At 42.5% G+C, this 62,388-nt stretch overlaps 1 protein-coding gene and 1 pseudogene across 1 annotated transcript; both read left to right on the forward strand.

The window, feature by feature from the left end:
* The first annotated feature begins 3,063 nt into the window (after nt 1–3,063).
* LOC118664124 lies at nt 3,064–10,244 on the forward strand (annotated as a pseudogene).
* Nucleotides 10,245–35,601: 25,357 nt separating this feature from the next.
* RAB39A (RAB39A, member RAS oncogene family) lies at nt 35,602–60,466 on the forward strand. Its single transcript, XM_036324481.1, has 2 exons — nt 35,602–35,966; nt 59,189–60,466. Exons 1-2 carry the CDS (start codon nt 35,620–35,622, stop codon nt 59,613–59,615), a joined length of 774 nt encoding a protein of 257 aa, XP_036180374.1. The 5' UTR covers nt 35,602–35,619; the 3' UTR covers nt 59,616–60,466.
* The last annotated feature ends 1,922 nt before the right edge of the window (nt 60,467–62,388 follow it).

The following is a 62,388-nucleotide window of genomic DNA, read 5'->3' on the forward strand; positions in this document are numbered from 1 at the left end:
CTTAAAGTTAAAAATTGTCTTCATTCTCCCCAAATAATACAAGAACCTTAGAATACTTGAACTGTAACTCCTCCATTTTATATGCTTTTGTCTAGTAATTTAATTCTAGCTTGCTTTTTCTCTCCCATAAAGTAGATAAAAATTTATTATTGTTACATGCAGTTGATTGTTTAGAAATGCCTAGGGTCAAATTGATGTGCATGACCTGTGCAGTCACATGGGACCCCTGCTCAGAAGGGCCCCATGCCTGATTTCATGCTCTGCTGTTGCCATCTTGAAATATTTTTTAAATGAGCTTTATTCTTTTTTTAAATTTTTTTTTATTGATTTCAGAGAGGAAGGGAGAGGGAGAGATAGAACAGTGGTGGGCAACCCCTGGCACGCGTGCCAAACATGGCATGCCGGGAACTTTTGCTGGCACGTGAAACCCTCTCTTATAATCTTCCCTTTACAATTATTTTCTTAATATCAACTTTTTTATTTTTCAGATAAATTCAGTGTAGGTGCATCTTAGATAAATAAATAATTTTACATAACAAGTTATCTTAAAGACCATAGACATGGATTGACGAGAGAGGGGAAGAGCAATTTCTATGCCTCTGCCTTAACTCTCCCTGCCTTCCTAGGTCCGACCAGTGTTTTGGTTTCATCCACATACGCTTGTGAATCTTTGTTCTCAGTGATGAATTTTGTTAAGTCTCATAATAGGAGTAGCCTGACGGATGAAAGTAGTAGCTCGTGCATATCTCTGAAGGTCACGAAATAGAAACCTGATGTAAAATCTCTGTCATCAGTGATGCAGCAGCAAAAGTCCCACTGATAATATCAAACGGATTCATAAAGTTTTCTGTCGGACCATCAGTGTACATGTATACATTAAAAAATAAATGTATTTTTTATCATCATATACTGTGTTTTTGTCGCTCGAATGAATTTTATCATTTCTTCAAGGTTCTTCACATACGTGCACCTTAAGAGATATCAAGTAGGCGTAACATGTTCTCAAAAAATTAGGGTTGGCACGCGGACGAATTTTGAGTCAGAGATTTTGCTGGTTTTGGCACACACTCACACAAAGTTTGCCCACCCCTGAGATAGAAACATCAATGATGAGAAAGAATCATTGATTGGCTACCTCCTGCACGCCCCCTACTGGGGATTGAGTCCACAACCGAGGCATGTGCCCTTGGCTAGAATCAAACCTGGGGCCCTTTAGTCTGCTGGCCGAGGCTCTATCCACTGAGCCAAACTGAGCTAGGGCTTGAAATTCTTAATATTTTTTTAACAAAGACCTCTGCATTTTGGGGGCCTTGCACTGAGACCCAAAAATTATGTAGCCAGATCTCCCAGCAGGAATTTATTTTCTTTCTACTTTAGCTAGGTCTTTAGAATTCATTTTGGAGTCTTTTGGTGGCAAAGTCTATTTTTGCTTTCTGAAAACATCTTTATTTTTACCCCCTTTGTTCTTTGTTTAAATACATTTTTATTGATTTCAGAGAGGAAGGAAGAGAGAGAGAGAGAGAGAGAGAGAGAGAGAGAGAGAGAGAGAGAAAGAAACATCCATGATGAGAGAGAATCATGGATCGGCTGCCTTCCTGCAAATTCCCCACTGGGGATCAAGCCCACAACCCGGGCATGTGCCTTTGACCAGAATCGAACCTGGGATCTTTCAGTTCACAGGCCTACTCTCTATCCACTGAGCCAAACTGGCTAGTGCCCTTTTTGTTCTTTAAGATAGCTTTGGTGGGTATAGAACTTTAGATTGACTAATATTTTCTCTCACCACTTTGAATATACTTTCCCTGTCTTCACTGTGGCAATTGAGAGTCATCCAGCCATCTACTAGTATTTACCTTTTCTTTGTAGGTGATTTGACTTTTTTCCTGTGACTTCTTACTACCTTCTCTTTTTCTTTGGGTTGTACATTTCATTATGATGTGTCTAGATTTTTTGCTTGGAATTTGTTGGGCTTTCTGGATCTGAAGATATCTTTCAATGGATAGTGCCCTTTTTCTATTCTCTGTATTATCTTCTTTAAGAACTCCTTTTTAAAAAATATATTTTTATTGATTTCAGAGAGAAAGGGGAGGGAGAGAGATAGAAACATCAATGATGAGAGAGAGTCATTGATCGGCTGCCTTCTGCACACCCCCTACTGGGGATCGAGTCCCAACCAGGAATCAAACCGTGACCTCCTGCTATGGCAGTCCTATAAAACTAATACATTATAGGGAGCTATCAACTGGGAGAGAACATGAAAGAGTCTTCTGGGGTACTAAAAACTGTTTGTATCTTGACCTGAGTAGTGTTAACATGGTGTACACATACTTAAAAATTCATAGAGCTACACTTTTATGTGCACTTTAAGTTATACCAATTTTTTTTAAAGTAGATAAAAAGTAAACCAAACAGAAAAAACATAGTACATACAATAAAATAAAGTAAAATGAGGCTGCTGAAAGAGATTATCTCTTACATGCCTCCAAACCTAAAGATTCTCTCCTTTTATCAATTGATTTGAGAAAGATAAAGAGAGAGAAAGATCCATTTTGTTGTTCCACTTATTTATGCACTCATTGGTTGATTCTTGTATGTGCCCTGACTGGGGATTGAACCCACAACCTTGGCATAGCAGACTGACACTCTAACCAACTGAGCTACCTGGCCAGGGCCCTAAAGATTCTTAATAAGAGCTTCTGTTTTAGTAGAAAAACATTGGAATCCCCACAGGTGAGGATTAACTTTAAAAAAAAAAATGAGTAGTTCAGGTCCAAACTCTGCTGATCCAGAAGCTGAGTCTGGTAATAAACCCTGAGGTGATTTCACCTAGAAATAGGTCTCATTCTAATTTGTTCAGTCAGGGTCCAGTTGTAACTGGGAACTATTTTAAACATAAAGGATATAAGAGAATTAGGTGCTTACAAAAGGAAACATGTTGAGTGCCTGGAGAAGCAGACACTAGTCCCGTTTCCAGGGATGACTTGTAGGAAGAACAGCACCGTAGAACTAGCTGGCCAGAGGACTCGGCCTCTGCACAGTCTGGAACACAGTATGGAGACCGCGATGATCACGAAGTCTCTGCCGCCACACGTGGTGGTTGTCAGCTCACTCCGTGCCTGTCAGCTGTCCAATGCCTTGCCTCTTGCTTCCAGCAAAGCTAAGAATGGAAGGAAAAAACCAACACCCCACCCCCATACTTGGTAGCGGAAAATACTAGAAGTGCTACCACATAGCCTTTGTCTCACTCCCACCTTTAAAGCATACAAAATGCATCTAACTTGTGGAAATTGTATCACAACTACAAGGGAGTCTTAAACGTGCAGTTTGTAACTTTTCAGACTCTGAGTATACGAAGGGAAAGTGGAAGGCATTGGAAATGGGGGTTGAATTATGAATTATATTCTGTATAATTCAGCCCTTTGGCTACTCGATAGCCATACTTAACCTTCCAAACAACAGAAAGAGCAAAAACAACCTGCTCCTACCTAACAGGATGCAATTACCCTTTCTAATAAAAAGATGTGAAATCTCTCACAAGAAGGGTAGGTTCGAATTCTTAAGAATCATTGCATCCATCTCAGGGTGCTGCTCATTCCTCATCTTGTTTAGTCCCAATCCTACCATCATATTCTATAAGCAGGGGGCTAAATTATGAAGTTAACCACCAACACACACTAAGCAAATAAGGAGAAAGGAAGAAGAAAAATGATGGAAATGGTTTCATGTGTATAAATATTATACCCAAGACAGGACATGAGTGCATGTATTTATTTGGGAGGCGATCCTACAAAGGAGGAATAAAAGAGTGGGGTGTGTGAAGCAGGAAAGATGGAAATACAATAAAGTATGTGCCCTGCCTGCTGTGACTTAGTTGGTTGGAGCATCAACCCATGCACCTAAGGGTCCTGAGTTCAATTCCCGATCAGGGCACATACCCAGGTTACGGGATCAATCCCTGGTCGGGCACATATAGGAAGCAACCAATCGATGTTTCTCTCACATCCATGTTTCTCTCTCTCCCTCTCTCCCTCTTTTCCTCTCTCTTCTTCTCTCTCTCTCTCTCTCTGGAAGCAATTTTTAAAAATCTTCCAGTGAGAATGATAAAGAGATGAAAGATAGATAGATAGATAGATAGATAGATAGATAGATAGATAGATAGATAGATGATAGATAGATGATAGATAGATAGATAGATAGATAGATAGATAGATAGATAGATAGATAGTAGAGAGATAGAATCCATTATTGAGCTGGTTACCACTGGGTGTAACTGGAGCTCATTCCACTGGGAATCCGCTGAGGCACAGATCAAATGCAACTCTAAGTTCTCCCTCTGAAGAATGAAGATGGGCATTTATCCAACAATTCCAACTCCCCAGGGTAGAGAGTTACCCCAGGGCATTAATGCCTCTCCCGATCTGGGCTGCCCTGTGCATGGGCTGAGCAGACCCTAACAACTTCAGAGAAAGCCCTAAGCAGGAAAACAAAGCAAAATTCCCAGTGAGGCACTGCCTGCAAGCAAAGGATTGTCTACCAGGGGACCTGTTTACAATAACTGCAGATGAACCAAAGAGCACCAATATATAAACAGAAAGGAAAAATATATGGGTTGCTACTACAGGTCATATTTCTGCTACAGGTCCTAAAACCATAGCTGATACTTATAATTTGCTTCTTCGTTACTCATTCCATGTTCCCTTTGCCCTCAACTGGTTTGGTTCTTACCTGGTAGGATGCTCCAAACTATTAACTAGTAGAATGCAGTTTTTAGGTGCCTGGCTCTGGAGTTATATTTTCTGGGTTTAAAGCCCAGCTCTGCCGCTTGTTAATTCTGTGACCTTGGTCACGTCATTTAATCTCTCTGTGCCTCGATGCTCATCTGTAAAACAAAGATAATGAAAGTGTCTCCAGCATAGGGTTATTTCGAGCATTAGATGAGTTGATAAATGTGAAATGCTTAGAAGAGTCAATGACACATAGTCGATGCCATGTAAGCTGTTGTTTATTTCCTGAGAAGTCCTGCCTGTATAAGGTCGCTTAGCCTTCCATTAACATTTATCACCGGCATGGCACATAAGAGGCAACCCAGAGGCCTCCCTAGATTCCAGAAAAACTCCTTTTTTTGGTCCCCTATATTGCTCGCGGCAGCACTATATATCCTTGACGATAAAGATCAATCATCTAGGAAGTGCAGTGACCCTGTATTAGCCAATAGCGAACTAGACACTGGACTGCTATTGCAAAAAACACCCAAAGTCTTCACCACCCATGCTCAGCGGTAGACGTTACAGACAGATGACCTCTGCCTCACCTCTACCTTTCATACCGTGATCATACACATCTTGCAAGAACCTAGCTGTTGTCAATATTTTAAATGTACTTTTCGTTAGAGATGCCTTCTGAAATATTTATAGGCACAAAGAAATGACATCTTAAATTTGTTTTTTAAAATTCCAGCAACAAAAAAGTGGAGAGAGATAGATGGAACAAGAGTGGCAAAATGTTGATCATTGTTGAAGCTGGATGTAGGATCCAAACTATTAGCCTTCTGACTTTTGTAAATGTTTGTAATGTCCATCCTGAAGGTATGGACTTCTTATTTGAAAGCCACAAAAAAGTCTGGGAATCTAATTTTTACCGTTCCAGCCTTTGCTAACCAGGAAAGCTCACTGGAAGGAAATCAAGTGCTAGGAAGGATAGAGATCAAGTGCTAAGTCAAAATGTTACCACCTACATGAAACACAAAAGAGTCGATACTTAAATTAGAAAGCCTTTGTCCCATGACAGAGTCCATCTCTCCAGTAAGTATTTATTTCTGTATTTCACAGATATAGTTATAAGTCTTGGATAGTGCTGAAGGTTACAAATTTCCGGGTAATTAACCAGCACTAAGAGTAGTCTAAGCACAGTGTTTATTAGCAGAAAACACAGGTGATGTCCACGGCAGGAGTTAAATAACCCATGCATTGATTCTTCTTGGGTTTTTGTGTTGTTGTTGTTTTAAAGTATGTTTTATTGATTTTTAGAGAGAGAGAGAGGAAGGGAGGGGGAAAAAGAGGGAGAAAAATCAATCAGCTGCCTCCTGCACACTCCCCACCAGACTGAGCGCACAACCAGGAATTGAACTGGTGACAACTTGGTATCTGGAGTAACACTCACACAACTGAGCCACACCGGCCAGAGCTGATTCTTCTCAAAGTCAACAAACTTTTAGCCCCCTTTCTGATTATCTCATTCTCATTGGGGAATAACTGAGGCACCTCTACTGGAAATGTCAACGAGAAAGAAATTACGAAGAAAAATGCATAAGGAAGCTAGGTTCATTACATAGAGTTGTTCCACATAAAATTTACATTGTACACTATTGCATTATTGTTCAAATACTGAAGTGCTTTTGAAAGAGTTTTCAAGCAGGAGTCAAAAAAAGAAGAGGTTTGAACATTAGGAGGTAATGGAACATCATTTAAAAGTACTGCTTTTGAAAAGTAAGGAGGTAAGCACTTGAGAAATTTGTGCATATAGCATTGAGTGCATGTAAAGATGATATTTTAAGATCAAGAAAGAACTAAAAGTCTTATTGAACTGCTGACAGTTTTAAAAAGTATTGAAAAACTATAGTAGCACAAAAAATTGAAAAGGCAATACAGTGCCTTCCTGTCTCAATTGCATAGGTACTGTCCCCTAACGTTTCTTATGATTATCCTCACAAGCTCAACCCACTTGTCAGCAAAAATTAAATGGCAGAGTTATAGTGCTATTATTACTGAGATGCTGCCCACTTTTACAAAACACTTTTCAAGACATTCCCTAATGCACTACAGTGTATTGTTATAAATAATTAAAATAAAATAAATTCAGAACAGCTAAATAATTTAAACACTTGTCAAAATAAATCAGCTAAGAATATTTTTAGACTTAATATATTTTATTTTCATGCTTTGATTTACTTGCTTTCTCATTATCAGATAAATTAAAATTAATAAAACAGTTAAACTTGCCCTGGCCAGTGTGGCTCAGTTGGTGGAGCATCATCCCATACACAGAGAGATCTCCGGTTCAATTTCCAGTCAGGGCATATGCCCAGGTTGAAGGCTTGATCCCCTGTATGGAGGGAGCAGGAGGCAGCCAAATGATGTTTATCTGTCATTGATATTTCTCTCTCTCTCTCTCTCTCTCTCTCTCTCCCTCCCTTCCTTCCTTTCTCTCTCTAAAACCAATAAAAACATATTTTTTAAAGGTAAACGTTTAACTTATATATGCAAAATAACATCATGTTGACTGTCCTGCAAAACTCAATTGTTAGAAAACAAATTGAAATGCATCAACAAAAAGACTTACAAAGTTTGAAGTTTTAATGGATTTCTACAAGTTATGAGTGGCCCAATTCAAATAGCAGTATTCTCTCCCTATAAGTACACATTTTCACAGACCATATGTCCCAGTTTTTGGTTTAATGTATGCAGTGCTTAGGCTCAAGACATTAGTATGTATATAGTATATATGTATATATATCAGCATCAAGAACTTAGAACTTTATTGGCAAAATATAACATCTAATCTAATAAAAGAGAAACATTCAAATTGACTGTACCTTCGCTATGCCCCAAGCCATGCCCACCAACCACTCAGAGTGACTATATGCAAATTAACCCAACCAAGCTAGCAGCCAGCAGCCATGGAGTTGGAGCAAGCAGGAGGCTTGGTTTCCCCAGTGATGGAGGAAGCCAAGCTTCTCGCCTGCCCTGGCCATCTGTGGCCTCCGCTAAAGGCAACAAAGTTTCAATTATAGAAGATAAATAAATCCCAGATACCTGCTTCCAGCCAGCCTCCACTGGGAACTTGGGTGGCTCGAGGCCATGGCCAGCCTGGAAACAGCCATCAGCCCCTCACCAGGCTGGCCAGACATCCCAGGGGACCCCTACCCTGAAGGGGCTGTGGCCAGCCTGAAAACAGCCATCAGCCCCTCACCCAGGCTGGCCACACCCTCAAGGGGTGAGGGTCCCTGCTGGGGGGCTTGACCATCCTGCAAACAGCCCTCATACCCTCACCCAGGCTGGCCAGACACCCCAGCAAGGACCCCCCCTTCCCTGAAGGGGGTGTGGCCAACCTGAAAACTGCCCTCAGCCCCTTACCCAGGCTGGCCAGGTATCCCAGCGGGACCCCCACCCTGATCCAGGACACCCTTCCGGGCAAACCAGGCAGCACCCACCCATGCACCAGGCATATAATAAAAGGGTAATATGCAAATTGACCCTCACAGCAGAATGACTGGGAATGACTGGTCACTATGACACACACTGACCACCAGGGGGCAGACGCTCAATGCAGGAGCTGCCCCCTGGTGGTCAGTGCTCTCCCACAGCGGGAGCTCTGCTCAGCCACAAGCCAGGCTGATGGCTGCCAGCACAGTGGTAGTGGCAGGAGCCTCTCCCGCCTCCTCAGCAGCATTAAGGATGTCCGACTGCAGCTTAGGCCTGCTCCCCACTGGCAAGTGGACATCCCCTGAGAGGTCCTGGGCTGCCAGAGGGATGTCTGACTGCCAACTTAGGCCCAATACCCTGGGGAGCGGGCCAAAGCCAGCAGGTGGACATCCCCCGAGGGGTCCCAGACTGTGAGAGGGCACAGTCCAGGCTGAGGGACCCCCCTGAGTGCACAAATTTTTGTGCACCAGGCCTCTAGTGTATAATAAAAGTTGACTAACAAAGTAAAACAATAAATATCAAGCACCATAAATTCTACAGAGATTCAGAATTAGGTGAGATGATTCCAGGCTCAGAGAAGACTTCCTAGGGGAGAAATACCCTTTTTTCCTGAGCTTTAAATTATGGTTAGGATCTTGAACAGGTGAGAAGTAAGAGAGCATTTGGAAGCAATGTAAAAAGTAGAATATTGTGTGTGACCATGGAAGAATAAGCAAAAGAGCCTGGCTGTAACAAACAGAATACCTACTTGCCTCAATCCAAAGAGGTCTCCTCTAAGGCATATGGTATTAAGACTGTCAAAAATTAATGACAAAGAAGGAATTCTCAAGGCAGCCAAGGAAAAGAAGAAAGTAATCTATAAAGGAAAGCCCATTTGGTTACATTGGACTTCTCAGTAGAAACTCTACAAACCAGAAGAGAGTGGAACCAGATATTCAAACTACTGAGAGAAATTACCAGCCAAGGTGATCTGTCCAGCAAAGTAATCCTTTAAAAATGAAAGTGAGGCCCGACTGGAGACTGGAACCAAGCGGGTGCCATGCAGTGAGACCCTTGCGAGGTCTGAGAGTCACTGGAGCAACCACAGCCACCATGGGGCCCTGGGGGAACCAGAGCTCCTGGTGTGGCGCCCAGAGGCGGTGGCCTCAGACCCCCCAGTGCCCGTGGGACTGGGGGTGAAGTTGGGGGCCTTGGTGCTCCTGCTGGTGTCACTCTCATCTGCAGTCTGGTGCCCATCTGTGTCCTTCGCCGGCCTGGAGCTAACCCAGAAGCCTCAGCCTTCCATCGGAAAGCTCTGAGCCTTGTAAGCTACTTTGCCGGGGGTGTGTTTCTGGCCACCTGTCTCCTGGACCTGCTGCCTGACTACCTGTCTGCCATAGATGAGGCCCTGGCAGCCCTGCACGTGATGCTCCAGTTTCCCCTACAAGAGTTTATCCTGGTCCTGGGCTTCTTCCTGGTCCTGGTGATGGAGCAGATCATGCTGGCTTACAAGGAGCAGCCAGTGCCACCACCTCAAGAGGAGACAAGGGCGCTGCTGGGAACAGCACTGGCACGCACAAAGCTTCCCACAGGCAAGCAGAGCTCTGGCAGCTCCCTCAGCCCTGCGTGCTGGTGTACTGGTCTCCTCCCTGGCTCTGCACTCAGTGTTCGAGGGGCTGGCAGTGGGGCTGCAACGAGACCGGCTCGGGCCATGGAGCTGTGTGGGGCTTTGCTGCTCCATCAGCAAAGCTGGCCCTCAGCTTATCCCTGAGGCTGCTGCAGAGCCACCTGTGAGCAAAGGTGGTGGCTGGCTGTGGCATTCTCTTCTCATGCACGACACCCCTGGGCACTGGGCTGGGTGCAGCTCCGGCAGAGTCAGCTGGCCCACTGCACCAGCTGGCCCAGTTTGTGCTGGAGGGCATGGCAGCTGGCACCTTTATCTATATCACTTTCTTGGAAATCCTGCCCCAGGAGCTGGCCACTTCCCAGCAGAGGATCCTCAAGGTCATTCTGCTCCTATAAGGCTTTGCCCTATTTACTGGCTGACTCTTCATCCAAGCCTAGGGGGCTCCAAGAGGGGCAGGGGAGATTGGATACCAGGTGCCCTTGATCCACCTCCCCTCCTCAGGAATGGGGAAGAGAAGTATTGAGGACCAAAGTGTTCTCTGAGAGTTGGGATGGAGCCTTTGGGATAATCTGACCAATGGGAAAGAAGTGGGTAGACAAAAGCCTGGTCCCCAGGCTCAAGGGACAAGGCATGGTCAAGTCACTAGAGACATGGTCAAGAGACATTAGTATTAAGGAAGACTCTGAGTGCTAGAATCTGGCAGACACTACACAGGGACAAGCTGACACTGGGGAGGCTAAAATTGGGTATTGTACCCAGATGCTTGGGATGGAAGTAGAGAGGACACAGGCCCAGAGTCCGCAGTTCTCTTGCTTCTAGCCCATTTCATCCCTCTGTCGTTCGGAGTGGATCCCTCCTAATTTTCTCAGCTCCTACTCTCACATCTCCCTCTTCCCTTCTCCCAAGACACTAGTGCCAATTGGCCTCTTCCTGCCAGTTTCAGCACCTTCTCTGGCTTCTCCAGTTCTGCTCACTCTATTTTTAAAGTGCCAAATAAAATGCCTCCCTCTTTCTCAAAGCACAGTGATGGACTGAGCCCTGCTCAGCACCTCAGTGAAGGGGTCCTCTTGCTCCTTCTTTTAGTCTGTGGTGGGGCAGAAATGTTTGCTGAGTTGGGGTGGAGGGAGGGTTGGCAGACCCACGGGCCCTACCACTACTGCACCCTAGGAACAGCGACATGGATATGGTGCCCCATACCCAGATGACAAACATTGAGCTGCCAACATTTTTCAGACCATAGGAGCCCAAGGAGAGAAGGGGAATGTTCACCCTCAGGGTTATTGTTTTGGGGGGTAGGGCTGTGCACAGGGCCATATTCTCTGGAATCTATTCTACTTACTGGTCTGTTTTGGGACATGTTTCCCAAATAAAATATGTTTCTCTAAAAACAACAACAAAAAATGGAAGTGAAATGAAGTACTCAAATGGGTTATTCTACCAGAAACAAAGAACAAAGGGTCACAGAACTACAAGTATGATCACGAGCAAACCTACAGCATAAACGGATAATTTGTGACAACATAAAGGCAGAGGGAGTAAAGGTCTGAATTTGCAAAGGAGGATGAAGATCAGATGCATTAAAAAGAAAAAGGACTCCTATATATATGAAACTTTCTTTTTCATGACCCAATGGTGACCATATATGACAAACCCAAAACTGGGACACATAGTTTAAAAAAAAGAGGAAAGAGAGTAAAGAAGTGTGAATAGTACCAAACAAAAACACCAGACAGCAACACAAAGGAAAAGAACCAATGGAGGCAACAGAGCTACCAGAAAACAAAAGGTAAAATGGCGATGGGAAATTCTTATATATCAATAATTTCCCTAAACGTAAATGGACTGACTTCACCAATAAAGAGGCACAGAGTAGAGATTGGATGAAAAAAATAAAACCCAACCATATGCTGCCTTCAGGAGACCCATCTAAGCTGCAAAGACAAAGTTAGACTCCAAGTGAAAGGGTAGAAAATGAATCTCCGAGCAAATAAGATCCATAGAAAATCAGGTGTAGCCATACTTATATCTGACAAAATAGATTTCAAGATAACAAGGGTAAGAAGAGACAAAGACGGACATTTCATAATTATAAAGGGAACACCACATCAAGAAGACATAATACATCTTAATATATATGCACCCAAGAGGGAGCACCAAAATATATAAAGCAACTACGAACAGAACTAAAGGAAGAAACTGACAGAAACACAATCATAGTTGGGGACCTTAATACTCCATGGACAGCTCTACATAGATCATCCAAACAGAAAATCAATAAAGAAATGTCTGCCTTAATGACACACTAGACCAAATGGACTTCATTGATATTTACAGAGCCTTTCATCCCAGAACGTCAAATTATACATTCTTCTCCAGTGCACATGGAAATTTCTCAAGGATAGACTATATGTTGGGTTGCAAAACTAGCCTCAAAAAATTAAAGAAGATTGAAATTATACCAAGCATAGTCTCTGACCACAATGCTTTAAAATTAGAAATCACCTGCAAAAAGGAAGTAAAAAAAAAACAACCCACAAATATGTGGAGATTAAACAACATATTACTGAAAAATAATTGCATCAAAGAAGAAATACAAGGTGAGATCAAAATATAGAGAGAGCCCTAGCCAGTTTGGCTCGGTGTACAGTGTCGGCCCGAGGACTCAAGGGTCACGGGTTCGATTCCAGTTAAGGGCACATGCCGGATTTGAGCTTGGTCCCCAGTAGGAGGCATGCAGGAGGCAGCCAATCAATGATTCCCTCTCATCATTGATGTTTCTATCTCTCTCTCCTCCTCTCCCTTCCTCTCTGAAATCAATAAAAATATATTTAAAAGAGAGAGAGAGAGAGAGAGAGAGAGAGAGAGAGAGAGAGAGAGAGAGAGAAATGAGAATGACAATACGACATATCAAAACCTCAGGGATGGGGAGGTTGGAAGACAGTGGCAGAATAAGAGGATCTTTCTGCCATCTCCTCCCAGAATCTAACTGGAATTAGAATAGAACGGGGGAGTATTCACCCTGAAATGCCAGCTTGGGACTGACTGAAGAAGAGACTTTTACCTCCCCTTCCCCCCAACCCAAGAAGAGACTTTTAAACAAGGAAGGACAGAAACCACATTGAGACTGGAAGGGAGGATGGGATCCCAGGAGGCGCTGGCCAAGCTCTCAGGAACTATGGGCCAAGGGTAAGGAGGGTTCCCCCAGAGAGAGGGGGGCTGGAGCCCCAGAAGGGCACCCCAGCTGGGACAGCCAGCGTTGACCACAACTGCCATGTGGCGACCAGCGGCAGGGTTTCCACTGGACAGAGAGCTGAGCGACCCTGCAACAACTGGTCACAGAACGGAGCTCCCCAGGGAGGCCAAGCCACTGCTTTTGAGGGACTGGCCACAGGATCTTCGTTCGCAGCCACTCACTCTAGGTTTTTGCGGAGGGAGGGTGGTGCGGACTGGAACTGCCTGAGGAGAGACGGGAGTGCAGGGAGCTGGGGACAGGGACTGGGAGGATGGCTGCAAGGATGCCTGTGCTGAGTCATCCATTGACATCCTGAGAGCGACAAGCCCCTCCCAACAGCTGAAGCCTGGGGAAAGGCAAATACCCTACCCCTTACCCCCACCCCAGCTTGCCCCACCTTAAGAATTACCGCTCTGGAATCCAGCTTGCCCAATTCTGCGCCACAAACTCAGCTGAGGCGGCAGCAGCCTCAGGGAGCAGCGGTCTAGGGCAGTGTCACTGGTTGGCTGTGGGGCCCAGACATCCCCCCACAATCCCAAGAACCTGGCTGGCACTTCCTCTCGCGCAAGAGCTGATAGGAACTCCTGGCTTCCAGTAGACCCAACTGGCCTCCCTAAGAGTGTCTCCGTGTGGTCCGGGGGAGGACAGGGAAATAGTGCAGGCACACACCCTCCACCTGCCTTAGGGCCCTGTGCTGACAAAAAGCCAACCTGGGAGCTCAGCTTGGCTCCTCCCCAAGGGAGAGCAAGCCCAGTGAAAGCAGCCAAGCTGTGGATCACTTGAAGCTTTGAACAGGATGCTGAGAACCAAACTTGGACAGCTTCTGACACTGGCGGCACAAAAGTCCTCCACAGAGACCCAAAATCAGCACACAAAACAATTAGCCTCAGGCAGCATAAAAGCAGGGTCCAAAGGGAAACCTAGCAGGCACTAAAATCTGCCAAGATGAACTTCAGTTGTTTGGTTTTTGGGGTGTTCTTCCCTAATATTTTCTTTAGTTTCTCTCTCTCTCTCTCTCTCTCTCTCTCTCTCTCTCTCTCTCTCTCTCTCTCTCTCTCTCTCCTTCTCTCTCTCTCTCTGTCTCTCTCTCTGCTCTCCCCTCTCCCCTAGCCGGTGTTGCCCAGTTGATTGGGTGTCATTCAATGCACGAAATGATTGCTAGTTCAATTTCCAGTCAGAGTTTCGGGCTCAAGCCCCAGTAGGGGGTGTGCAGGAAGCAGCTGATTGATGTCTCCCTCTCATGTCAATGTTTTTTTCTCTCTAAAAATCTATTTTAAATCTTTAAAAAATATCCTATATAATAAAAGGCTAATATGCAAATGGACCAAACAGTGGAACAACCAGTCATTATGACGCGCACTGACCACCAGGAGGCAGACACTCAATGCAGGAGCTGCACCCTAGTGGTCAGTGCGCTCCCACAGGGGCAGCGCTGCTCAGCCAGAAGCCAGGCTCGTGGCTGGCGAGCGCAGCGGTGGTGGCAGGAGCCTCTCCCACCTCCGTGGCAGCACTAAGGATGTCCGACTGCTGGCATAGGCCTGCTCCCCACGGGCCTAAGCTGTCAGTTGGACATCCCCTGAAGGCTCCTGGACTGAGAGAGGGCACAGGCTGGACACCCCCCCCCCCCGTGCACAAATTTCATGCACCAGGCCTCTAGTAAATAAATAAGTCCACTCTATGGCACTAATTTACCCTTCACCTCCAAATAAAAACTAAAGCCATGGACTTTTCAGGACATTCTTTTAGTCACTCCAGTTCACACAACACACACTCAATTCAATAATAAAAATAATCCTGTTTCATGATTCAAAAAGTTGTGGCTTCTCCTGTCCCCCAGCTCTGGCCTATTGCAGTGAGAATGCTGCAATCAGGGAAGAGGGGGAAGGCAGTTCTGCCTCCTACATTGCCTAGTGCAGCAGTTCTCAACCTGTGGGTGGCGACCCCTTTGGGGGTCGAACGACCCTTTCACAGGGGTCGCCTAAGACCATCGGAAAACACATATATAATTACATATTGTTTGTGTGATTAATCACTATGCTTTAATTATGTTCAATTTGTAACAAGGCAAATACATCCTGCATATCAGATATTTACATGACGATTCATAACAGTAGCAAAATTACAGTTATGAAGTAGCAACGAAAATAATTTTATGATTGGGGGTCACCACAACATGAGGAACTGTATTAAAGGGTCATGGCATTAGGAAGGTTGAGAACCACTGGCCTAGTGCTTCTCCTTCTCCTCCCACATCTTGCCAATCCTGGGTTTTGGACACTCCAAGGTCTGAGTGCATGGAAAGAGAAGCAGAAAAATCCGTCCCTAACTGGCACTGTTGCAGTGATAAGGCAAAATGTTCTCTGGTCTCAGAGAAGGTTTTAAACCAGCTCTTTTTTCCTGGGCACTTTGGCAGATTTTGTGGGCTCTTCATAACTCCCACATCACCAGGAAGCTTTCACTTGTCAGTCCCTTGCCCTGGGTGCTTGCATCTGTATTCCAGCTGGTGGCTGCTCCTTCCATAGCCATGAGCATCCAATGGTACATTCACAGAGTCCTTTTGTATGGAACCTAAGACTTCCCTGCTGGCTCTCTCACATGCATGCTTTCCTTCTGATTTATAGAAAACACATCCTTTGCCAAAATGAAGTAGAGAAATACAGGTTATAAAAAGAAAGAAAAATTAAAAAATAAATGCAGGTGAGTCCCAACACATGAGCAACCTCTCCTTTGCTCTTGCATTGGAAAAGATAGCCAGCAAGGCCTTCACTCTAGATTTCTCAGGGGGAGCTCAATATCCCCAAATTGCAGGGGGGTAAGTTTTGAGCTTTGTGAGTGGTCTTATTGAGGCCCTTTCCCTGCACTTGAGATGAGGGTAAGCATCTCAGGGGAGGGGGTTAGGAGCTCACAGAACACTATCTGCTCTCTCCAAAACTCTCCTCTCCTCACTAGCAACCCATGACTTTTTATATTCTCTTTATAGGGTTTTTTATAGTCTCTATATAGGTGGGGTGTATGAGTTGAATGACCAGTTTTGGTGTGTCCCCTTTGAAATTTTTTATTTTTATTTTTTTTTTTGTGATTAATCACTATGCTTTAATTATGTTCAATTTGTAACAATGAAAATACATCCTGCATATCATATATTTACATTAGGATTCATAACAGTAGCAAAATTACAGTTATGAAGTAGCAACGAAAATAATTTTATGGTTGGAGGTCACCACAACACATGGAACTGTATTAAAGGGTCATGGCATTAGGAAGTTTGAGAACCACTGTTTTAGAGGGTCTCCTCTAGAATTAGGTTTCTTAGACACCTGGTGATAACCCTTCAGTCAGGTATAAAATCAGTTTAATGACAGCATTTAAACAATTTTGATAGACTAGAACCAATGGCAAAGTACACTATACATAATAAGATCAGATATTGTTTCATGAAAATTTTGGTTTATACGCATACACACAGGCGGTGTTTGATTTAAAATGAAATTTTTTAAATCTTAGTCTGAAGACTTACTTTGGAATATGTTCTTTGTTGTACTGGAGATTCAGTTGAAACTGCCATTATATCTTGTTACGTTTTGGCAAATATTTACATTTAAATGATGGACTTTCACTACGCTAGACAATTTTTAAGGTTTCTTTCAGCTCTGAAAACTGTATGTGTGCCCTGGATGGTGTGGGTCAATTGGTTGAGGGTCATCCCATGCACCAAAAGTTTGATTTCCTCTCAGAGCACATGCTGGGGTTTTGAGCTTGATCCCCAAGTAGGGGGCATGCAGGAGGCAGGCAATCCATCTTTCTCTCTCACATTTATGTTTATCTATCTATCATCTATCTATCTATCTATCTATCTATCTATCTATCTATCTATCTATCATCTATCTATTATCTCCTTGCCTTCACTCTCTCTAAAAAATCAATTAAAAAACATATTTTTTAAGATTCATTGAGTTTAAATCTACATATATAAAAGGCCAAGCAACCATCCGACTGGTAGCTATGATGCGCAATGACCACCAGGGGGGCAGACGATCTGACCGGTAGCAATGAAGTGTACTGATCACCAGGAGGCAGACACTCAACACAGGAGCTGAAGAGCTGCGATGACTTGGCAATGGTGGTTCTCGGGTAACCGCCCTCTCCCAATCCAGGACCCCACAGGGGATGTTGGAGAGCCAGTTTTGGCCCAATCCCCACAGGCCAGGCCAAGGGACCCCACCTGCCAGAGGGACCTCTGCTCACTCCGAAGAAGCCCTTTGAGCCACGGAGCCGCCCCAGGTGCCTGGGAGGGACCTCAGGAGGTTGGCTCCAGGGCGTGTCTGGCCCATCTCGCTCAGTCCTGCCCCACTGGCCACCTTCTAATTAATTCCCTTTCAATGTGCACGAATCTGTGCACTGGGTCACAAGTAAATAAATAAAATAAAAACTGTATATGTATGGGTGGGGGCAGGTGTATTTCAAGAGGAGAGATAGAAAAGGGATACAAGCATGTGATCAGGGAAGAGTGTAGCAGCCAGCCATGTAGATCCTGTTGATTGTCCCTGAACACCTCCAAGGACAGGCTGAAAGGAGGACCAGACAAGATTTCAAAGAATGACTGGCCAGCCACCATCATCTGAAAATACTTTAAGTGGTTTGGTGGGTAAAAAAAACCTTATCTTTTCTCCATTTTGAGATCTTTAGGATGTTAGGGAAATGCAATTCAATATGTTTAACTCTAGGGAGGACCATAATAGCGACTCTTTTATAATATGCCAGGTCTCCGTTTTTAATAAAAATAAATGGGCACTCTTTTGCAGTAATTCCATGAATGCATTATTGAAGAATGCAGGCTACATTCAGGTTGCCAATTCATAATGAAATGTTCCTTGGTAAAAATGTAGTAAAAGCTAAATCATTTCTTAAGGACTAATCAGAGCCCAAGCATTTAGCTCTGATGAGGTGAATAGGTCCTGCACACTCTTTGGTAGACTTCCAATCAGAAATAACTGGCATCTGAGAAGGCTTAGAATTGGAAGAGAGCCAATTCTTTCTCTTTCTTCTTCCTCAATAATATTGATCTCTGAACATATTTGCAAAGCAAAATTTTCTAAATGTTTTAGGCTTGGTTCTAGAGGAAATTTTTATTCTCCTTTCACAGTTCAGATATTCCAATAAATTGCTTTCTTTAATGATCTTGAAATTCATTGTGATGATTTATATACCCTGACCTTTGATTCATTCAATTTCCAGTGATGGGAAAAGTGAGGTAAAGAAAAGCTAGACAGATCGATCATCAAACTAGTCATGCTTAGCAAACTGTCAAGTTGACAGGTAAAAATTGCATATCAATGATTTAATTTACATCTCCTTGATTACTAGTGAGGTTAGACATTTTTTCATCGCTTAATGGCCATTATATTTCTTCATTTGTGAATAACCTGTTCATAGGTAGGATGGTCTTTTGATAAATCAGATAGCAATTTCCAGTGGGATGAAGACAAACTGGTCCCTTTCTTTTTAAATTTGCTCCTGCCCTAGCCAGTTTGGGTCAGTAGATAGAGTGTCGGCCTGCAGACTGATGAGTCACAGGTTCGATTCCGGTCAAGGGCACATGCCTGGGTTGCAGGCTCAATTCCCTGTGGGGGTGTGCAGGAGGCAGCCGATCAATGATTCTCTCTCATCATTGATGTTTCTAGCTCTCTCCCTCTCCCTTCCACTCTGAAATCAATAAAAATATATTTAAAAAAAATTTTTTTTTAAATTTGCTCCTTAATGATACTGTTCCTGGTTGAGTAGATTACGGGCCTCTAGCCATAAAACAAAACAAAACACAAATACCAGCCTTCGTCTCAAATGTAAATCAGTTTTAGTGTTTTTGCTATAACTGATCTGCTCTCTATTTTCAGACAAGAAATGTTTCTAGAAACTCAACTGTTCTAAAAATAAATCCTTGAAAGAATTTGAATCCTTGATTCAATAAATCCTTGAAAGACAGATGCTAATGTTTAACTTTCTTTTATCATAAACTTACACAGGCTAACTCATTGAGTAACCGACATGTATTTTCACTTTGAATGGTTGAGATAGGCATTAGTTTCACCTAACTTAAAAACTGCCCATGTTAAGTTACAAAACTCCGTGGGCTTTGAAAACCCTTTCATTTATGTGCTAAAGTGAATTCCGAACTAGTTCCTGAGGATAACTACACTCCAAGTGCTTGGCAATGAGAATAACTGAATTCACAATACCTGTCCAAAGTGAGACATATTTTATGGAAGATTGACTGAATGGTCTCTTCTTCTGGTTTATGCTAAGATCTATTATTAGGAAAGACCAAACCAGAAGAGAATTGGGCCCTGGCCTCTCAGCATCTGCTCTTGCGGAACTAAGGTCAGGCATGATGCCCCTGGCTTACACTGAAGGGCATTTGCAACTGGTTAAAGGCTCTGATAATGGTTAGCATTTTTTAGCAATAAAATGTTTGCCGGAAGCCAATTCCAGCATGACAGCAGGGCTGAATCATCTGGAGATGGCTGAGGGCATTTCCCCAAACCTGAAAAGGATGCATAAATGATTGCTTACTGCCAGACAACTAAGGGCATCTCAATCTACATGTTATTGCCTCCTACTGGCCAAACACCTGAATAGCCACAGGCAAATTCCCCCAATCTGACAATGGATTTTGTAAACCAAACCTGGCCTTTTGGTGTGTATATCTACCTTGCCTTAAGACTCTATTAATAAACAGCAAGGGGTCCTGAGACAAGGGAGAACTTAGCTCCTTTAGTCTGGGATCTCAAGCCTGCAACCAAGGAGGTACACGCCCTTGACTGGAACCTAATCCAGGACCCTTCAGGCTTAGGGCCAACATTCTATCCCCTGAGCCAAACCGCCTAGGGCAGCAAGACAGTATTCTTTTTTTCATATATTTTTATTAATTTCAGAGGGAAAGGGAAAGAGAGTTAGAAACATCAATGATGAGAGAGAATCATTGATCAGTTGCCTCCTGCACGCCCCACACTGGGGATCGAGCCTGCAACCTGGGCATGTGCCCGAACCTGTGATTGAACCGTGACCTTCTGGTTCATAGGTTGGCACTCAACCACTGAGGCACACTGGCCGGGCAGCAATAAAGTATTCTTAAATTATTGTATCTACATTGTTTTTTTAATTTATTTTATTTTTTAAATTAAATCTTTATTGTTCAGATTATTACAGTTGTTCCTCTTTTTCCCCCCATAGCCCCCTCCACCCAGTTCCTACCCCACCCTCTGCCCTTACCCGCCCCCCCACTGTCCTCATCCATGGGTGTACGATTTTCGTCCAGTCTCTTCCCGCACCCCCCACACCCCTTCCCCCCCCCCCCCGAGAATAGTCAGTCCACTCCCTTTCTATGCCCCTGATTCTATTATATTCACCAGTTTATTCTGTTCATCAGATTATTTATTCACTTGATTTTTAGATTCACTTGTTGATAGATGTGTATTTGTTGTTCATAATTTTTATCTTTACCTTTTTCTTCTTCCTCTTCTTAAAGAATACCTTTCAGCATTTCATATAATACTGGTTTGGTGGTGATGAACTCCTTTAGCTTTTTCTTGTTTGTGAAGCTCTTTATCTGACCTTCAATTCTAAATGATAGCTTTGCTGGGTAGAGTAATCTTGGTTGTAGGTTCTTGCTATTCATCATCACTTTGAATATTTCTTGCCACTCCCTTATGGCCTGCAAAGTTTCAGTTGAAAAATCAGCTGACAGTCATATGGGTACTCCCTTGTAGGTAACTGACTGTCTTTCTCTTGCTGCTTTTAAGATTCCCTCTTTGTCTTTTGCTCTTGGCATTTTAATTATGATGTGTCTTGGTGTGGTCCTCTTTGGATTCCTTTTGTTTGGGGTTCTCTGTGCTTCCTGGACTTGTAAGTCTATTTCTTGCACCAGGTAGGGGAAGTTTTCTGTCATTATTTCTTCAAATAGGTTTTCAATATCTTGCTCTCTCTCTTCTTCTGGCACCCCCATAATTCAGATGTTGGTGCGCTTGAAGTTGTCCCAGAGGATCCTTACACTATCTTCATATTTTTGGATTCTTTTTTCTTTTTGTTTTTCCGGTTGGGTGATTTTTGCTTCTTCATATTTCAAATCTTTGACTTGATTCTTGCGATCCTCTAGTCTGATGTTGGAACTCTGTATAATATTCTTTATTTCAGTCAGTGTATGCTTAATTTCTAGTTGGTTCTTTGTCATATCCTCGAGGGTCTCACTAGATTTCTTGAGGGTCTCACTAAATTTATCAGCGGTTTCTAGAAATTTTTTTTAAAGCCTCATAAGTGTGGTTTTGAACTCTATATCCAGCAGTTTGCTTTCCTCCATTTCTGTCATTTGTGTCCTGTTTCTTTGTATCCGCATTTTTTATGCTTCCCTTTGTTGACAGAGTGGCTTTCTGTGCTAGGTGTCTTATAGGGCCCAGTGGCTCAGCCTCCCCAATTACCTGAGGTGGACACTCTTGGTGCACCCCTTTGTGGGTTGTGTTCACAGTCTTGTTGTAGTTATGCCTTGATTGTTGTAGGTATCACTGGGAGGAATTGACCTCCAGACCAATTGGCTGTGAAAATCAGCTGTGTCTACGGTGGAAGAACTTTTGTGCTGCAGACACCCTTCTGGGGCAGGACTTGCTTCAGTGGGGCTTTGGTGCTCACTGAGTCTGCCCCCTGAGTGTGTCCCATATGGATCTGAGGAGTTGTAATATGGATGGTCCCACTCTGACCACTGGATACACTGGCTCTTGGATCTCTAAGGAGGTGCTAATTTAGCCTCTGCCTGAGGCTACCCAGCAGGAGCTACGGAGAGGTCTGCAGATTCTTCTTCTTTGTTTGGGATTTGGAGGTGCCCAGATGAGGCCCAGCTGTGAAGCAACACAAGCTGCTGTGGGGTCTTGGGCATTCTTTTGGAAGTTCTGTGACTCTCTGACCCAGCCGCAGTTTGTTAGGTAATTTTCAGATTGTAAAGGGCCAGGCCTTTCATATGCAAAAGCCTCTGCACACAGCTTGGGTTGGGCGGGGTCTCAGGGAATCAACAGGGCGAAGCAAACAGCTATGGCAGATCCTCAGTCCTACCCTAAACGGCCCCGCATCTCAGTGTCCCGGTAAGCGCTGCAAGCACCTCTGAGAGAAAGTCGCCCTCAAGTTCCGACCATTGCCAGACAGTCCAGTTTCTCCCCGTATGAGTCTGGGTCCCCAAAGACTTGCCCAGAACTGGAGTTCAGAGCAGTTGGGAGCTTGAGACTCCCTCTTGATTGAAAAAGACAACTGTGTCCTCAGTTGCCAGCCCTTTCCACTTGCGCCTCCGTACCTCTGCACTTTACTTCCGCACCTCCTCTGAGTCTCAGTGTGCTTTTCTCTTTCCTTCTAGTTGTAGAACTTCCACTCAGCCAGCCTTCCTGTGGTTCTGGATGATGTCCGTTTTGTCTTTTAGTTGTATTTTTGAAGTGGTTGTGCAAGGCAGCAATTTCAGGTGTTTACCTATGCCACCATTTTGGTTTCTCCTCTACCTTGTTTTTTTAGACATGGTGCTCTGAATACTTAATAGACTACAATATAGTGTAAATGTAACTTTCATATGACCTCATCATCACCATGGACATTTTTAAAAATATATATGTATTTTTTATTAATTTCAGAGAGGAAGTAATAGGGAGAGAGAGAAACATCAATGATGAGAGAGAATCATTGATTGGCTGCCTCCTGCACGCCCCTTACTGGGGACCGAACCCACAACCCAGGCATGTGCCCTTGACCAGAATCGAACTTGGGACCCTTCAGTCTGCAGGCTGACGTTCTATCCACTGAACCAAACCAGCTAGGGCGGACATTTTTTATCTATACTACCTAAGGTACCCACTTTCCAGAGTCACATCCTGGATGTCATCTCCAGAAACTATCACTTCCAAAATGACAAATCTAATATCTCAACTTCTTTGCTGTCCACCTAGCTCTTTTACTCAAGTAGCATACTGCCATACTCTTTATCTCATTAAGAGCAGCTATCCATTGATACCACATTGGTCACCAGGTTCTTCTTCTCTTTCTTTCTTACCCACCATAGATACCATTGAGGAGATACAAGAAGGCTAGATAAGTCAGGGATGGGACCTTGGGAGAAGAACTGGGAAGTCCTAGAATAACAGGACCTTGCAGACATGAACAGGATATAGCTTGCTGATTGCACCATGTTCCTAGAAAAAACAAAGTGACCTAGAGGTGAACCTGCAGTGGGGGATGGGAAGGGGGTGGGGGAGGGGGTGGAGATGGATGGAAGTTGCTAAGGCAACCCAGCTGGGGGCAGATATGAGCTTGAAAATGTATGGATGCTATTAAGGCAGAATACTTTTTTAAAAAATATATATTTTTATTGACTTCAGAGAGGAAGGGAGAGGGAGAGAGAGAAACATCAATGACCAGAGAGAATCATTGATCGGCTGCCTCCTGCACACCCCCTACTGGGGATGGAGCCCACAACCCAGGCATGTGCCCTTGACCAGAATCAAACCTGGGACCCTTCAGTCCACAGGCCAGTGCCCTATCCACTGAGTCAACCCAGCTTAGGGCAAGGCAGAATACTTTGAAAGGACCAATCAAGAGCTAACATGGCATATATCTACCCCTAGACAAAGAAGCTTCAGTGGTAACCCATTTGGGCACCCTTCCTGCTGCAGGGAATCTTCATTTCTCAATAAATTTTGCTTCTGCTCATTTTCTTTGCTCATGAACTCATTCTTCGATTTTGAGAGACAATGAACCTGGATCCAATCACAGCATTTTGGTTTCACCATGGCCTAATTTATAATAATTTAGGCACATCTCAGAGATATTGCCAATTTGATTCCACTGCAATAACACAAATATTACCAGAAAGTGAGACATAAGAAGTTTTTGGTTTTCCAGTACATATAAGTTATGTTTACACTATACTGTAGTCTACTAAGTATGCATAGCATCATGTTAAAAAACAACAACACATGTAGATACCTTAATTTAAGAATACTGTATTGCTGAAACCGGTTTGGCTCAGTGGATAGAGCGTCGGCCTGCGGACTGAAAGGTCCCAGGTTCGATTCCGGTCAAGGGCATGTACCTGGGTTGCGGGCACATCCCCAGTAGGAGATGTGCAGGAGGCGGCTGATCGATGTTTCTCTCCCATCGATGTTTCTAACTCTCTATCTCTCTCTCCCTTCCTCTCTGTAAAAAATCAATAAAATATATTTAAAAAAAAAAAAAGAATACTGTATTGCTAAAAAATGCTAACTGCCCAGCTGGCATGGCTCAGTGGTTGAGCATAGACCTATGCACCAGGAGGTCACAGTTTGATTTCCTAGTCAGGGCATATGCCCGGGTTGCCAGCTTAATCCCCAGTGTGGGGCATGCAGGAGGCAACCAATCAATGATTCTCTCTCATCATTTTTGTTTCTATTTCGTTCTCCTTCTCTCCCTTCCTCTCTGATATCAATAAAAATATTTTTAAAAAATAAATAAAAATTAAAAAATGCTAGCTATCATCAGAGCCCTTAATTAGTTGTAACCTTTTTACTTCAGTATTGATGGCTATTGATTAGGGTGGTGTTTGCTGAAGGTTAGGGTGGTTGTGGCAACTTCTTAAAATAAGACAATGAAGAATAGTATGGGGGGAGAAACTAAGATGGCGGCATAGGTAAACACCAGGAAATTGCCGCCTCACACAACAATTGAAAATTACCGCAAAGGACAGAGCAAACATCATCCAGAACAACAGGAAGGCTGGCTGAGTGTAAATTCTACAACTAGAAGGAAAGAAACGCACGCTGAGAGCCAGAGGCGCTGCGGAGGTGAAGTGCAGAGGTACGGCGGCTCGTGCGCGAGAGGAAAGGGGGTGGCACCTGAGGACACGGCTGTCTTTTTGAATCACAAGCTCCCAACTGCTCTGAACTCCGGTTCCGGGAAGTCTCTGGGGACCCAGGACTCATACGGGGAGAAGCTGGTCTGTCCGGCAGCGGGCGAACTTGAAGGCGGCTTTCCCTCAGCGGTGCTTGCAGCAATTAGCGGGTCACTGAGACCCGCGACTCCGGGCGGAGAATCAGCCATAGCTCCTTGATCCGCCCTTTGATTCCCTGAGACCCCGCCCCACCCAGGCTGCGGCAGAGGCTTTTGCATGTGAATGTACCTAACTGCAGCCGAGCCAGGCAGACCCGGAACTTCCAAGAGAAGGCCCAAGGCCCCGCAGCGGCTTGCATTGCTTCACAGCTGAGCCTCTTCGAGGCTCCTGCTGTGTGGCCTCAGGCAGAGGCTGAATTAGCACCTCCTTAGATCCAGGAGCCACTGTACCCAGTGGTCAGAGGGGGACCATCCAGATTGCAACTCCTCAGATCCATAAGGGACACACTCAGGGAGCAGACTCAGTGAGCACCAAAGCCCCACTGAAGCAAGTCTTGCCCCAGAAGGGTGTCTTCAGCACAGAAGTTCTCCCACTTTAGACACAGCTGATTCTCACAGCCAATTGGCCTGGAGGTCAATTCCTCCCAGTGATCCTACAACAACCAAGGCACCAAGAGTGCACCAAGAGTGTCCACCCCAGGTAACTGGGGAGGCTGAGCTACTGGGCCCTACAGGACACCTGGCGCGCAGGGCCACTCTATCAACACAGGGAAGCTGCCAAAATGCGGAGACAAAGAAACAGGTCACAAATGGCAGAAATGGAGGAAAGCAAACGATTGGATATAGATTTCAAGGCCACGTTTATAAGGTTTTTCAAGAATTTTATGGAAACCGCCGATAAATTTAATGAATCCCTCAATAAGTATAGTGAGACCATGGAGGACATGAAAAAGGACCAACTAGAAATTAAGCATACACTGACTGAAATAAAGAATAATTTACAGAGATCCAGCAGCAGACAAGAGGATCCCAAGAATCAAGTCAAAGATTTGAAATACAAAGAAACAAAAAATACCCAACCGAAAAAGAAAAAAGAAAAGAGATTCCAAAAATATGAAGATAGTGTAAGGAACCTCTGGGACAACTTCAAGCATACCAACATCAGAATTATAGGGGTACCAGAAGGAGAGAGAGGGCAAGATATTGAAAACCTTTTTGAAGAAATAATGACAGAAAACTTCCCCTACCTGGTGAAAGAAATGGACTTACAAGTCCAGGAAGCGCAGAGAACCCCAAACAAAAGGAATCCAAAGAGGACCACACCAAGACACATCATAATTAAAATGCCAAGAGCAAAAGATAAAGAGAGAATCTTAAAAGCAGCAAGAGAAAGACAGTCAGTTACCTACATGGGAATACCCATACGACTGTCAGCTGATTTCTCAACAGAAACCATGCAGGCCAGAAGAGAGTGGCAAGAAATATTCAAAGTGATGAATAGCAAGAACCTGCAACCAAGATTACTTTATCCAGCAAAGCTATCATTCAGAATAGAAGGTCAGAGAAAGAGCTTCACGGATAAGAAAAAGCTAAAGGAGTTCATCACCACCAAACCAGTATTATTTGAAATGCTGAAAGGTATTCTTTAAGAAGAGGAAGAAGAAAAAGGAACTCTTACCATTTGCCACAGCATGGATGGAACTGGAGAGCGGATAAATACCACATGATCTCACTCATTTGTGGAATATAATGAACAACATAAACTGATGAACAAGGACTGATCCAGAGATGGAGAGGCATTGATTGGACTGTCGGGACTTGGAGGGAAGGTAGGGGAGGGTGGGGGTAAGGGGGAAAGATCAACCAAAGGACTTATATGCAAGCATATAGGCCTAATCAATGGACATGGACAACGGGGGGGTGAGGGCATGAGCGGGGGGGGGGGGGTAGAGGGTAACGTGGGGACAAGGACACATATGTAATATCTTAATCAATAAAAAATATATTAAAAAAAAATAAGACAATGAAGTTTGCCATGCTGATTGACTCTTCCTTTCACTTGAACATGTGGAGGTCATTGTAGAGTTATTAATTGGCCTAATTTCAATATTGTTGTGTGAATAGGAAGGCTGAGGAGAGGGAGAGAAACGGGGGAACAGCTGGTTGGTGGAGCAGTCAGAACACACACTACACTTATTAATTATGTTCACCATCTTCAATAGCGTGTGATGCCCCAAAACAATTACAATAATAATATCACAGATCACAATGACAAATGTAATAATAATGTAAAGTCTGAAGTATTGCAACAATTACCAAAACGTGATACACAGAGACACAAAGTGAGCAAATGCTTTTGGGGAAATGGCACCGATACCCTTGCTTGATGCAGGGTTGCCACAAACCTTCCATTTGTAAAAATGCAATGTCTACAAAGAAGCTCAATAAAACAAAGTGTTCCTGAAATTTTAAAATTCAAGGGTATGTGTTGCTTTAGCTATAGCTTGATGCTGGGGATCAAATGATATCAAAAGAACTTAGTTTCTTTTCTGGGTTTAAAAATCTGTTTCCTCCAGGTTTCCTCTCTCCTTATGATGGCAGGGAAGCTGCACTCATTAGCCTCAACACTTCAAATCCAACCAAAAGAGGTATTCCCTTTATTGATAGCTTTCTCTAAAGTGCTGGGATTCACTAGGAATCACTCAGAGGGTACATACTTCACTACTCCCTCTTCTGGCTTGTTAGAATATGGATACGCAGCCACTTTGGAGGTAAAACCACATGTAGAGCATGGCCAAGCAATACAGACAGAGCCTGGGTCCCTACCTTTGGAAAACTGTCCTATTGGTCCTGGACACCCCTTCATACTTCTTTTACATGAAAGAGGAATAAACTTCCATCTTGTTTAAACTATTGTTATTTTCTTGTTTTTCTTTTTTTCTGTCACTCACAGCTTAATCTAATCCTCACCTGTGCAAAGGGTATGATGTTGAGATAGACCATGGCATTTCAGGAGCCACACATCCTATCTAATAAAAGACAAAAAGGGTAATTGACCATACCTTCGCTACGCTTCCCATGGGATCAGGGTGATATGCAAATTAACCACAAACAAAGATGGCGGTTAATTTGCATACTAGGCTCCAAGCGGTGGTGTGAAGCCAAACGTACCCAGAGCAGCGAGGCCTCACGGCCCCAGGATCAGCAGAGCCACGAGGCCTCACCCCCCTGGGATCATAGGAGCTGCAAGGCCTCACCCCACCGGGATCAGCGGAGCTGCAAGGCCTCACGGCCCCGGGATGGGCGGAGCTGCGAGGCCTGATTGCCCTGGGATCAGCCGGCTGGGGGTGGGGCTCTGGCCGGAGCCCAGCCAGAGCGAAGGCCTGGGTCCCGGGTGCCACAGGAAAACTGGTGCCAGCAGCCAAAGGGAAGGGAAGGCCTATTGCACAAATCTCTTCATGCAACAGGCTTCTAGTCCTATATAATAAAAGGCTAATATGCAAATTGTCCCCTTCGGAGTTCAACCAGGAGACCAGTTCGATCACTCACTATGACATGTGCTCACCACCAGGGGGCGGTGCGGAACATGGCGGGCAACCTGTGGCGGTGGCGGGGCGCTGAGGAGGTGAGGGAAGGAGGAAGTGGGGAGGCCAGGAGGCGGGGAACCTGATCGGCCCTGATTGCTGGCCAGGCCTAGGGACCCTACCCATGCACAAATTTCATGCACCTAGAAGTATAATAATGGAAGAGCAAGTAGTAGTAGTAGTAGTAGTAGAAGGAAAATCCAATGGTGACTAAAGCACATTTTTTATTCTGTCCTAATTAATTTAAATTTTATTCTTTAAGCAGTGTGTTTGTGTGTACATACGGGGGGTGGGGGAATTTGAAACAGTTTAAGCTAGGCAAAATATGATTACATTATTGTATATGTTAGAAAGATTCTTTAAGTGATATGATGTATGATGGATATTTTAGAGATGGCAATACAAGAGGAATTGAGCTTGTAGCAACTCTAGCAAGAGATAAGGATCAAAATCAGGGCAAACCGTATTGGAGAAAGCAAAGAGGAGACAGATTTGTAAAATATATACCAGGCAGAGTGGGACAGAATTGTTTAACCTGCACAACTTCTGAAGCACTAGAGGTAAACAAGCACAATTAACAGGCTACCCCTGGCTGATGTAAGAAGTCCAAAATGGGCATTCCAAAGAGATAACATGAAAGAATGCAACCATTCACGCTGTAGATTTTTCATTTACCACTGTGTCTATAGTTCTCATAAGAGTCCTGAGATTCATGTGCATATTGTGTCTGAGTGAATGTGCATAGTTTATTGGAGTGTTTGCAGACAACATGTCTTTAATCTACTGCCTCATGTAAATGAACTGTAATTTTATCCTTGTATAACTCAATTTTTTTTTAGCTTCCATTCCAACTAATGACCTAATGTAGTTATTTAGGATATTTTTTCCCAGTCATTTCAAGTTTAAACTCCTGTCAATTCAGGATTTTTTTCTTCTTCCCCATAATTGTTCAAGCCATTTAAACTCCTGAATGTTGATATAAGCTCATTGTTTAGAGGTAGGCTATAGAATTGAACATTGGTCCAGCTGAGAGATGACAAAGGCCTTACTGATGAAATGACTGTAAAGTCTTACCTTTTTAATTTGGAGGAGTATATAGAGGAAATTCTATCACTCAGACACCCCTTACTATAAATATAACAAAATTAAAGTAATACCCACACAAGTTAGAAAAGTATTATTAAATTTTTTAAAAAGTGTAAACTGACTTCTAATTCACTTTAGATGGTCTGTCCTCTTCAGGAAAGAAAAACTATAAAATCACAAATCATAATTTTTTAGAGCATCAAAAAAGGCATGAACATACATTCCAAGTTGACTCCTAATTTTATGCAATTGTTTCCATCCACACTATTCATATATTCTGGAAAAGCTCTATTTGACTCAAACAGTCCCATTAGATAAATAAAAGTTAAATGAGGTTAGTTAATCAGTTCCAATAAGACCTTTGGTTCTAGTTTAATTTGTCTCTGATTATGAAGATCAGGATATTTAGGGTACTGAGGATCTTAATCACTTCCTATGGACCCCATAACAGCCTATCCCATGACTCCCTGGTGGAATCACTAAGAAAATATCTAGTTTTAACATCTCATTGAATTTATTATCAAATTAATCCTTGGTAGCAAAAGGTTATGAAACACTTTATAAGTATAAAATTATAACTGATAAGACCATGTCTCTACTCTCCGTACCCAGAAATCGTTTTCTCTAATTCTCACACAAAGTCTAAAATGGTGCTTCCACTTACTAAGGTGATGAAGACAGAGAGGAGCAGAGTCTTTTTGGTGTTTTCTCACTTGTGTATTACAACACCCATACTGAGTATATAAAGCACCTCTTAGTGTTTAATGTAGCAAACACAAAGAGCACAGAGAGAGTTTCTGAGTGCTTTAAGGCTCTCAAAGCCAGAAGATGCATTAGAGATCATCTAGATCACTGGCTTTTGAAATGTTTTGCTTCTATCCAAAAGAAATACATTTTGACCATCCCCACCCCTCCCACCCCCCCCCCACACACACATCCTCCCATATACTTTAAATAATCTCTAGATTACTCATAATACATAATACAATGTAAATGCTATGTAAATAGTTGTTATACTGTAGCATTTAGGGAACAATGACAAGGAAGATCAAGTCTGTGCATGTTCAGTACAGATGCAACCATCCTAGGTCTAACTACATGGTACATACCAGCCATAAGGTAACTTTTTAAAATCTGAATAATTTCGATCCAAGGTGGGTTGAATCTGTGGTTATGAAACCCATATAGACAAAAAGGCTAACTGTATTTTAAGCCACTGGCACTTTTTAAAAAATTGATTTGAGAGAGAGGAAGGGGGAGAGAGGGAGAGAGAGAGAGAGAAACATCTATGCAAGAGAGAAACATCAATTGACTGTCTCCCATATGTGCCCTTACCAGGGATCGGACCTGCACCTGGGTATGCACCCTGACCAGGAATCGAACCTGCCACATTTTGGTGTATAGGATGGTGTGCCAACCAACTGAACCACACAGACCAAGGCTGTGTCTGGTACTGTACCAAAGTAATAGTATGGTCTAAAGTAATGAAACTGAACAAAGACAGTGATAGTGGGCATTCAGGAGCATTCTAAATATGAAAGATATTGATGAGGTAAAAGCAACAGGATTTAATGATTGGCTGAATATGCACAAAGAGAGGGTGGAGTCCAAGATGGATACACACCACAAACGCCCCCAGCCTCCAAATTCAACACCACAAGCAATCACTTGTCTAGGGAGCTACAATAGATACTAAAGCCATTAACCAACCTGTAAATATATAGGAAAAGAAAACATGGCAAGAAAGCTACTGAGTCCACTTTTGGGACATTATAGAGAATACTAGAGGCCCGTTGCATGAAGATTTGTGCAATAGGCCTTCCTTCCCCTGGCTGCCAGCACCGGTTTTCCTCCGGTACCTGGGACCCAGGCCTTTGGTCCGGCCGCAGTGGAGAAGCCAAGCTCAAGGCTAGGCTTCTCTGCTGCCGCCGCAGCGAGGCTAGGCTTCTCTGCTCCAGCCACAGAGGAGAAGCCAAGCCTCTTCAGTTTTCGCTCCGCACCTGCATATGCAAATTAACCCACCATCTTTTTTTTGGTTAATTTGCATACTCATCCTGATTGGCTGGTGGGTATAGCGGAGTGATGACCAATTTACATATTTCTCTTTTATTAGTGTAGATATTTTAGACACAAAGGGAAGGCATTGACCTACCTTTTCTCCAAGACTGCTAATAACCCATCTACCTCATCCAAAGGGATTGGCCTGCTATTTGTTCCTATCCCACTGGCCATCTCTCTTTGGTATGAACACCTGTTCCAAACTGGATCAACTAGATTGTCTCTACAGAGAAATGGAAATCAGTCTCCAGATGTATCTAGATATCTAACAGGAAAACTACAGCAACTTCAGTCTTTTATATAGACTAAACAACAGAGGACACTGGTTCACAGAGAAATAAGAATTGAGCACATGTTCCAAGGAAGTAAATATGAGAGAGACAGAGAGATATGCTCATTGGGTTCCTTACAGCTTTCCCTTTTCTGGGTCTAATCCCTTTCCAATACCAGCTGCACTCCTTCCTGTGGATTCTGCAAAACTTTCACTGTGTCCTTATAAGTTCACTCAGCTTTTTACATCCCCCTAAATGGAGTTTGTTTCAAAGAAACCTAACCAATACAAATGCGTGGAGTCTAAAATGTGTATCCAACACCTAAGAGGAGAGATAGTTGGAAATGTGGGTCTGAAGGCAGAGCTAAGGTTGGCAGAAGATCCTATGGTTTGGGTAAGGGGGTAACCAAAGTCACTTAAGCAGATGAAGTCGCCATAAACAGCTCAAAGTGAATGGGGCAAAAGGGAAGAGGATAAAGAGAGGAAATACAGATCTCTTAGGAACTTCAATATATGTAGTATAAGAAATGGGTCACAGAAAGAGAAGTCAGTGAAGAAGTTTAAAAAGAACAAGAAACTAGGAGAGAAGGTTTTTATTTTTTAATAATTCTTTATTGTTGAAAGTATACATATGTCCCCTTTTTCCCCCATTGACCCCCTTCAGCCCATCCTGCGCCCCTCTCCCCCAGGCCTTCAGCACCCTATTGTCTGTGTCCATGGGTTATGCATATATGCATACAAGGTCTTTGGTTGATCACCTCCCACCCACTAACCCTCCCCCACCCTCCCTTTGAGATTCTGCACTCTGTTCCATGTTAGGAGAGGTTTTTATAGAAGCCAAGAAATAAGAGTTTTCAGGTTGTACTTATAGGAAACCCAACCACCAGTAGTTTCAACAGGTACTGAATTATTTGTCACAAACAGCAAGATGTCCAGGGCTGGTACAAAAGATCAGCAAGTCCATGAGGGACTTAAGCTCTTCCCCGCTCTCCTACCACCATCTTTAGCATCTAGCTCTCATCTTTACGGTCAGAAGGTGGTTGTTACCCTTTCCAGGTAGAAGGAAAAGGAAAAGAGAAAGGGTGAAGGGTAGTAAGGGTGCCAGTCTCTTATCAGAAAAGCAAAAAAAATGTTGCCAGCAGCCCTACTAATGTCTCATTGGTCCAACTCTTCCAGTTGGCCATCCCTAACTGGAGGACTACAAGAACTGGTAGAGAGTTGAGTCAACCATTTAGCTTTTTTTTTTTTTTTTAATATATTTTATTGATTTCTTACTGAGAGGGAGGGAGAGAGATAGAGTCAGAAACATCAATGAGAGAGAAACATCAATCAGCTGACTCCTGCAAACCTCCCACTGGGGATGTGCCTGCAACCAAGGTACATGCCCTTGACTGGAATCGAACCTGGGACCTTTCAGTCTGCAGGCTGACGCTCTATCCACTGAGCCAAACTAGTCAGGGCCAGCCACTTAGCTTTTTGCAACAGAATGTAATCAACAAGAGTTACCAGGAGGTCAAGAAGAAGAATAACTAGAGAGATTGGTGGGTGGGAGGACACAACGGGGCCATGTAGCATGTTGCAAAGCTACTAACATCCTTATCAAAAGCAATTTCAGGGTGTATCAGACATAGAGTTGCTGAAGACAAACTGGTGGCTGAGAAATGAGAATGGCTCTTTCCTAATGTTTGAAAAAGAATAATGTAGGAGGCAAAAATCTAAAGGAGAGGCATAATTGCCTAGCTGGCGTGGCTCAACGGGTTGTGTCACCCTATGAACCAGGAGGTCACGGTTCGATTCCCGGTCAGGGCACATGCCAGGGTTGCAGGCTCCATCCAAGTGGGGAGTGTACGGGAGGCAGCCGATCCATGATTCTCTCATCATTGATGTTTCAATCTCTCTCTCTCCCTCTCTCTCTGAAATCAATAAAGAAATATATTTATAAAAAAAATTGAGAGGCATAATGGAGATATATTTTGCTTGGCTTTAGGATTGTGGATACTTGAGCATGTTTATAGGCTAAGGAGTAGAAACTATTGGAAAGGGGAAGACTTGAGGTTTAAATCTATGAAAAAAAGTCCAAACACATAGGTGGCAAAAGATTAAACATATCCTCTTCCTCCAAAACAAGACAGAAAGGATAATAACGATAGTACACGTTTAGATGTGGGCATGAAAACAAAACATGTGGAATTGTTGAAAATTCTATTTTGGCAAAAAGTACTTTAAAACTGTTTTAAAAGATAAACTTTGAATCCACTATTTTCCCGTCTTAAGAAAGGCATGAGAAAGCAGTAAGACCTCACCAGAATGTAAGTGTGCGTTGTTGATGTAGCTCTCCGACCAGACAAGCTGAGACCACTTTAAGATTGTTGTGATTTACAATCAGAGGGAGATGGAGAAGAATGGGGTCTTTTTTGAGTAACTCCATGTTTCACTTTTCTTTTTTTAATATATTTTACTAGAGGCCCCGGGCACAGATTCGTGCATTTGTGGAGTCCTTTGGCCTGGCCTGCACCCTCTCACAATCCGGGACCCCCTCGGGGGATGTTGGAGAGCCAGTTTCTGCCCAATCCCCGCCGAGGGACCCCACTGGTGCACAAATCCATGCACCAGGCCTCTAATGCGCATATAGGATCTTTGGTTAATCTCTTTCCCCCTTCCTCCCTTCCCTCTGAGATTCATCAGTCTGTTCCTTGTTTCCATGCTTGTGGTTTCTTCTCCTGTGTTGAGCGTCTGCCCCCTGGTGGTCAGTGCACATCATAGCTACCAGCCAGTCACTTAGGCTTTTATATATGTAGATTGATTTTTTGCAGAGAGGAAGGGAGAGGGATAGAGAGTTAGAAACATCCATGAGAGAGAAACATCGATCAGCTGCCTCCTGCACACCCGCTACTGGGGATGTGCCCGCAACCAAGGTACATGCCCTTGACCGGAATCGAACCTGGGACCCTTCAGTCCGCAGGCGGATGCTCTATCCACTGAGCCAAACCAGAGGGCCATGTTTCACTTTTCTTCCGCCTCTCCTTTGCCGGGTTGGAGGGCCCCAGTGCATATGGAGATGATTCCTGCCACTTTTCTCACTCTCCTGGGGCACGGAACGCGGTGAGGAAAAGATGCCGGCAGCAGGAGCGACGGGCAAGGCCCTTCTGGATGCATCCAGAACTTGCTCTGAAGATTTACTTGGATCGCGCTCTCCAACTCCTTCCCCTCAGGACGCCTCGGAGGGACGCTCGGCAGGACTAGGGAGCAGGAAGCCGCACCCAGAACCTTCAGAAACCCGGGCAGCAACGGAGGCCGCAGGCCTGGCCGAACCTATTAAAGAAGCAGCAACGGCGGCGACCCAGGTTCCGGCCTCCTGACTTCAAAAATCACTGCGGGACTCTGCCAAGCCCGCCCTGACGCGTGGAAGACAATGATCCTCACTTTTCATTGGCTGGAATTAACACCTTGCTCCATCCCCATTGGCTGTAGCTTCTGTCACGTCCCTTCACCACACCCAGTTTCCTATCGGCGTCCAGTGAGCGCTGCGGGAGAGTGATTTCCCCAAATCGGGGCGGGAGCCCGCCCGGCCCGTTCGTGCCCCGCCCCGGCGCGGTCCCGCCCCGCCCTGCCCCCGCCCCTGGCCCCGGCCCCGGCCCGGCCGCCCCGCCTCCCCCTCCGGAGAGGGCGGGGTCCAGGCGACGGCCGCGGCCGCAGGAATGTGCTGGAAGCCAGCGGGCGGGCACCCGGAGGTGCTGAAGGGACAGTTCCCGCCGCCGAACTTGCCGGGCGGCCGTGGGGAGGGTGGGGCGGCCCCGGAGCGCGCGGGGCCGGCCGCGATGGAGACCATTTGGATCTACCAGTTCCGCCTCATCGTGATTGGGGACTCCACGGTGGGCAAGTCGTGCCTCCTGCACCGCTTCACCCAGGGCCGCTTCCCGGGGCTGCGCTCCCCCGCCTGCGACCCCACCGTCGGCGTGGACTTCTTCTCCCGCCTGCTGGAGATCGAGCCGGGCAAGCGGATCAAGCTGCAGCTCTGGGACACGGCGGGGCAGGAGCGCTTCAGGTAGGCCGTCGGCGCCGGACCCCGGACCCCGGGCCCTCCGCCGCCCGCCGCCCTTCCCCCCGCGTCGGCGCCGGAGCCCGGGTCCGGGGAGGCTCTCTGGCGCTTCCCCTCGAAAGTGCAGACACTCCACTCTCGCTTCCCCCTCGCTCCTCCCCTTCCAGGGACGACTTCCTCCTCCGCGATCTCTCCTTTCTTTGGCACCCGTTTCCTGCGCCCCTTCCAAGTCATTCATTCACTCGCCCGAACCGGGGTCACCCTCACCGAACCCCCCTCTTCCCCAACCCGCTCGACTCCTGCTGGTATTTCGATCCCCAACTCTTCGGTTCCCCTTCTGCCTTCTCCCCAAACTCCGCGTCCCTTGCTGCACACGCCCGGCCGCCCCCCTCCGCGGAGCCCCGCTTTTCCTCCGCTAACCGAGCCGCGTCCCCTCTGCGCGGCCCGGGGCGGGGGGGGGGGGGGGGGGGGGGAGCTGCCAGGTAGGGCTCCCGGATTCGCGATCGGTCCCGTGGGCTGCACAGCAGCAGTGCCCCCCGCGGTTGCTCCCGCGTGAGCTCCCCGAGCATCGCTGGGGGAAAGGGATGCGGTAATGGCTTGAGCATCTCGCAGCCCCGAATGGGGTCATCAGAAATAGCGGCCACGACCCGTGGGAATGCGTCTGATACAACCACTAGATGTGACATCCCGGACACGGGCACCGCTCCGGGTTTTTTGCTTTGTTTTGTTATTTTTTAAAGGGTTGAGTTCTCTTTGCAAGTTTATCATCATTGGTGCTTTGGTGGGGAAAAGGTGTGCGTACTGAGATCTGTCGGGAACTTTATTGTACTGGTATTTATAACGTCCCAAGGTGAATTTTATATATTTCTAAACAGGTGGGATTCCAATGAGTAGTCTTACTCTAAATGTTCGCTTGAAACGCCGAAAGAAGGATTTCACAACGGCTACTTCCGTTATGTGAATAAAAACTAAAGTAGATTGTTTGCACTTGCTGGACATGTAAGACTGCATCAAATACAAAGCACGTTTTAAGTTTCCTAGGATTCAAGGACACTTTTTTTAGAGGGAGGTAGGGAATCTGAGATGCTGTAGTCCTTGGAGGTTTTTAACGATTTCAAATCAATAAGCAAGCATTTTGCAGTCTTCAGCAAGTACGGGGCTTGTGAAACAGAGTACTCCATGCGAGGAGTTCCCAAACATGGTTTCCCCTCACCCACAGCCAGCATCCATTCCCTATGAGCTCATCCTACTTTTGTGAGGTTGTTCCAGCATTTAAAGTTTTGGCTTCCATTCCCAGCTATGACTCTGATTCATAGAGATAATAAGTGAACTGCTTAGCTTGCTTATACCTTAGTTTTCCTATGTATGAAGTGGAAAGATGGTTAGGGCAGCCCTCCAGAACGATGTGAAAGGATTTTGATTTGAATTATACAATACCTAGAATTTCATGAAGAATTTTTTTTCCACTTCAGGAAGCTTCCTTTAATTAAAATAATTTTCAAACTTCTGATTCCTCCTCTGTGAAATGAAGGAGCTCTAAGGTTCCTTGTAGTTTTACCATTCTAAGATAGATCACAAATTCCTTTAGCATTTGCTAATAGCTCTTGCTTCACCCCACTAAAGTGGATATAATAAAAACATGTTTTGAATGCTTTAAACTTCTACCATCTACTATGAATTGCAACTACAAGAAACATGGGTGGTAAAATTTTATTATGTCTAATTGTTTCCTTAACAGTGGTTCCTGAACTTACTGACAAGAGAGTACAGGATAATTCATTAGATCTTAAAGACCTTTCTGTTAAATAGATCATTCTCTTTAAGAAGAAAGTAAATAGTAATTCATCTTATATACATTATTAAAACCAGAAGGTAACTCCCATAATAATATAAGAAAATTTAGGAAATGTTTACCAAAAATGAGTCATACTTTATTTTGTCTGGCTCTTTAATAAGATGTATTTATAAATACATACATACTTCAGTAGTTACCTTCAAATACTTGATTTTCTCTCATTTAGCAGGATGTTTCACCATAAAATTGCACTTCAAACAATTACTGTTAAATCACTCTGTATCATCATGAAAATACAGATACTTATTTTGAATAATAAATATCCTTTAACACTTATTCCATAGAAAGATACTATAGTTCATGAAGATACAATTCTGTCAGTTGTAATCATACTATTAGGATTTTGGGAATTTTATATTTGGAGGTTTTTGTTAGTTTAAATATAAACTAACAAAAAGGAACCTCCTTTAGGCAGCTTGGTATGTAGCTTGAAAACAGACAAAATAACAGTGAGCCAATAATTATAACTGTGATTAGCTTAGTTTTCTTTTTCCCCTCCCAGCTTAATTATGAAATAACTAGAGGCTCAGTGCACAAAATTCGTGCATTCGGGGGGGGAGGGTCTCCTCAGCCCAGCCTGCTCCCTCTTGCACAGTGATGGCAAACCTATGACATGCATGTCATAGGTGACACGCGAACTCATTTTTTTGGTTGATTTTTCTTTGTTAAATGACATTTAAATATATAAAATAAACATAAAAAATATAAGTCTTTGTTTTACTATGGTTGCAAATATCAAAAAATTTCTATATGTGACACGGCACCAGAGTTAAGTTAGGGTTTTTCAAAATGCTGACATGCTGAGCTCAAAAGGTTTGCCATCACTGCTCTTGCAGTCCAGGAGTGCTTGGGGGATGTCCAACTGATGGTTTAGGCCCGCTCCCTGTCAATCGTACATCCTTAACGCTGCTGTGGAAGCAGGAGAGGCTCCTGCCACTGCTGCTACACTCACCAGTCATGAGCTCAGCTTCTGGCTGAGCGCACTGACCACTTGGGGGCAGCTTCTGCGTCGAGCATCTGCCCCCTGGTAGTCAGTGCACATCATAGCAACTGGTCATTTTGCCGTTCAGTCAATTTGCATATTAGCCTTTTATTATATAGGAAGGAAAGACAAATAAAGCCTTTGTTTTCAATGTTTAGATTAACATGCTTGCAGACAATAACTACTTCCAAAAACTAAAAGGGAACAGAATAAAAATGAGGAAGGTTTAGAACAGAGATTTTCAACCGGTGTGCTAAAAGAATTTTTAAAACATATAATACCTGATGATTTAGTCAAGGGCACTGACCTCTTTTCTCTTAAATCATCAAATAAAAAATGGCAACAGCCAATACAACAATAGCTGTCTGGTGTGAATGAATCAAAATTATACCTTTTTTGGGGGATCAGATTGGCAAAAAATATATTTTTCTATGTGCTGCAGAATTTTAGTAATTAGTTTATGTGTGCCATGAAGTTAAAAAGTTGAAAATCGCTCACTTAGAAAAATAATGTATATGTGAGCATATTGTAAGTTGTAATATAACATGTATATGTTAAATTATTATTATTAACACTATGTCTTAGTGAGGATAAATGCTAAATTGCTGTATTAAGGGAGTCAAAATTATAGTTCTGTCATTAAAGATAGAGGTTTATTTGACTTATGTAACAAGCGGTTTTAAGGTAAGTGATCCAAGTTGGAGCGCCTCTCTTCCAGGCCGTCATTCAGGTACCGTCCTTCTCATTTTTCTGTTATTCTTAGGACATAATCATCTTCATAGATACTGTATTCCATATCAGCGGAAGGGAAAAGAAAACACTACCTCCAGGTTCATGAGTAGATGCTTAACCCCTGAGCCACATCAGCTGGGTGATAATTTTCTTTGTGTAAAAACTTTTTAGTTTGATGTACTCCAACTTGTTTTTTTCTTCTTTTGTTTCCCTTGCCCAAGGCAATATATCAGAAAAAATTTCTACGAGAAATGTCCGAGATTTTCTTGCCAATGTTTTCTTCTAGGATATTTATGGTTTCTAATTTAACATTTAAGTCTTTAATCCATTTTGAGTTTATTCTTATGTGTGCTATAAGAAGGTAGTCTAGTTTTTGCGGGGGGTGGGGGGTGGTTTAAGTATCTGTCCATTTTTCCTAATACGATTTATTGAATAGACTGTCTTTAGCCCATTGTATGTTTTTGCCTCCTTGGTCAAATATTAATTGACCATGAAGTCATGGGTTTATTTCTGGGCTCTCTATTCTATCCCATTGATATATATGTCTGTTTTTATGCCAGTACCATACTGTTTGTTTTTTTTAATATATTTTTATTGATTTCAGAGAGGAAGGTAGAGGTAGAGAGAGGGAGAAACATCAATGATGAGAGAGAATCACTGATCGGCTGCCTCCTGCATGCCCCCCACCAGGGACTGAGTTCACAACTTGGAAATGTGCCCCTGACCAGAATCGAACCCGGGACCCTTCAGTCTGCAGGCTGACACTCTATCCACTGGGCCAAACTGGCTAGGTCAGTACCATGCTGTTTTGATTACTATGGTCTTGTAGTATAATTTTATATTAGGTAGCATGAATCAAACTTTTCCCATAAAAGGCACTTTTATGAGATAAAGAAATAGCAATGTTAGCTGTAAGTAATAGGAGACCTCGAGGCTTCACACCAGATTTGGCCTTTTATTTATTTTTCTTTCATATTATCTGACTTTTGAGGTGCTATAGTTTCAGCTATTGGTTATCAAGCCTAGAGAATAATGTCTCCCTAATGCAGTGCTTCTCAAAGCATGTTCTACAGAACACTCATCCTTTGGGATTCATTTTAAAAGATGGGTTCTGTGATCAAATAAGTTTGGAAATCCCTGTATTGCATATAGCATTCTCTTACATGAATATCATTAAGGCTCTAAGAAGTATTGTGGCAAAGAAATCTGTTTAACTTTGATTAAACTAGCATTTCCCAAAATTATTTGAGGGACTATTTTTAAAATGTGAAAATCTATGATAACTAGTGTCTTAAGGAGTATACTTTGAGAGACACTACCTTAATGAGTTGCTTTTGTCACATTCATTGACCAGAACTATTCAACTTTTTATGTTTGGAGCAATGGAAGACCTGCAGACATTAGTTAACCAGCAGATTAACTTAGGAAAGGGCTATAAGCACAAAGTGCTATCTAAGAAATCAAAACAGACAGGTAAAAATCAACCAGAGAAAACAAACTTAATAAGGGAGAAGGTAATGTTAAAACAGGCAAAGAAAAGCTGTTCTTAATTTCCTCAGAGAGATAATAGAAAAATATTGTAATCATAAAAGAAGAATAGGATACTTTTTTAAAAAAAAGAATATTCTGAGAACAAAACACTTTTTGGAAACATAGTAGAAAATATAAAACACTCAACATAAAGTTGACGAAATCTCTCAAAAAGTAGGACAGAAGGACAAACACCTAGAAAATAGGAAAAGAAGTTTTGTATTTAAAAGTAGAGGATTAGTCCAAAGGTTGAATACACAAGTAACAAAAAGATAAAACAGAAAGGAGAGAGAGAGAGAGAGAGAGAGAGAGAGAGAGAGAGAGAGAGAGAGAGAGGAGATATCATCAGTGAAGCAATTCAAAAATTTTTTCCAAGATTTAGGGACTGAGTTTTCAAATTGGAAAGGCTCAGTACAATACATCAAAGACACATTGTCGTAAAATTCTAAAACACTGGAGCCACAGAGAAGATCCTACAAACTTTCGGGGGGAGAGGAGAGGTCACAAAAAAGATCAAGGACATCAAAATTACAACTAAACTACAGAACAATCATTATGCAGAACCACCTGAAACCTAGCCAAATGGAAGTCCTACAACTACAGATTTAAAGAAGAAGCTGTTGAGACACTGAAGGGGCTGGTCCCACATCCACATGTGGTGGATAAAAATTGGGAGGGATATCTTGACTTCAGAGGTCCCCCTGGAGAGGTTCTAGCCCCACACCAGGCCCCGCATCCCAGGGTTCTAGTGCCAAGAGGAGAAGTCCCGTAACTTCTGGCTGTGAAAACCAGTAGGGATTGTGGCTGAATGAGATGGAGGGTTGCTGGAGTCACTGGCGTTTGTCTTAAAGGGATCACACATGGGCTTACTCAGACTCACTTTCTGTGATCTCCATGCCAGAACAGCAGCTCCAAGGACACCAGACGTACTGGAAGGAACTGGATTGCCTGGCATCAGGGCAAGCACTAGATGAGCAGCTTTTTCCTAGAGAAAAGTGTTGGCAGAGGCCATTGTTCCTTTTCTGAGCCATCCATCCTCACACAGAGCTGGCAGGGGGTGCTATATCTGAGTCTCCATGAACCTGGCTCACACTGTTCACCCCCCCTAGTGATTCCTTGAGACCCCATACCTCCCAACTTGTGGGCCACCCAACCTGTTTCCAGTGATGCTTCCATACAAATCGCCTGTTTTGGCTCCTGCTTCAGACTTTACCAAAACCTCTCAAACCAGCAGCACTTGGCTTCAGCATGCCCCATATCTCTTGCTAAGTGACCCCAAGCCCAGTACTAACAGCAGCCAACCTTATTTCACAGCTTGGCTTCACCTGGGCACTTCCAAGCCCAGCACAAGTAGCAGCCTTCTGTAGATCACTTTCTAACTCATGCAGAGCACAGGTGGAGGCTGACCTTGGCCTGCACCTCCCGGGAGGCGCCAGAGACAGTGCAACTGGTAGACAACTTCAGACCACATCAAAGCACCACCCAGCCACCTCCACATTCAATGGGTAGACTCTGCTGGCATCTGTGGGGTCCCTGCACAGCTGATCCTGCATGTTCGTGGCAGCCAATCAGCCTACGGGTAAATCCCTCCTATTGACGTGCCAACAATAGCAATTACAACTATAACATAAGGATATATATGGCTCACACACTGGGGGAGAGGAAACACTTGGAAGATTCAGATATGGCACCCCCTGGGCAGCTTAGGTGATCCAGGAGGCTGTGCCACTGGATCCTACAGAACACCTAATATATAAGGCCACTCTACCAAGCCCAGGAGATGTGACGCTCTACCTAATACATAGAAACAAACACTGAGAGGCAGCTAAAATGGAAAGACAAGAAACATGTCTCAAATAAAAGAACAGAACAAAACTCTAGAAAAAGAACTAAAGAAAAAGGAGATAAGCAATCTACTAGATGCAGAGTTCAAAACATTGATTATAAGGAAGCCCAGTGAACTTAGGAGAAAAGTAGATAAATTTAGAGAGAACTTCAACAGCATAAAAAAGAGCATGGAAACCATAAAAAAGAACCAGTCAGAAATGAAGGATATACTAATTTTAATGAAGAATAATTTACATGGAATTAATAGTAGAGTATGAAGCCAATATAATGAGGCAAAAAAAACACCCATCAAAACAGTATAAAGAAAAAAGAACCCCAAAAAATGAGGATAGTGTAAGGAGCCTCTGGGATAACTTCAAGCATACCAACATTCATATTATGGGGGTGCCATAAGATAAGAGAGACAGCAAGAAATTGAAAACCTATTTGTAAAAATAATGACAGAAAACTTTCCTAACTTGGTGAAGGAAATAAGCATTCAAGGCCAGGAAGCGCAGTCCCAAACAAGATGAACCCAAACAGGCCCACACCAAGATATATCATAATTAAAATGCCAAAGGTTAAAGACAAAGAGAGAATCTTTAAAGCACAAGAAAAAAAGCATTTAATTACCTTTAAGGGAGCTCCCCTAAGATTCTTAGCTAATTTCTCAACAGAAACTTTTCAAGCCAGAAGGGATTTGCAAGAAATAATGAAAGCGACAAAAAGCAAGGACCTATATCCAAGATTATTCTACCCATCAAACCTATCATTTAGAACCAAAGGATATATAAAGAGCTAAAGGAGTTCATTACCTAGACAAGAAAAAGCTAAAGGAGTTCATTACCACCAAACCAGAATTACATGAAATATTAATGGTTCTTCTTTAATAATAAGAAGGGGGAGGACAGATAAAAAATATAAACAATAAAATGGCTATTAATACATATCTATCAACAATTGAATCTAAAAAACAAAATACATGAACAAGCAGAACAGAAATAGTCTTGTAGATACAGATAACATTTTGATGTTGACAGATGGGAAAGGAGTTGGGGGGATGGATCAAAAGGTGAAGGGATTAAGTATAAATGTGTTGTCATAGAATAATCATGGGGATATAAAGTACAGCATAGGGGATATAGTCAATAACATTTTAATAGCTATGGATTATGTCAAATGGGTATGAGTTTTATCAGGACGATCACTTGGTATGTTATATAATGTCTAGTCCAGTGGTTCTCAACCTTCTGGCTCTTTAAATACAGTTCCTCATGTTGTGACCCACCATAAAATTATTTTCGTTGCTACTTCATAACTGTAATGTTGCTACTGTTATGAATTGTAATGTAAATATCTGATATGCAGGATGGTCTTAGGCGACCCCTGTGAAAGGGGCGTTCCACCGCCAAAGAGGTCGCGACCCACAGGTTGAGAACCACTGGTCTAGTCACTGGGGTGTACACCTGAAACTAATATAATATTGTATGTCGACTGTAATTGAAAAAATAAAAATGATTTAAATTTTTTAAAAATATATCAGGAATCAGATTGACCTTAGATTTCCTTAAAATAACAGTTGAAGCAAGAAGACAATGGAGAAATTATTTCAAAATTCTGAAGGAATTCTGTATCTGACCAAGTTATCATTCAGCTGTGAGAGCAGAAATCAAAGTTGAAAGATTTCAAAATATTACTTCATGCATCTTTTTAGGAAGTTACTTGAGGATGCATTACACACACACACACACACACACACACACACACACACATGCACACACACACATACACACACACAGAAGTAAACTAGGAATGAAGAGGAACTACCTGTGAAGAAGGGTAAAGCAAATTCCCAGGAAGATGGTGAAGGGAGATCTTAGGATAATCTCTCTGCTGCAGATACCAAGGACAACCAGGCAAGATTGGAGCAGGGCAAAAGGTTGTAGGAGAGACCTCTTCAGGAAGGGGAAATTGACAGAAAAACTAATGCGAATTGCCTTCTTAAAGGCAACTGGTAGAGAGTTTGGGGTTGGAATATTGAAAACGACATGAAATTTAGAGAAAAAGAAGAAGATGTGGTAGGGACTTAGTGCTCATTCATATTTGATGCCTCTTCTGGACACATCTGAAGAATAAATTTATCCTCCTGCATTTTGCAGAATCATGTGACTAATTGTGGCCAGTGGATTTGAGCAGAAGTTTCATGAGATGGTTTAAAATACAGCCCAGATTCTTTAACATTCTTCCTATCTAGATGTAGGTTGTTTGTTACTGCCCATAACCTAGTCCAGGGGTGGGCAACCTTTTTGTGAGTGTGTGCAAAACCAGCAAAATCTCTGACTCAAAATTCTTCTGCATGCCAACCCTAATTTTTTGAGAACATGTTACACCTACTTGATATCTCTTAAGGTGTACATATGTGAAGAACCTTGAAGAAATAATAAAATTCATTCGAGCGACAAAAACAGTATATGATGATGAAAAATACATTTATTTTTTAATGTATACATGTACACTGATGGTCTGACAGAAAACTTTATGACTCCATTTGATATTATCAGTGGGACTTTTGCTGCTGCATCACTGATGACAGAGATTTTACATCAGGTTTATATTTCGTGACCTTCAGAGATATGCACGAGCTACTACTTTCATCCGTCAGGCTACTCCTATTAGGAGACTTAACAAAATTCATCACTGAGAACAAAGATTCACAAGCGTATGTGGATGAAACCAAAACACTGGTTGGATCTAGGAAGGCAGGGAGCCTTAAGGCAGAGGCATAGAAATTGTTCTTCCCCTCTCACGTCAATCCTTGTCTATGGTTTTTAAGATAACTTGTTATCTAAAAGTATTTCTTTATCTAAGATGCACCTACACTGAATTTATCTGAAAAATAAAAAGTCGATATTAAGAGAAAAATTTTAAAGGGAAGATTATAAGAGGGTTTCGCGTGCCAGCAAAAGTTACTGGCGTGCCATGTTTGGCACGTGTGCCAGGGGTTGCCCACCCCTGACCTAGTCTATCTTGACTAATACAGAAGATAATTATTAACTCTAAGGGAAATAAGTCATAGATTACTCCAGAGCTCAGCAATGAAAAGAATCTCCATGGTCAGAAAAACATAAGTGCTAAAACATGATCTTTCTAAAAGTATGATACCATGATATTGGCAGGTTGGAGGAATGGAAAAAGTAAGTGTGCACGTATAACTTTGATAAAAATAGAGAAAGAAAAAAGGAAAAGAACATAATCTATTCAAAGGACTTGACAATAAAAGCTGCATAATTTCACAGACAGCAAAATGAGGAAAGGATAAAACACGAGTGATAAATTCCACTATGTGCAGAGATATACCAAAGCACATGAGACAGAACAGTATAGAAGCCTTATGAGAACAGACAGAAATCACAAAAATGGTCAGAGAATTAACCCAAGAAAAAATATTCTTTTTTTTCTCTTTTCTTTTCTGTTCTCTCTCTTTTTTCTTTTTTTGGTTAATCCTTTCTGGAGGATATTTTTTCCCATTGATTTTAGGGATAGTGGAAGGGAGGTGGAGAGGGAAGGGGAAAGAGGAGAGAGAAACATTGATGTGAGAGATCCACATCAATTGGTTGCTGCTCCAACCAGGGCAGGGAACCTGTAACCCGGTACAAACCAGCGGGCCAATATTCTAACCACTGAGTAACACTGCCCAGGGCAGAAAAAATATTTTTTATTATGGTAGGTCACATAATGCACTGTGTTATATGGAAAATAAAATAATTATGAGAAGCTGGTCATCATTATCTTTGTTCTGCAAAAGCATGCCAGAAAGCATTGAAATAAGTGAAATCTGTTATGTACACTTTCTGGTAAAATACCAAATAGAAAATAAGTATCATTTCATCATCACCTTATAGGCAATTAATGAAGCTAGAAACATTTCTCATTAATTTCCAAATAAATTATTTTGATTTTCCCACATAACTTGTTCGCCTTCCAGAATCCACTGCAAAGTACAATTTGAATTACTATTTATTTATTTATTTATTTATTAATTAAATCTTTATTGTTCAGATTATTACATTTGTTCCTCTTTTTCCCCCCCATAACTCCCCTCCTCCCAGTTCCCGCCCCACCCTCTGCCCTCACTCCCCACCCACTGTCCTCATCCATAGGTGCACGATTTTTGTCTAGTCTCTTCCCGAATCTCCCATACCCCTTTCCCCCCCAAGAATAGTCAGTCCATTCCCTTTCTATGCTCCTGATTCTATTATAATCAACAGTTCATTCTGTTCATCAGATTATTTATTCACTTGATTCTTAGATTCACTTGTTGATAGATGCATGTTTGTTGTTCATAATTTGTATCTTTACCTTTTTCTTCCTCTTCCTCTTCTTAAAGGATACCTTTCAGCATTTCATATAATCCTGGTTTGGTGGTGATGAACTCCTTTAGCTTTTCCTTATCTGTGAAGCTCTTTATCTGACCTTCAATTCTGAATGATAGCTTTGCTGGATAAAGTAATCTTGGTTGTAGGTTCTTGGTATTCATCACTTTGAATATTTCTTGCCACTCCCTTCTGGCCTGCAAAGTTTCTGTTGAGAAATCAGCTGACAGTCGTATGGGTATTCCCTTGTAGGTAATTGAGTTTCTTTCTCTTGCTGTTTTTAAGATTCTCTCTTTATCTTTTGTTCTTGGCATTTTAATTATGATGTGTCTTGGTGTGGTCCTCTTTGGATTCCTTTTGTTTGGAGTTCTCCGCGCTTCTTGGACCTGTAAGTCCATTTCTTTCACCAGGTGGGGGAAGTTTTCTGTCATTATTTCTTCAAATAGGTTTTCAATATCTTGCTCTCTCTCATCTTCTGGCACCCCTATAATTCTGATGTTGGTACGCTTGAAGCTGTCCCAGAGGCTCCTTACACTATCCTCGCATTTTTGGATTCTTTTTTCATTTTGCTTTTCCGGTTGGGTATTTTTTGCTTCCTCGCATTTCAAATCATTGACTTGATTCTTGCGCTCCTCTGGTCTGCTGTCGGGAGTCTGTATAATATTCGTTATTTCAGTCCGTGTATGCTTAATTTCTAGTTGGTTCCCCAATATAACATCGAGGGTCTCGTTAGTTTTCTTGTAGATCTCATTGAGTTTATCGGCGGCTTCTAAACAGTTCTTGAGAGACCTTAAAAGTGTGGTTCTGAACTCTATATCTTCCATTGACAATTTTGTCCTGTTTCTTTGTCTCCGCATTTTGTTATGCTTCCTTGGTGCACCCCCTAGTGGTCTTTGTTCACAGTCTTATAATTAAACCTTGATTGTTGTAGCTAATACCAGGGAGGGTTTGACCTCCAGGCCAAGTGGCTATGAGAATCAGCTGTGTCAGCAGTGAGAGAACTTCTGTCCTCTAGGGAGGTGCTAATCTAGCCTTTGCCTGAGGCTATCCGGCAAATGCCTCTGTGCAGGGCTTGGGCGGGGCGGGTCGCACAGGATCAACAGGGTGGGCCGGAGAGAGCAGTTATGGCGGCTCTCAGTCCTGTCCCCAGGGGCTCTGCCTCTCTGAGTCCCAGCACCCACTGCAAAGCTCGGAGAGAAAGCTGCACTCGCTCTGACCGAAGCCAGACAGTCCCGTTTCTCCCATTTGAGTCTGGGTCACTAAAGACTCGCCCGGATCTGGAGCTCAGAGTCTGCGACTCCCTCCCGATTGAAAACACCAACTGCGCCCTCCGCCGCCAGCCCGCTCCGCGCACTCCGCACCTCAGAACTTGACTTCAGCACTGCGCCTCCTCTGAGCGTCCGTATGCGTTTCTCTTTCCTCCTAGTTGTAGGACTTCCACTCAGCCAGCGTTCCTGTGGTTCTGGGTGATGTCCCTTCCGTCTTAGTTTCACTTTTGAAGTAGTTGTTCAAAGCAGCAAACTCCGGCGTTAACCTATGCCGCCATCATGGTTCTCTGAATTACTATTTAAATACAGTACTTTTTAAAATAAAATGTAGATTATTTCACCTATATGCTTATAGCATATGTAATTATTCAGCCTATTTTTCTCCTTTTGACTTCACAGATTCTTACTATAAATATCAAAAGGAGATAAGCTTTTTTTGTTTTTCTCTCTGTATTTTCCCATTTGCTTAGCATTCACATGCTGGTTGGGCACAGTCTGACAAAATCTGAATTAATTAACCTGGCTCTTTATTCATTTACAAATATTGATAGGACTCACGTGTGCCCAGTCTGTTTTAGACACTTAGGGATACAGCATTCCAAAAGACCTGACAGGAATCCTTGCTCTCACGGAGAAAGGCTATAACCAGAGAAGCTGGAAAAACTATATAGGATATCAGAATGTCTTACCTGCTACTGAGGGAAATAGAGGTTAACGGTGAATAGAGCATGCTAGGTGTGATAAGAAGGCCTCACTATCTTTCTTTCTTTATTTAAAAAAATATTTTTATTGGTTTTAGCGAGGAAGGGAGAGGGAGAGAGAGAGAGAGAGAGAGAGAGATAGAAACATCAATGATGAGAGAGAATCATTGATCGGCTGCCTCCTGCATGCCCACTATTGGGGATCGAGCCCTTGACCAGAATCGAACCCAGGACCCTTTAGTCCACAGGCCGACGCCCTATCCACTGAGCTGAACCAGCCAGAGCATAAAGTGATGCTCTTTTATAAAAGGAAAATACAAGATGGTCAGGGATTAAATCCCCATAGTCAAAGAGATAATATGGCTCCTTTTTCTTATCAGTATTATATATAACCTCCACAACCACAAACTTGATTTTTGATGAAAGACCCTGGGATTATAAAAGAAAACAATTTTAATATTTGTATAAAGAAAAATATGTTATAAGCTTTAAATTCCAGAATCTTAGGCAAGGGCAGGGACTGTTAGCATCAGTAACAATAAAAGGTATGGGGAGACTGGTTTCATCTCCTGATAACAGTGGGAAAGGCCCAGATTACAAGGCAGGGGTCGCAGTAAATAAAGCATCAACACAGCGAATGTTCCCAGAAGGAGGTGGAGGAGTGGACTATCATAGTGACAGAGGCCTCCTGACACTAATGCTTTCATAGGCTGCTTGCTGCCCACAGCCTTTGGCATTAAAGTACTTCTAGCCTCTAAATGCCTATTTTACAATTGGCAAAGCCACAAGAAGGGCATTTTCAGGATGGAACATCTGGTTCATTTTACTGAAGTAAGTCAGCAAGTGCTCTATATTTTGTTGCTTTTTAAGAGGCTTGTGCACATCCAACCAAGTTCATAATAACAGCATATAACCTTGCCACTTTCAGATAAAATTTTATATATATAAGTAAGTAGTATAAATAATCTTGAGCATTCTAGGGACTTTTGTCCTTAATATGACAACACCATCCTACTTTAAGCGCCTTCCAGGAAACTAAATAACTGTTTAATGTGAGATATCATTGACATTTTTTAGAATGTCAGTAATCATGTAATTTGTGTCAAAAAATTCCAAATTCTCCAAAGGATATCATTCACATTTAATTGCACTGCTCTTATAGTAAGTAACTCATTGTAAATGTAAGCAAACTTCAGTGCTCTCAATATCATTTATCTATGTATTTCATAGATAAAATATGTATTTCAGTAAAATTTAAGAGGAAAATTAAACAATTAAAAATGTTTACATAAACAAGGTGACCACGTTTTTCTATTCTAAATCAAACATACATATAAGAATAAACATTGTCAATAAGTAAAGAAAATGTGATTTATACATATGATTGAATGTTAGTTAGCTATAAAAAAGGAAGTCCTATAATATACTACAACATAGATGAATCTTGAGGACCTTATGCTAAGTAAAACAAGCCAGTCACAGAAGGAAGGACAAATACTGCATGTACCTAAAGCAGTCAAGCTCATGGAAGCAGGAAGTAGAAGAGTGGTTGCTAGGGGGTGGGAGGAGAATGAGATGAGCTGCTGTTCAGTGGTGCATGGGGTTTCAGTCATGCAAGATGAAAAAGGTCTAGAGATCTACTATACAACATTGTGCTGTAGTTAATAATACTCTACTATGCACTTAAAATTGTTAAGGGTAGATCTCATGTGTTTTTCAGCCCAGTAATTTTTAAAAATAATGAACTTTGGCCTCCTGAAACTTGAAAATTTAAACATATCTGTGACTTTGATTTGTATTATTCTTTTCTTATAAAATACTAGAGGCCCGGTGCACAAAAATGTGTGCACTTGGGTGGGGGGGGTCCCTCAGCCCAGCCTGTGCCCTCTCGCAGTCTGGGACCCCTCGGGGGATGTCCACCTGCTGGCTTAGGCCCACTCCCTGGGGGGATTGGGCCTAAGCTGGCAGTTAGACATCCCTCTGGCAGCCCGGGAGCCCTCGGGGGATGTCCACTTGCCAGCGGGGAGCAGACCTAAGCTGCAGTCGGACATCCTTAGCGCTGCTGAGGAGGTGGGAGAGGCTCCCACCACCACCACTGTACTGGCAGCCATCAGCCTGGCTTGTGGCTGAGCAGAGCTCCCCCTGTGGGAGTGCACTGACCACCAGAGGGCAGATCCTGCATTGAGCATCTGGCCCCTGGTGGTCAGTGTGTGTCATAGTGACCAGTCATTCCCAGTCCTTCTGCTGTTAGGGTCAATTTGCATATTACCCTTTTATTATATAGGATAGAGGCCTGGTGCATGGGTGGGGACCGACTGGTTTGCCCTGAAGGGTGTCCTGGATCAGGGTGGGGGTCCCTCTTGGGTGCCTGGCCAGCCTGGGTGAGGGGCTGATGGATGTTTGCAGCTGGTCACACCCCCTTCAGGGTGGGGGTCCCCACTGGGGTGCCTGGCCAGCCTGGGTGAGGGGCTGATGGCTGTTTTCAGGCTTCCCACAGCCCCTTTAGGGTGGGGGCGTCCCCACTGGGGTGCCTGGCCAGTCTGGGTGAGGGGCTGAGGGCCATTTTCAGGCTGGCCAAGCCTCCCCGGCAATGGAAGCTCCAGCCTCCCCTTTTTTTCTTCCTTTTTTTTTTATTCTGGGATTTATTTTTACCTTCTATAATTGAAACTTTGTAGCCTTGAGAGGAGCTCAGAGCCAGCCAGGGCGGGCGGGAGGGAAGCTTGGCTTCCTCTATCGCCAGGGGCAACCCAAGCCTCCTGCTCACTCCAGCTCCATGGCCATGGCAGCTGAAAGCAGGTATCTGGGGTTTATTTATCTTCTATAATTGAAACTTTGTTGCTTTGAGTGGAGCTCAGAGCTGGCCACAGCAGGCGGGAAGCTTGGCTTCCTCCATCATTGGGGCAACCAAGCCTCCTGCTTGCTCCAGCTCTGTGGCTGCCGGCCACCATCTTGGTTGGGTTAATTTGCATGTAGTCACTCTGATTGACTGGTGGGCGTGGCTTAAAGCATAGCAAAGGTACAGTCAATTTGCATGTTTGTCTTTTATTAGTGTAGATATGCAAACTGTAGCAATCAGGTCTTTGGTTGCCAGCAACAAAACCAACTTGAGGACCTTAATCAAAAATGAAAGTAACTGGAAGCATATCTGAGGCACAGAGACTTGGTGGGAAACTAGAGGGACCATGTCTAGAATGAACCAAAAGATCCCAGGAGTTTTGGGCAGCAAGAACCACAGAAGGCCAGGTGATCCCCACAACATTGTTTTCCCTTTTTTTGCCTATTTACCCACTTCCATAAGAATCCTGAAATGACCATAGCCAGTTTGGCTCAGTGGATAGAGCATCAGCCCGCAGATTAAAGGGTCCCATTCCATTGGTCAAATTCCATTCCAGTCAAAGACACATACCTCAGTTGCAGGCCGAATCCCTGGCCCTCGTCGGGGTATGTGTGGGAGGCAACCAATCTATGTGTCTCACTCACATTGATGTTTGTCTCTCTCTGTCTCTCCCCCCTTGTTTCCACTTTCTAAAAATCATTGGAAAATACTCTCAGTGGAGGATTAACAAAAAAGGGGAAAAGAGAATCCCCAAATGGACTATTAGCAGCCTCAGCTAATTCAGAAGCTTCATGTGGTTCTCTAGTGAAAGCATTTCTCCCTTGGATACTAAACCTTTATATCAGCATAGTTTAGAGTTATAGGGATTAAGAGCAACAAAAAAGTGTTGTGTTAAGTGTAATTGTGAGAGGCACCATCACCCCATTTCACCCCTTGTTTCCCAAACCACTGCATCTATGTATGGGGGGAGGGGGAGAAATATCATCTACTCTATTCCTCACTGATTTAGAACATATACATCCTGAAGGATCATGCCAAAATTTTACAAATCTGGACATGAGCATAACTGAATCTTAACACCCATTCCACAGTTTTATAGGACAAGATGTGACAATGACAAGATCACTGAAATCCATGGCACCAGACCGTTTCCCTATCTCTTCCTCTCTTAAGTGAAGTTTTTGGTCTGTATCAAAGTATGGGATACCATGGCTGTATAAGGCATTCCATAAGTTCGTGAGTGGTGGTGTAAGTATCATTTGAATCCAGATTTAAATGTCAGTTACAATGAGGACATATCAGTGTCCCCTCCATGATGACCCTCCCAGAGTAAAGTATCATAACCAAGGTGTCAGTAGCTGCTGGGAAAATGGGTATTAAGCAGTGACAGTCCAGGTAAGAGAAAGTCTCTGTTGAGCCCAGTCATAGCCTCCATCTCTCCACCAAGACCTCTTTGAGTTCAAACTGGGGTGAAAATTTAGTGACTTAACTGTAGGACAGAATGTGTTGTTTCACTGATTATTAGGAACTCCTCCATAGAGGGGTTTATGGTGACTATTCACATAGAATACAAGTATTCACATCCATCGACATACCTCTTCCCCAATACCTCCTGTTATAAGTCTTCCAATCTTGTTTTTTTCCAACATGTCGAACCCTTATCCTCTGCTCATGAATTGGTGTAGATTCTTAACTACATCTCTCTATCTCTTCCTCTGGGAGAAGTTCCACACGTGGGAGGGTTTCTCTTTTCCTTTGACCTTCAAGTTGAATGGGGCTGACCAATGCCAGCATATTGTTTCCAGCCATCTGTAAGCAGACTTGAATTTTTTTCCCCCTCTTTTATTATAGGGAAATCCAGATAAGGCCACACATTGGGAGGGTGCTGCAGGAGTAGGTGTGCTTGGTGTTTGAGCCTTGTTACTCTGGGTCCCCTCAGGTTCCAACCCTGTTCCTGCTTATATATATGACTTCTGCTTGGTGACGAAGTTCCAGCCTGATGAGTCAGAGAACACATAGCTCTTGATCAGCACTTAGATTGCAGTCACTTGGTATTCCACAGCCAGGCATTTATTTCGTCTCTTATCAAAGAAAGCTTGCAAGCCACAAATGATTTCTCAAAAGTGAAATAGCTCTTGAAAATGACAGCATGCCTTTATTCCAAAATGCCACTCCTATAATTGTCCAGTGGAACTTTCCCAGGCTTGATAGAGCATTCCAGTCTGCTGTAGGCACTTTGGGTCAGCTCTCACATTAAAGTTTCTCTTTCTCCCTCTCTCAAAATCAATGAAAATATTTTAAAAAAATAAATTAAAGAATTATAGTAAAAACATGTTTGTGGGCTGTGAGGTATTGATCAAAAAGTAGATTAAATTTTGTAGTTTTTGAGGTAGTGAGCAATGCTGATGATGAAAATGAAGTGGATAAGAAAGGCAGAATAAAGGGGAAAGTTCACTAGAGACAAGAAAATCAAGAAACTTAGAGATGGCATCAGATAGTTCAATGGATGCTGAAAACAGTGATCAGAAGGTCAGGAATTCAGATAGAAAGAAAAACAAAACAAAGTGCTAATCTTAAGTACATGGAGAATGACCAAGCAATTGGCAAATGACAACAGATGAGCCTGATGGCATAAGCCTCGAAGGAGCAGGGAATTTTTTCACAACAGGGTCGGGAGAGAATAATTATCTGGAAGTGGCACTGGGGAGGCAGAAGGCACCTCCTGATCCTATGGAATGAGCAACATGAGCATGCTGCAGGGAAAGCTGCATTCTCAGGGACAGGCCAGTTTCAGTTAAGGCAAGGAGGAGGAGAAAACATTCTGAGAGAAGACTGTTCTCTGAAAGTGGGATGGGAGTTGCTAATAGTGTAGCTTTCTAGGTAGGTTTTTTAAAAAAAATAAAAAATAAATAGAAAAAATATATATATATATATCAGGTCTTCCACTTGGGAAGAACAAGATGTGGCTAAGAGCTTATAACCCTGATCCATGTTCTTCATAATTCACCTTCCCCATCATACCACCATCACACTGGGTTTAGGGTATGCTGTATCCCTTTTACCAATATTGCCAGAGTATAGTCTCATACTCTTAATTCTCCCATAACGCACCTGAAACCAAATTGAAATCCATTCATATATTTCTCCCTTCTCTTTTTCCCTATTTTTCCTTTCTTTAAATCATCCATTCATTCTGTGAGACTTTCAAAGCCCACAAGGAAATAGCTATAAAGTAACATGCAACAAGATGTCATTGCTGATAAAGAATTATTACTCATCAACTCTTGAATTCTGTACAGGGAGCCCTACCTAACTAGTTCATTTAGTATCTATTCTCTACCTCTTTATAATACCTTCAAGAACTTCTAGAGATCTAAGTGTCCTGACTCAAGAGAGGAGATCCAAAGTAAGAAAGATGCTTCCTTTCCCTCGCTGTAAGACCTGCCTTTCAGGTTTCAGTTTTCAGCCTGAAGGCCTGTCTCTTCCCCTAAATCAGCGATCTTAAACCCATGTGCTGCAAGAATTTAGACAACATGCAATACCTGACTGTTTAGTCAGGGGCACCGAACTCTTTTCCCTTAGATTGTCAAATTAAAAAATGACAACAGCCAACACAACAATAGTCCTGTGTGAATGAATGAAAATTATACCTTCTTTTTTTGTGTGAGATCAGCAAAATATATATATATATATGTGTGTGTGTGTGTGTATATGTGTGTATATATATATATATATATATATATATATATATTAGAGGCCTGATGCATGAAATTCATGCAAGGCACTTGGTCCTCACAGCCCTGGCTGCCTTGTGGCGCCGTGGCCCTGCAGCCCTGCCCACTGGTCGTTCCAGAAGGTCGTTCTGCCGCCTGGTCTAATTAGCATATTAGCTCTTTATTATATAGAATATTTTAGTGTGCCACAGAATTTGAGTAGTTTATCTGTGCCATGAGATGAAAAAGGTTGAAAATCACTGTCCTATTGTTCAATTATATTATTATTATATAGAAAATGGTAGGTGTCATATTAAGACCCTTTATCCTAACATCATTAATAAGGGCTGTTTTATAGCATAATTGCATATACTTTGCTGTAATTTTCTTTTACAGAATTATTTGCTAGCTGTATTCCAAACGTTTTCAAAGTTAAATCAAGGTACTAGAACATATGGCATTTCCTACAGTGTAAGACATGCCCCTCCCTAATATACAAGCATTTATTTCAACATTGAGTTTTCAACCACAAAAGTATGTTTTCTTGTTTGTTTGTTTTTATCCTCACCTGAGGATTTTTATTTTATTTTATTGATTTAGAGAGAGGAATGGAGAGAGAGAGAGAGAGAGAGAGAGAGAGAGAGACATCAATGTGAGAGTGAAACATCAATTGGTTGCCTCCTGTACTCACCTCAACGGGGGTTCAAACCGGCAACCTAGGTATGTGCCCTGACTGGGAATTAAACCCACCACGTTTTGGTGCACAGGATGACGCTCCAAACAACTGAGATGCCCAGCCAGAGCAAATACATGTTTTTAAAAATTATACAAATGGTAAATTAAGTAGGATAGGGAATAAAAGTAATGCAGATTTAGTGCTGAATAAATTAAAGCTTTCAATCTTATAACCTTAGGTTTCTCCTAAGGCACTGTACATCAGCATAAACTCACACATATAAAGATGAGTAGCAAAACAATAACAAATCAGTTATCCCTCAATTATTTAAAATATATTTTATTGATTTTTTACAGAGAGGAAGGGAGAGGGGTAGAGAATTAGAAACATCAAAGAGAGAGAAACATCGATCAGCTGCCTCCTGCCCACCCCCTACTGGGGATGTGCCTGCAACCAAGGTATATGCCCTTGACCAGAATCGAACCTGGGACCCTTTAGTCCGCAGTCCGACGCTCTATCCACTGAGCCAAACTAGTTAGGGCTCAATTTTTTTTTTTTTAAAGCAACAACTGAACTGAACTGCATTATTTGTAGCCTGCTAAAGAGAGTGGGAGATTTTTATTGTCAATGGCTGTATAGTATAGTAGTCTTTGAGAAAATATTTTTAAAATATAATCACCTGAGAATCTCTCTGGTGGGAATTCTGAGGAGAAACAGGAAAGCAGGAGAAATGGCAAGAAAGGGGAATAAAATAACTTTCTTCACACTCCAAGCAAATGGTACTTGTGGTATCGGGTCACAGAACTGAGCTGTAATTTCAGCAATAGGGATAATGAAGGTTTGCAAAACTTGAGAATACTAGATAACCCAGTGGTCCTCTGCAAAGACCTTTGATGCATCAGCAAGTAACAGATGAGTTTGCGTAAGGATGATCTCAATTCGAAAAATCATTGACAACTTGGAAACTGAGACACATGCAATCTCTGGCTCATATAACACTTAGTGCTTTCCCTCCAATAAAATTAATCAGTATAACAGATATTCAGATATTAAGTGACATCTATCATTTGCCAGGTAATATGATTATTAGGTACATAAATGAAAAATATTTGATCCTCAAGGAATCTTGAATTTAGAGGGAGACATACTAGTAATTCCAACCAAAACATTTAAAAATTGACATACTGGCAGTATGCTAAAGGTCTACTACAGTGGTTCTCAACCTTCCTAATGCCGCGACCCTTTAATACAGTTCCTCATGTTGTGGTAACCCCCAATTTCATTGCTACAAATTGAACATAATTAAAGCATAGTGATTAATCACAAAAACAATATGTAATTATATATGTGTTTTCCGATGGTCTTAGGCAACCCCTGTGAAAGGGTCGTTCGACTCCCAAAGGGGTCGCGACCCACAGGTTGAGAACCGCTGGCCTAGTGGAATGTAAGAGGAGTGCCTAAGAGAGGTGGAGGGGGAGAGGTCGATGGCAGAAAAGGCTTCTCACATATATGATTTTAGATCTGACTCTTGAAGGAGACATAGAAGTTTGCGAGGCAAAAACAGATAGAAGACATTCTAGGTAAAGAAAACAACATATGTAAAGGCAAGAAGAGAAAACATATCAAAAGGCAAGAAATATACAACAGTATAGGGCAGGCCTTGCAGCCTTGCCTCAGGCTCAGTCAGAAACAAATGGGACATTTGAAAGATTATCTGAAAAGGGTTTAAGGAAGTAACTATTTACAGAAATGTGGGAGAGGTCAAGGGCACCAACAAAGGATGGTGAAACTATTCAGGGATAGTAACAGTGGGAAGCCACTGACCACCTGGCCACAAGAGGCAACTGAGGGGATGAAATCTCCAGAACCTGGTGAAAGCCGTAGCCATGGGGGGTGGAGCTACCCAACAGGAGCCTTAATCAGAAGCAGAGGAACACAACCAAGTCACAGCCTGGCTTGGGGTTGGGGGATGTCCATACCTGTTCTCCCTTCCAGTCTCCAGCAGGCACCTCCCACTGGCTGAACCACGGCAAGGGAGTCTGGGAAAGTTTTCTGTAAAGGGTCAGCTTCCTGAGGCCCAGAGAGTGGAGACTAAATCTGGAGACGCAAAAGATCACTTGCATAACCTAGGCCAGTATGGTCCAGTTGGATGAGTGTAGTCCCGTGCACCAAAAGGTTGCCATTCAGAGCATATGTCCAGGTTGCAGGCTTCAGTGTGGGAGGCAGCCGATGTTTCTCTCTCTCCCCCTCTCCCTTTGTCTCTCCCTAAAATCAATAAAAACATTTCTTCAGAAAAATCATTAGCATACCTCATCTCACCTCCAATTTTCTGTTTCTTTAATAGGGATAGCATAGGACTATATACTAGCATATAGCAAGTTTGCCCTTGTTTCTTCTCTAATAGAAAGGAGCTTATTCAATTTAACGACTGGGAGATACTCTTAAGATCTGGTTTGCTAGCAACCTCTGCCCTTCACCAAATCTTTCTATGTGCCTATTTTTAACCACAATGATATAATAGTTATTCTTTCATATATTTAAAAATAATAATCCTAAGACAGTGTGAGATGCTTATTTGTCTATCTAAAAATAACGTTTGTTGTCAGTGGTTGTTCACTTAAGACACTATATACTTGATTTATAAATTCTAGTTAAATCACAGTAAGGTATCTTCAAATTTTATTATGGTGCAACTTGTCCTTTTCCAACATTTTTTTTTCCTCTTTATTTTTCAGATCAATAACTCGATCTTATTACCGCAACTCAGTTGGTGGATTTTTAGTATTTGACATTACTAACCGACGATCTTTTGAACATGTGAAAGATTGGCTGGAAGAAGCAAAAATGCACGTACAGCCATTTCGGATTGTATTTTTGCTAGTGGGACACAAATGCGACTTAGCTTCAATACGTCAAGTTACAAGGGAAGAAGCTGAAAAGCTGTCAGCGGACTGTGGTATGAAGTATATAGAAACCTCAGCAAAAGATGCTACCAATGTTGAGGAATCCTTCACTATCTTGACAAGAGACATCTATGACCTTATCAAAAGGGGAGAGATTTGTATTCAGGATGGCTGGGAAGGGGTGAAAAGTGGTTTTGTTCCAAATACTGTGCATTCTTCTGAGGAAGCAGTGAAGCCCAGGAAAGAGTGCTTCTGCTGACTTCAGACATGCCAAAGCACCGTCAAGAACAGGTGGACGTCATTCCAGGATAGAGACCACCATCAGCACTGTTTTGTAAGGTGTTTGATCCAGAGCACTATGCTTTCATGTTACACTGCAAGACTCGGTGTTTTGCTAAAATATCAGGCAAAGCAGACAACTTTTTCTTGAAACTATCAAATTACCCCCTTTCCTACTTTGTTAGCTTATAGCTGAACTAATGTCCAAATATGTCAATATTACTCATTTTTCTTGACAGTTTGAAATGGGGTTTTTGTGCATATATAGTCTGATTGAAAAGATTTTATCAGGAATTATGTTCTCTTGTTCATTTACTAATATTGAATAGTAAAGTGATTTAAAAGTGCACTGTTCACTTACAAATCAAACAATCTCAGAGTTATCAACTAGACTAAAATAGCAGTTCCTTATTTAAGGTACAGTACCAGGTTTTTTAAACATTTAAAATATTTATCTTCCCTTAATTTTGCCTAAACATAAAAAAATAAGTTTTATACTTTTTTGTTCTGATTTATTGCTCCTGAAAAGTTTATGTTTTATGAAGCTATATAAGGATCCAAGCAAAATACTGTATTGCAAATATTTATAAAGATAAAAACAAAGGACCACTTGTCAGCGAATGTTTTGATGTTATAGCATACTATTTTAGACAATAAAAAGAAATGTATTTCTATACTGACATTTTCAAAAAAGTAAATGCAATTTACCTTGAACTAGTGTCAAAATTACCATATTTTCCCGTGTATAAGACGCCCCCATGTATAAAATGCCCTCCACTTTTCCAACCCCAAATTAAGAAATCAATATTTTAAACATTTTGCTGATTTTCCTCATAAGGCCTTCTTCTTTTTTGGCATCTTAAGGTGTTGTTCTTTTTGTTTTCTCCACTGTCTGATCATACACTCAGTGGGTGGAGGTCCAAATTGTCTCTCTGCAGCTCTATTTCCATGCACTTTTGCATAGCTGATTTCATTTGAATTTTGCAGAGTAAGACAATCGCTTACCGGTGTTTATCTTTTCGTTTTCTGACATCTTTATGGGCTCAGAATGCTCTGGTCCCTGTTGCATCTGCACACTCTCCCCCTCCACCTCCAATTATGGCATCAGCTGACATCGGTAACAATAAGGTTTTTTTGTGAATGGAGGAAGCATGTTTGACAAGGTATGGGCAGCTATGCACTTGCAGGCTCCCTCCTTGGCTGACTTCCATGTATAAGACGACTCTCAATTTTCAGTCTAACAATTTTAGAAAAATATAGCATCTTATACATGGAAAAATACGGTATCAATATAGGTAAGTATAGAATGTTTTTAGTAACAGCTTTTTTGTCCAAGTAAATTTCTAAATTTCCCCATTTCCAATACAAGTGTAGGAAAGATTTTTCTGGTTAGATGTTAGATACATTTAGCATTCAAGTTATATTTTACATCTCACCAGTAAAAGTAAAGATAAAATAATGAGTTGAGTCTGCAAAATGACTTTTGAGTTTGCTAATTTTGAACTTACTGGTTAAATTCCCCTCCTGGAAGGGACATTTTGATGACAATCTCAAATATTTTATAGCATACATTTCTATTCTGTTCTGTAAACCATTCCTATCACAGAGTGTCACCATGACGTTGACTTTTTGGAACCATGAGGTTTTTACTGTTAAACTGTAGTAGCTTCATTTTGTTTGAAAACCAAAGTGGTATGGTGGAAAGAATATTTAAGGGGGAATCAAAAAACCTGGGTTCTAAGCTTGCTTTTACTATACTTTCTCACTTAACCTCTCTAAGCATCGTTTTCTCACCTGTAAATTGAAGCTGATGACCCATTTATGGAATTACTTTGAGAATCAACTGAATCATGTGAAAAAGCTTTGTAAGTAGAGAAAGCAGAATGCAAATGTGGGATTGGTGTCAGCTGCTCATGGGCATGCTGTTCTATTTACAATGGATAAGAATGTGGTTTTCTCTTATTCTTTCCCTTCAGAGAGAAAGCAGAAGGAGGTGCATGTTCTCATGGACCTGGGGGAATTCTTGGTTTGATGAGTACCCTCTGCCCTCTTATCCTGAAGCACCACTCCTCCAAAGAGCAAATGCTAGAAAGGGAAATCCCAGGAGACTTAATTGAAGCAAAAGTCATATTGGAATCTAGTTTTTGTGCATCTTCAAGGTAGATATTATATTTTTAAATACATGTACATTTTCTAGGTTCATGTAAGTATTTTTAATAGTGCTTATGGAGAGAAAAATATAAATTATAACATCACTATATAATTTTTGAATATTTATATTGTCAACATTTTCTTGATAGCCTTAATTTCATGTGAGTTCACACTATAATTGACCAGATAAGAAAATACCTGTCCCCCAAAATGTGAAGTAATCTATTTTTACTGTTAAAAATTTAAATCTTATAATTTTTCATCAGTCCAGAATGGCATAAACTCAAAAAGTGAATATCTAACAAAAGGTGAATAAAGTTAAACACCTAAAATATAAAATGTGATTTAACTTTCAGTGGACACATTTTTTAATACTAATATTTGGGCTAAAGGGTATGATCTGTTCCAAGATTCAGAGTATAATTAAAGAATCAGAAGAAACAAAGGGGAAGGCAGAGCCCCAAAAGTTGATAACTACCAAGGTCACACGTGAGCAGAAGCAAGCCTAGAACACTGGTTCTCCTTACACCTTAGTCGGTGTTTTTTCCATTGCCATGGTGTGCCAAGTGTGTATGTGTTTGTGTGTGCAGTGGAGAAAAGGG

The sequence above is a fragment of the Myotis myotis genome, unplaced genomic scaffold (genome assembly GCF_014108235.1).
Source record: "Myotis myotis isolate mMyoMyo1 unplaced genomic scaffold, mMyoMyo1.p scaffold_m19_p_10, whole genome shotgun sequence".
In the NCBI taxonomy this organism is placed as follows: Eukaryota; Metazoa; Chordata; class Mammalia; order Chiroptera; family Vespertilionidae; genus Myotis; species Myotis myotis.

Coding starts and splice junctions, on each gene's coding strand:
- RAB39A (XM_036324481.1), top strand. CDS start 35,620: ATGTGCTGGAAGCCAGCGGGCGGGCACCCGGAGGTGCTGAAGGGACAG. Junction 35,967..59,188: donor GCGGGGCAGGAGCGCTTCAG/GTAGGCCGTCGG, acceptor TTTATTTTTCAG/ATCAATAACTCGATCTTATT.